At 38.5% G+C, this 72,089-nt stretch overlaps 2 protein-coding genes across 2 annotated transcripts in view; one reads left to right on the top strand and one right to left on the bottom strand.

Moving 5' to 3' along the window:
* The first annotated feature begins 12,018 nt into the window (after positions 1 to 12,018).
* LOC131632751 (uncharacterized) lies at positions 12,019 to 49,283 on the top strand. Its single transcript, XM_058903481.1, has 5 exons — positions 12,019 to 12,539; positions 12,717 to 13,180; positions 13,337 to 13,648; positions 48,797 to 48,860; positions 49,202 to 49,283. Exons 1-5 carry the CDS (start codon positions 12,019 to 12,021, stop codon positions 49,281 to 49,283), a joined length of 1,443 nt encoding a protein of 480 aa, XP_058759464.1.
* A 22,396-nt stretch (positions 49,284 to 71,679) lies between these two features.
* LOC131632752 (uncharacterized) overlaps positions 71,680 to 72,089 on the bottom strand; it is a 1,026-nt gene continuing 616 nt past the window's right edge. The window contains exon 3 of the mRNA XM_058903482.1: positions 71,680 to 72,021. Within this exon, the coding sequence (XP_058759465.1) occupies positions 71,680 to 72,021 (342 nt within the window). The remainder of the gene's footprint in view (positions 72,022 to 72,089) is intronic.

The raw sequence follows: 72,089 nt of genomic DNA on the forward strand, positions 1-72,089 counted from the left end.
ATCAACAACCTGATCACTCTAGTCCTTTACAAATTAATGTAAACAAATTCTAAGAGTATTACAATGCTTCTGAAAAGCTATAATCACAACTGTGATATTTCTCTTAAAGTTTAAGCTTAATCTCACTAATATATTACAACAACAATGTAGTGAGCTTGATGATGAAGTTTGAGAGCTTTTGAATTTGACAGCGTTTCAGTATTATGCACAAGTGTCGTATTGAGCTTCTCATCAGAACTTCATATATATAGGCACTTGAGAAGATGACCGTTGGGAGCATTTAATGCTTTGCGTAATCCGTACAACATTGCATTTAATGTTTCACTCTTTTGTCAACTACCTCGAGCCTTGTTTCCGCTGTGTCTACTGACGTTGCCTTTAATAGCTTCTAACGTTCCTTTTGTCAGTCAGCGTAGCCTGCCAGTCTAGTACTTGCTTCTGATCTGATGTTTGTGTAAACAACGTTTGAATATCATCAGAGTCAAACAGCTTGGTGCAGAGCATCTTCTTGTCTTCTGACCTTGAAGTGCTTCTGAGCGTGATACCATGAGAACTTCAGTGCTTCTGCTTCTGATCTCAAGTTATTCTGATGCTTCCATAGACTCATGTTCTGATTCTGCTTGACCATTTTCTGATGTCTTGTCAGACCATGTTCTGATGTTGCATGCTGAACCTTCTGAGTCAGTACTTCTTGCGCTGATTTTGTGCATACTCTTTGTATAATTCCTGAAACGGAAATTGTTTAGTATTAGAGTACCACATTATCTCATACAAAATTCATATCATTGTTATCATCAAAACTAAGAATATTGATTAGAACAAATCTTGTTCTAACAATCTCCCCCTTTTTGATGATGACAAAAACATACATAAATGATATGAATTTGCGATCAGAAAGGACAGACGGCTAAAGACAATTACATAGCTCTAGCATAAGTATATAGACAATGTGTGAATATGTATCCCCCCGAGATTAACAATCTCCCCCTGAAATTAATACTAGAAGGATTTTTATTAATAAAAGACTTCTCTGAGCATTTCAGTAGAGACGTTCACATATGCTTAGATCTTCATAACATTCACAGCTTCTGATTCTTGCTTCCATAGGACAGCTTCAGAACTTGAATTTCCTAGATCTTTAGAGTATTCACAGCTTCTGATTCTTGCTTCCATAGGACAGCTTCAGAGCTTGAATTTCTTCTTGAATCATTGCATGCTAGATTGTATCAGAACATTGTTGAATGTACTAGAGCATCATCAGAGCATCTCTACATCCTGAAATGTTACAGAACAAAACTAAACGATAAAAGTCAGCATGAATGAATCAGAACATAGAATATGTTTCAGAACATATAATATGTATCAGAGCAAACAACCATAATGTTTCAGAGCATATTTTGTAACTAAAAACATGCATCAGAACATATAAGGAATAGAAATGAAAGTATATTCTATCATCAGAATATCTGAACATTCTTCCTTCTTGCTTCTGATCTTGAAGCTTTCTAGCACTCAGCTTGCTTCAATTTCCAAAAGCTTGATTCTTTATAGAATTGCTTTTCCTCATCTCTTTGCTTCTCATGTTGAGCTTTTAAAGAGGGTTTTCAATTCCTGCAAGACAACACTTAAAAACATAGAACTTTGCAAGTTCTGTTAGAAATGTGGAGCCTTTCTCCCAGCAACTGATAAAATAAATCAGATCATTTATCACATATTTCTCCCCCTTTTTGTCATACCATCAAAAACATACAAGATTCAGATGAAAAAACAAGACAAATACACGAAAGAGAAGGATAATTATCATTAAGCTCAGAGAAAAATAGAAGTAACTTTTTCATTAATTCGCAAAAAGATAAGCAGAAGTACAGAAGAGAGATGCAGAGAAAGCAGATGCAACAAGGAAAGAAACCACAAAGACTCAAAGACTAAGACCCTATCTTAGACATAATCTTTGCCAACATTTCATGAATCCCAGCATTGCTTGCAGTTTGCGTTGCCATGAAGGAGCAAAACTCAGCATTGGTCTCTTCTTGCTTGTCCAGGCGAGAAGCCAACTCAGCTTGATTCAGCTGTAAAGCCTCCAGAGTCTTCACCAGAATGGAGGGTTCACTAGAAGAAGAAGCTTAAAGACTTCTGCCTATAGGATGATCTTCAGCAGCACCTTCTTCCATAGAAGCATCAGCTTCATACTCAGTATCAGGAAGGTCTTCAGCTTCTGCAGCATCCATCTCAACTTCCATCTCAACATCTGAGTCGGACTCAGAAGCGTCTTCAGCATATTCTGGTTCAGGAAGCTCAGAATCTCCATCTTCTAATGCCTGAAGAATAGCTGCTAGGTTTGTTGGAGGAGTTGGACCTACAACTTCTGCATGATAAACCACTTCTGGAAAGACCATATGAGGAGCGCTTTCAGAAGGGTTCATTCTGAACCAATTGAACAGCCACTGAAAATCTCTAGTCAGCACTGGATTCCTTGGTCTTTAGACCACAATGTCTCTGCATGGATTTTTGTCATCCAGCTCATCTGCAGGTATCCTTTCTTCAAGAACTCTTCTGTTCCTGATGAGATGATGATATCTGCCATCATCAAATTCCAAGAGAAGACCACGAGCACCAGGTGCTTCTGACATGAATCTTCTCTGGACATCCATGGCCCTAACCAGAAAATCTTGGCGAAAAGCTCTCCAGAGATTGCAAGTAGAAGGCTCATCCAGATTGTTGAGGTGTGCAGCACCCAGAATCTCCAACCAGCTATTTACCTCAGAGTGCAAAAGCTCAAGATATGTATGAGAGGCAGGTGATGGAGGTTAAAGGTGAATCTGGAATCAAGATAAAGACAGCAATATGGATTGGATGTTCTGGTGGGTATGGGATGTGAAAGAGATGAGGAGATATATGTGGGATGGTTAGATGAGGATGGGATATCAGAGAGTGTGGGAATGATGGTAGTTATGGGGGTAGGGTTAAGAATCTGTGGTGATGATGGTGGTTGCAGATTGATTTATGGAGAGGGAGGTGATTGAGGGACATCTTCAAGAGGTTCGAACAGTTGCCTGAAGTAATTGCCAGACATCATGGCTTCAAAAGGATTCACCTTGAGAGGATCATAGGTGACCTTTGTCTTCTTGGCTTCCTTTTCAGCTTCTTTTGCTGCCTTTCTCTTCAACTTGTTTTCTGTTGCTTCGTTTGACGAACTAGATGAAGGATTCATGGCGAAATGCAGGTTTGAAAATGAGAAGCTAGGGTTTATGAAAAGAGAGAGAGCAAAGAAATGAAACTGAATGTAAAGAGAGAGAAATATAAGATGAAATGAAGATGAAGCGGGTTATTTAAACGGTTTGAAAAAGAAATGAAAATAAAGAAAAAAGAAAACTGTTTTAAATGAAATGATTACAAGAAAAAAGACATTAATGTGCATTTAATGAGAAATGACATTAGGAGAGATAATGTGACAAAGTGAAATGATTTGCACAGTTACCTAGGGCGGCGTCTCCTCAACTGCACGCATGCTTGTCCAAAAATAGCGAACACGTGTTCATTTTTTGGAAAGACTGGTGACAGCTGTTTTGCTTTAAAAGAACTTCTGAATCAACTTAGATAGTGAAACGTTAGTAATAACAGAATCAGAATTTCTAATTGATTAATATCAGAACTTCTTATGACTGCCTAGTCCTAACACATTTCAGAAGATATTCATACAGAGATCTTCTCATCTTCTCATTCTGGGCACAAATCCATACTGATATTCTTCAGAATGAACTTATACCTATCTTCCGCAAGGGGTTTTGTAAAGATATCAGCCCATTGATGGTCTATATCCACAAAGTTTAAAGATAAGACACCCTTCTGAACATAGTCCCTTATGAAATGATGTTTAATCTCAATATGTTTAGCTTTGGAATGTAAGATAGGATTCTTAGATAAACATATAGCAGAAGTATTATCACAGAAAATAGGAATGTTACTCTCATATATCTGATAATCTTCTAGCTGACTCTTCATCCAGAGCATTTGTGTGCTACAACCAGCAGCAGAAACATATTCTGCTTCTGTTGTTGAAAGAGCTATAGTAGCTTGCTTCTTGCTGTACCAGGAGATCAGATGACTTCCTAGAAATTGACAACTTCTAGAAGTACTCTTCCTTTCAATTCTATCTCCAGCATCGTCAGCATCACAGAATCCTACTAAGTTGTATTCTTTAGATCTTCTGTAGACTAAGCCAACGTTAGTAGTACCTTCCAGATACCTCAGAGTTCTCTTAACAGTAGTTAAGTGAGATTCTCTAGGATCTGATTGGAATCTAGCACACAAACAAACACTGAATAGAATGTCAGGTCTAGAAGCAGTTAAGTATAGAAGAGATCCAATCATACCTCTATACATCTTCTGATCTACCTTCTTACTTACCTCAATCTTACCTAGGACACATGTTGGATGCATAGGAGTTTTGGCTTCTTTGCTTTCAGAAAGATTAAACTTCTTCATAAGTTCTTTCACATACTTCGTTTGATGAACATAGGTTCCATCAGAAGTTTGGTTGATTTGAATCCCAAGGAAATACTTGAGTTCACCCATCATACTCATTTCAAATTCCGCCTGCATAGACTTAGAAAACTCCTTTCCAAGTGAGGAATTAGATGTTCCAAAGATAATATCATCAACATAAATTTGACAAATTAAAATATCCTTCTTAGATGTTTTACAGAAGAGAGTTATGTCCACTTGTCCTCTAGTGAAACCATTGTCCAGAAGGAAAGAACTTAATCTTTCATACCAAGCTCTGGGGGCTTGCTTCAATCCATACAGTGATTTCTTAAGTTTGAAAACATGTTCTGGAGACTTAGAGTCTTCAAAACCAGGAGGTTGGTGGACATAGACTTCCTCATCTATATAACCATTTAAGAAGGCACTCTTAACATCCACCTGATACAGAGTGATGTTATGTTTAGTGGCAAAAGAGATTAATAAGCGAATAGATTCTAACCGGGCCACTGGTGCAGAGGTTTCTGTATAATCAATCCCTTCTTGCTGTCTATATCCCTGAGCCACCAGTCTGGCTTTGTTTCTTACCACTTCTCCCTTTTCACTAAGCTTGTTTCCGAACACCCACTTAGTACCAATGATGTTGAATCCTTTTGGTCTAGGAACCAAATCCCATACATCATTCCTTGTAAACTGATTTAGTTCTTCTTGCATGGCAATTATCTAGTCTGGATCTTCTAGAGCTTGATCAACAGAAGTTGGCTCTATCAAAGAAACAAGACCTAATTGACAGTCTGCATTGTTCTTAAGGAATGCTCTTGTTCTGATGGGATCGTCTTTCTTCCCAAGGATCACATCTTCTGAGTGAGCTGATGAAAGTCTAGATGATCTTCTGACAGTTGGCTCTTAAGAAATCCTGAGATTCTCTAAAGATGCAGCAACTTGATCTTCTGATCCATTGCTTTTGAGACTTTCAGCTTCTGGAGCTTTTCTTCTTGATTCTACAGCTTTTGATATGACAATATCTATATCTGCAAAATTCTCAAGCTGCTTTGGTTTTTCAAGACCAAGCTTATCATCAAACCTGATATTGATTGATTCTTCTACAACCAATGTTTTAGTATTGTATACTCTGTAGCCTTTAGAGCGTTCAGAATATCCAAGAAGAAAACATTTTTGTGCCTTAGAATCAAACTTACCAAGATGATCTTTAGTATTCAGAATAAAACACACACATCCAAAAGGATGAAAATATGAAATGTTGGGCTTTCTGTTCTTCCATAATTCATTCTGAATATAACACGCAATGTTTATTGCTTCTGCCCAGAAGTGCTTAGCCATATTGGTCTCATTGATCATGGTTCTGGCCATTTCTTGCAGAGTCCTATTCTTTTGCTCTACAACTCCATTTTGCTGTGGAGTTCTAGGGCAAGAGAAATCATGGGCAATACCATTTCCTTTGAAGAACTCCTCAAAGAATCTGTTCTCAAATTCGCCACCATGATCACTTCTGACCTTTATGATTTTACACTCCTTCTCGGATTGGATCTGAGTACAGAATTCAAAGAACACTGAATGAGACTCATCCTTGTGTTTTAAGAACTTTACCCATGTCCAGCGACTATAATCATCTACGATGACTAATCCATATTTCTTCCTTCTGATAGATGCTGTTTTGACTGGTCCAAACATATCAATATGTAGAAGTTCTAACGGCCTTGAGGAAGAGACAAAATTCTTATATTTGAATGCAGGTTTGGAGAACTTGCCCTTCTGACATGCTTCACAAAGAGCATCTGAGTTATATTTCAGATTTGGGAGACCTCTGACAAGATTTAGTTTGTTAATCTGAGAAATCTTTCTCAAACTAGCATGACCTAATCTTCTGTGCCAGACCCATTGCTCTTCAGAAACAGACATGAGGCAAGTCACCTTCTGCTTCTCAAGATCTGAAAGATCAATCTTATAGATGTTGTTCTTTCTCTTGCATGTAAATAGGATTGAGCCATCCTTCTGACTTACAGCCTTACAAGACTTTTGATTGAAGATTATATCATAACCATTGTCACTTAATTGACTTATGGACAATAAGTTATGCGTTAATCCTTCTACAAGAAGTACATTAGTTATGGAAGGAGAGTTACCAAAACTTATGGTTCCAGAGCCAATAATCTTGCCCTTCTGATCTCCTCCAAACTTGACTTCTCCACCAGGTTTAAGCACCAGGTCTTGGAATGTAGACCTTCTTCCCGTCATGTGTCGCGCGCACCCAGAGTCCAGGTACCATGACATTTTGTGCTTTGTCCTCTTTGCAGCTAAGGATATCTGCAACAGAAATTATCTTCTCCTTAGGTACCCACAATTTCTTGGGTCCTTTCTTCTTAGTTCTCCTCAAGTTCTGATTGAACTTGGGTTTAGCATAATAGTTGTCATACCCCAAATTTGTCCTACCCTTTAACTTCTAACTGGCTTAGGCTTTGCATTCATGTACGTACATCACTTAGGTCATAACTCACATCCATGCATTCATATCATTGGTACTATTCAAAGGCTAGCAAGAAAAAGCTCTATTACAAGGGAGCCTGATCAGAAAATAAAGAAAACTGAGGTATAATCATGTGGCTCTATGTTCATTGAAGTCCTCCTAAATTGGGGAATCTCTTTGCTTCAAATCAGGGCATTGATTAGAGGGTACAAGCTTGCATATCATCTGGTTCTTTAAATCAGGGCTTCTTTGACCAAAGTCAATCAGTTGACTTTCTGGTCTACATTTAATCAGAAGTGGCTTCTATGTGTGGAAAACCTCTCATACTGACGGTGTGGATGTGTTTGTTTGACTGGATGTGAGTGGAAGAGATTTAGTCTGGAATTTCATCAATAGTCGGAAAAATCGGAACAGTTGACTTTTGGGTCAAAATCGGGAAGATTATTCAAATATTGACTTTTGATGGAAAATTAATCAAGAAAAGTCAAAGAAGGGATAAAATCGGGAGTTCGACAAAAAGTTGCCAAAAATAGCAAAAGAGACAAAAATGGAAAGTTTCAACACTTAGAAAATATTTTGGCATTTTGAATCTTGATGAGCAGTCCACTTCAGCCCTGATTTACACGTGGCAAATGACATTTTTTGAAGAAATTTCCAACATCAAAGTTGTTCCTCTCATGGAGGAGAACAACTTTGTAGTTGGACACTTTTTCATTTGAAGCTTGTATGAAGAGTTAAAGTGTTGAGAAGTTGCTGGAAACTCATTTGAATCAAGTCACATTTCAGGTCACAAGTCAGGTCATGACCTGGCATTCTCACAAACACATGGCATACCAAATCCCCAGCCATTTTTTGAGCCCTACAAAAATGCCATGAATGCAAACTTGGTATCATTCTTTTCCTTGCCATCCCTTCTATCCATTGAAACAAGATTGGGTACAATTGGGCAAAAATTGAGTGAGATACATGTCCTCAAAGTGGTGCCCCAACCCTGACCAACTCTGCAGGCAGCCAAGGCACAAAATGCTGGGCACGCAAGGCATTTCAGCAAACATGTGGTGGGCCAAATCTCAACGTCTCTTTCTTCCTCCTCAAGTCTTCAACTTGAACAAGCATGATCTTAAATTGTTCCTTGCCATGTCCCCTATCTATTGAATCTAGTTTCATTAAGTTTGGACATGTATTGAGCAAGTTATAAGGCTTTGAAGTCACCCCTCAACCCAGTCACATTCCTGCCAAGGCACATGCACTAGAGCCAAGCCATGCTCGTGAGTCTCATTCCAGGTGCACGAATCATGTTCCAACTTATTTTTTGAGGGATGTAGGCACCATCATTTGAGCATACCAACATCAAACTTGCTCTATCACACACCCTCTTTGCAATGAGTCCAAGAATAGCTCTATCGATGAAACATGGTGAAAGATATACGCATGGGAAGAAGTTACCCTGAGCATTTCTCCTGGAACGAGGCATAGGCAGAGTTAAAAGCTGCAGCATGCTCTGATAGCATCAATACAACACCACCAACTTTTCCTCATTGAACCATGCATATATGACACACGTGAAAGCATGCAAGGGACTTGCCATAACTACATAACTACATAACTTGCTCACTAAGCATTACTCCCCTAGTCCCACATCGAGGGAAGCAATGCTGCTGCAAGATGCTCATTCACAAGTCCCATATCCAAGAAATCCTCACCACTCACCTCACACTTGCCCTATATAAACAACCCCATACTCACTTGCACAGGGATTCACTTTCTTCCTTCATTCTCTCTTCACTCCCACACTTCTCTTCACTCCCTCATCACTCTCCTCTCTTCCCTCTCCCGAGCAACCTTCTTACCACCATAACCACCTCTGTAACCACCTTCTCACCACCCTAACTGCCTCCGTAACCAATTTTTCCGGCCGCCGTAACCGCAACCACCACCTCTAACCAACTCCACCTTCAATTCTCACTATCATCTCCGTTCCCCTCCCGCATTCATCATCATCATCGTCAGAAGAAGATGCCTAGTGTTGGAGCACCGTGAAGTGAGGCCGCTGCATTCCACGAGCTCGCATCAGTGGAGCTGAGGATTGAGAAGTAGTGCACGAAGAAGAACGCTCTCATCGTTCTATTAAAGACTCCACCAGGTAAGCCTCATTCTGCATCCATAGGCATACTGTATGACGCTGCTAATCTAGTTTCCATGACGATGCTTGAAATGAATGCATGCTATCCACTGTATGAAGTTTGTTTTTCTCTTTCGAATTCTGTTAAGGTGATTACGTAGCCTCTTGGATGTTTGCTTCATGAATATGCACTCTAGAATATGTGAGGAATCCGTTGATGAGTTTGTTTTGAAGTTTAGCCTAGATCTCACATGTTAGGGTTTTTGATTCATCATCGTTCTTTGAATTTAAGCGAGGATTAATGAGAACGAAGGCCAGATCTGTGTTCAGCCCAAGAATCCGAGTTGAACGGCACCGGTCTTGCGAATTTCTGGGACATTTGACACTAGCTCCGCCGCGAGGCCGCCGGGGAAGACGACCGGAGCTTAGCTCCGGCGTCTGAGTTTTGACTTGGTTGTTTTCCGTTTTGCACACGTGTCTACGCTCCTTTGGTTGCTTTTCCCGTATAGTAGTAATTATATCCTCTTGCCAATAATTGGAATTAGGGTGTGGCAAATCCTGATTGGCTCTTGTTTGATTTTTGTCTTTAGTGATTTTAATGAAAGTGCACCAATTGATATGATGTCATGTATATATTTGATAACGCTACACAAGTGCATGCTGAGTGATAATCAATAAAAGTTGAATAAAGAAATAATAAAATGGAAGAGATGGTGTAGTGGTTGCGTTGGGCCGTTTGCTCTGGGCCTTGCCCGTTTCTGCATTTGCAACCCTGGCCTTACTGATACACACGCATTCCACTAAGTCTGGGCCTGAGTGCTAGTGCTATTTTCACCCCCTGTTTTACGGCCCAGCCGGTTTCTAACTGATTTCAGTTCACATTGGTGATTGCTAACACACCCCTCCCTGCTGTTGATAAAACAACAATAAAATTGATTTTATTTTACTCTCTTTTGCTTATTAATTCAATTCTTTCTTAAATAAAAAACAACAAAATATTTTCCTAACCAATTATATTGCTCTAGAATTTTAATTGACTTTTAATTAGTTTTTTTTTTAGAATCCTTTTCACCTAAAAAGTCATGAACAAATAATAGATTTCTTTAATAACTCAATTAACTCTCTTGCATGAAATAAAATAGAATTGCTTGTGAATAATGTAGAGTTTAATTCTTTTTCCTTTTGTGAATATTTTCCATGCATATGAATTGTCTAAAATGCCCTTGGTCTTTGAATTTGTTTCTTCCATTTAATTGCTTCTCCTCCTTATTTTCCCTTAGAATAGTCAATAACATTAGATGTAGAAATTAGGACTAGTTCCCTTTCTCATTCTTTTCCTTTTATAACCATAAAGCATCTAATAAATACTTGAATAAATTCCCCATAAAAAATACAAAGAAAATACTTAAAAACACTAATAATCAAAGTGAAAATCTTAAAAGGGGAATGGAAGCTTGAACATCCCTTGCTTTAGGGAATGTTCGAGTGCTTGGACCTCCCTTGCTTTAGGGTTCCGTTCGGGCGTAAGTTCCTAAATTCTAAAAAACACAAACCAAAGAGTAACTCGAGTTTCCCTTGCTTTAGGGATTTCCTCGAAACACTCAAACTCTCTCTCTTTCTCTCCTTTCTTAAGGGCATTGTTATCTCCGCTCCATTGCATCCTAGGCTGTCCCCTTATGCAAGAGCGCGAGCGTTAACTCCGCCCAACTAAAAAACACAAAAACAAACAAAACTATGGAGCCGAACTACGGCGCTCTGATTCCTGAAAAGGATACGTAGGCAGCGGGGTAGGGCCCGTGCGAGTATAATTCTTTATTTAACCTACATTGTGCATTCATTCGCATTTAGACATAGACATAGTACACACCCTTTAGATAGAAACAAACATAGGTGGATACCATCGAGTACGATGGGCGCGAGGGGTGCTAATACCTTCCCCTTGCGTAACCGACTTCCGTACCTTGATTCTCTGGTCGCAAGACCCTGTTCCTTCCTTCTGTTAGGTTTTCTGATATTCCTTTCCCTTATGGCATAAATATATTGGTGGCGACTCTGTTCATTTTTCGCGAGCGTGCGACAGCTGGCGACTCTGCTGGGGATTACCTAAGCAAGTCGATCCTAGCCTTTGTTTGTTTTATTTTATTGGGTGTTTATTTGTTTTTATGTCTATATCTTGTATATATGTTTGCATGTTTATTTTCTGCTTGCATATCATGTTTATTTCTGTTCGCACATTATGCATATGGATTATATTTTGTGTTCCTTGGGGTCTTCTGTTCTGTTTTGCAGGTGGGGGGTTTGTATGAGGTAAAAGGCCCACTACCCAGGCCAAGTGACACATAGGATTAGCGTGGATGCTCATGATGACTCCCATGGCCCTTGCTACGATCGAGTTCAACATGGGGTATCACAACTGGGCGAGGTTCTTTCATGGAACACTGTGTCTGGCACCCTTGCTGCCACAAACACTTTGTACCCCATGGGAACTGTAGACCCTAGTGACCATTAGGGACCACCTGTCCGTGTCTAGAATTCATACCCGTGAGTTTGGGGTGGGACAGGATACTAGCCTTCATCATACCCGGATTTCCATTTTGCAATCTGAAGCCGGAATTTTGAACCTGCTACATTCAGTCTTACCCAGTTATTCAGAGCTGCGAGGGACATTCAGTCTCTCACTACATCACACACATGACACATGACACATTATGCTATTGCATCCACCTCACTTCATTCGTGGAGAATCCTAAAGTCTATTTCCAAAAAAAAAAAAAAAAAAGATGTATACTCTTTTGCAAAAAAAAAGGGAAGAAAAAGAAAAAGTGTGGAAAGACTTTAGGATTCTCCCAATGAAATGCATTCCGCCATATCATTTAACATGCATGTTCATTTATTTTCAGGAACTTTTGGCTTTGTCTCCGACCAACACATGGCCACACCAATGAAGACTGTTAGGCGCAACCCCTCTTATTCCTTTTTGAACCCGAATCTGGATTCCCTTGGGTGCTTAGCAAAGAAGATTACGCCAGATGAGACAACCAACTTCAGAAAGGAATATGGGTACATTCTGAGCCTTCTCAAGATGCCGTTCACCAAATACGAGCAAGAGGGAGTTCATACTTTGCTTCAGTTCTATAATCCTTCCCTCCGCTGCTTCACGTTCACCGATTACCTCTTGGTTCCTACATTGGAAGAGTATTCCTTATTTCTTGGCATCCCTATAAAGAAGGAAGTGCCATACTATAGCACCATGAAGGCTCCCGATTCCATTGAAATTGCTAAGGCTCTTTATTTGAGCAAGTCGGTCGTGGAAGCAAATCTCACCAAGAAGGGAGGAGGTTTTGGATTTTGCATGGAGTTTCTTGTCAAAAGGGGTTGTGAAGCTGCTGAAGCCAAAGAATGGGACACATTTAGGGCTATCTTGGCTCTAAGCATATATGGCATCGTTTTGTTCTCAGACGTTCCTAATTTTGTTGACATGAATGCAATTCATATATTCATCTTGCAGAATCCGGTTCCCACACTTTTGGGGGATGTTTATCACTCCATTCATCACAAGGGTATTCAGAAGGGAGGTAAGGGAGGTCTGGTTAGATTCTGTGCTCCGTTGTTATACCGATGGTTTAGGTCACATCTGCCTGAGCGTGGAGCTTTCGTTGATAGTAGGCACACATCTAAATGGGCTGAAAGGATTATGGGGCTGAGGGCTAAAGATATTGTCTGGTACAATAGCGCTTTAGATGACAGGGAAGTTATTATGAGTTGCGGAAAGTTCAAAAACGTACCTCTCATGGGTCTTAGGGGTGGAATCAACTATAACCCCGTCTTGGCCAGAAGAACATTTGGATATGCTTTTATTAGTCCACCTGAGCAAACAGAGATAGCTGAGAACATTTTCTATCATGTGGCCACCGACAATGGGCAAATGGCAGAAGCTGTGCAGGCTTGGAAGAGTATTTGCTGGAGAGATAAGAAACATTTTGGTCAGCGAGATTGTGCTACTTATGAGGACTATACTAAGTGGGTCGAATCTGTGGTTGCTGTTCGAGGGATGCCTTTCCCTCCCAAGGATCCTTTGTACCCCCCTGCTGGTAAACAACCCAACATTGTCTCCATGCCTTGTTATAATCAAACTGTTGAGCAGAATCGGAAATTGACTGAACAAATGGAAACAATGCAAGTTAAGATGAATACTGATAGGCAGGAGAAGCTTTCTGCTCTTCATAAGTTGAAAATGAGAGAAATAGAGCTTGAAGAGTTGTATGCCAAGGGAAGCACTTCTCAGAAGAGGCCAAGGGTGGTTGTCGATCCCAAGTCCACTAAAATTCAAGAGAGGAAGATCAAAGAGCATTATGAGGATCAGTTGGCAGAATTGACAAAGAGGCTCCAAATCCAGACTGATATAGCCAAATCAGAGAAAGCCCATCGAAAGAAAGCAGACAAGCTCCTTCTGGAACGTCAGGCAAGGATTGAGGGGTGTTATGAAGAGATTCGCAAGTTGAAGGGTCGAGTGGAGGAAAAGGGACAAAGTGATACTCAAGCTCAAGAGGAGGCCAGAGGTTGGGAATTGAGAAGCCGTTACTTGGAGACCATGCATTTCAGAAAAGACCTATTGATTCAAGAAGTCGTTAAAAGGCCAACCCATGCTGAGACCAAAAAGTTGTTTGAAGAAATGAAGGCTTGGAGCTATAAGAACATTGGAGATAGCCCACTCCGTCATTTGGACATGGGAGATCCTGCTTAGTATTGGTTTTTGTTATAGAATCACCACCAGTCTTGTTGGATGGGGTTCTTATTTCCATTTTTTGTATTGTTGGCTCTCGAGAGCAGAATATTTTGTACTTCAAACGTGGTTGTGGAATTAATGGATTATGGTTGTTTATCTTGGTTGCGCTTCGTTATTTCTCATTATCTTGTGGTGTTGGTTCGAGACAAAGCTAAAAAGTCTTGAAGATAATAAAACATGCACACATGCACCCATGCACTCATATCATACTGCAATTTCAGGTTTTTATCAGATTCTAATTGGGGTCCCTTCCAACAACAGATTTCTTTTCCGACGACGAAGCTGACTTTCTTACATCCTTACCGCACCAGGAGCAACGAGAGAATCATGGATCAATTTGAACAGAGTCAAGCTGCCCTCCGTAGGGATATGGATGTTATGGGGGAAAGAATGACCCAACTCATGGAGACTCTTCATGTCGTTGTCCAAGGGCAAGAAGAGCTCAGAAAGAGCGTTGCTGGGTTGATCAAAGACACTCCTACCAATTCTGCTGATGGAGGGGTGAAAACCAAGGAGACTCCTGCTGAGGGGATACCGAAGGTAGTGGATGACCACCACGAGGTTATTGACCTTGAACATGATCTTACTGCTGAGCTGACTGAGACTGCTAGGATGTACCAAGCTCTCGAAGAGCGCCTTAAGGCCATTGAGGTTGCTAAAACTTCGAGTTTCGACACTGCTGCTATGTGCTTGGTACCTGGGATTGTTATTCCCCCGAAGTTCAAAGTGCCAGATTTTGATAAGTACAAGGGAGTCACCTGTCCAGAGACTCACATTCGTTCCTACTGCCGTAAGATGGCCGCTCACGCTGAGAACGAGCCTCTGCTGATGCATTTCTTTCAGGATAGTCTCACTGGAGCCCTGTTGGAGTGGTACATGAAACTTGAGAGGTCTAATGTCAGTACTTGGGGACAACTTGTCGACGCCTTCTTGAAACAATACCACTACAATACTGCTATGGCTCCTAGCCGTGCCCAGCTACAAAATATGTCAAGAAAGCCTGAAGAGTCTTTTAAGGAGTACGCCCAAAGGTGGCGTGAACTTGCTGCTCGAGTTCAACCTCCTCTTCTTGACCGTGAGTTGATTGATCTGTTTATGGGAACTCTGAAGGGGCCGTATCTTCAACACATGGTTAGTAATACTTCTCCGTCCTTCTCAGATGTGGTCATCATTGGTGAACGGGTTGAAAACTGTGTCAAAGCTGGTACTATTCAAGATGTTACTAGTCCTGGCACCTCAAGTGGTAATGGTAAGAAGCCGTATTCTGGGTTTGTGAAGAAGAGGGAAGGTGAGACTAGCACCGCTTATGTTGACCAAGGCCGAGCTCCCGCATACTCTGCTGTTCCACCCCCTTATTATCCGATGCCCTATGCTGTTCCTGGCCCATATGTCCCTCAGGCATATGCTGCTGCTCTTCCACAACCATGGATGGCACCCCATCAGCCTTTCATGCCACAACAACAAGCTACTGCTCCTCAGAATCGCCAACAGAATCCTAGGCCTCAAGGTCAAAGAGGTCCACCGAGGCAAAGATACCCTGACAGGCGTATAGATCCGGTTCCAATGCCTTATGCTCAACTTCTCCCCCAATTGCTTGCCGGTCGATTAGTGCAACTCCGCGAAATAGGTCCTCCACCTGACCCTCTCCCTCCCGGATATGATGCTAATGCTCGATGTGAATTTCATTCAGGTGCCCCAGGCCATACGATTGAAAGATGTAGAGCATTAAAGTACAAAGTTCAGGATCTCCTTGATGACAAACTTATCTCGTTCACTCCTACTGGTCCTAATGTGCAGAATAATCCTATGCCTCCTCATGCTGGTGCGACCAATGCTATTGAATTATGTGATGATCAAATCTTGGTAAATGATGTTAATGAGGTTAAGATGCCGCTAGCAGTTGTCAGAGAATACCTTATGCAACAAAAGGTTTTGTGTGAATTACATGACTACTGTTTGCAATGTTCTTCTAACCCTGAGGAATGCACTAGGTTGAAAGAGGAAATCCAGAAACTAATGGATGAGGGTGTTCTTAGAGTGGAAAGGGTCGTTCCTGTCAAAGATGTGGCTACTCTAGAGATACCTTACTATCCTGCTGAGGTGTCAAAGAACCAAAGCACCCCTTTGGTCATTTGTGCTCCGAGTACTCCCTTGGCCATTCAGGCTCCGAGAACTCCATTGGTCATTCAGGTTCCAAACGCTCCTTCGACTCCTCCAACCTCGTCTCTTGTTCCCTCTCCTGTGAGCAATCCCAAGGCTGTTCCTTGGAGTTATAATGCTGTGTATATTCGAGGAAAGAAATATGATTGTCCTCCGGTGGGTAATTCAAGCATCACTAATATTACTGGCACTAGTGGCATTACCCGTAGTGGTCGGATCTTTGCGGCCCATCCTCCACTTTCTAAAGAAACCAATAAGGATGCTAGTGCACAAACAAAGGGGAAGCAAGCCGCTGTCGATCCTCCTGAGACCCGTAATGCACAAGACGCCGAGCAACTTCTGAGAATCATTAAGAAAAGCGACTACAAGGTGATTGATCAACTTGACCAAACTCAAGCTAAAATCTCCATCTTGTCCCTTTTGGTACACTCAGAAGCTCACCGAGATGCTCTTATGAAAGTTCTGGCTTCCGCTCACGTAACTCAAGACATTACCGTGCCTCAGTTTGAAGGGGTTGTGACCAACATTGCCGCTGGTAATTGTTTGGGTTTTTCTGATGATGAACTTCCACCTGAGGGTAGAGCACACAACAAAGCGTTGCATATCTCCGTCAAGTGTCTGGATGCTGTGTTGTCTCGAGTTCTGATTGATACAGGTTCTTCTCTTAATGTGATGCCCAAGACTACTTTGTTTAAGCTGAGTATGGATGGGGTTATGATGAGACCGTGCACTATGAGTGTCAGAGCGTTTGATGGTTCTAGAAGGTCCGTAGAAGGGGAAATTGATCTGCCTGTTCTGATTGGCCCTCACATGTTCTATATTGCCTTCTATGTTATGGATATACGTCCTTCATATACTTGCCTCTTGGGTCGTCCTTGGATCCATGCTGCTGGGGCTGTGACATCTACCCTCCATCAGTGTTTGAAATTTGTTGTGAATGACAAGATTGTTGTGATCACTGGTGAGGAGGATTTGATAGTCAATAATCTGGCGTCATACCGTTATGTTGAAGTGGAGGGAGAGATACAAGAGACACCTTTTCAGGCCTTAGAGATTGTGTCGGTTGATAAACTCCCCGTGGTTTAAAATAAAAAGGAACTCGGAGCACCCCTCTCGTCTCTAAACGATGCTAAGGCCTTTTTAGAAGCTGGTACTCCCCATAGTGCCTGGGGCAAGCTGATTAATGTTCATGAGAAGCGAGACAAGTATGGCCTTGGGTATCAACCATCTTCTTCTACTCAGCTCAGCATAACTCCTGGAAAGAAGGTGATTCCCCCCATTTCTCAAGTGTTCGTCAGTGCAAGCACCAGTTCTGGAAGTCAGGTTCTCGCCGTGGATGATGATGATGATGAAGATCTCTCCAGATTCATTTGCCACGCTGCGCCTGGACAAGAGCTCAACAATTGGACTATCTTGGACATCCCCAGAGTCACTTTTATGGAGATGTAATTTTCTTGTTTCGATAAGTCATGTGCTTCGCCCTAAGCATTTTGACCACTTGTACAAAGAAGGGCCCCCATGTTATTTCAACTTGTTTAATATTGAATGAAAATCATATCTTCGCATGCAATTACTGTTCCATTTCTTTCATTTTTTGTTTTTACTTTAAAAACTTTTTCAAAAAATGGCAAAGCTTTTCCTTTTTCTTCTTTTTTATGTGTTGCATTCTAAGGCATAAATCATCCATCGTGCAGATCCGGCTCGAATTCCATTAAAAATGATAATGTTACAGTTCCACGTCTTAATATCCTTGAGAATCCAATTGACCAAGCTGATGAGGACAGTGGGGAAGATTGTGAAGTCCCTGAGGAATTGGCAAGACTTTTGAGACAAGAGGAGAAATCTATTCAGCCACATCAGGAAGCCATAGAAATCATCAACCTCGGTTCAGAGGAAGTAAAGAGAGAAGTCAAGATAGGGGCCGCTTTGCAAAGTGATGTAAAGAGAAGGTTGATTGAGCTGCTTCGAGAGTATGTTGACATCTTCGCCTGGTCATATGAAGACATGCCTGGTTTAGACACAGATATAGTTATGCACAGGTTACCGCTCAAACCAGAATGTCCGCCTGTAAAGCAGAAACCACGAAGAACTCGACCTGATATGGCTTTGAAAATCAAGGAGGAAGTTGAAAAACAGTTGAAGGCGGGTTTCTTATCTGTGTGTGAATATCCTCCTTGGATTGCAAACATAGTACCTGTTCCTAAGAAGGATGGAAAGGTACGCATGTGTGTTGACTACCGAGATTTGAATAGGGCAAGTCCGAAGGATGATTTCCCTCTGCCTCATATTGATGTGCTAGTCGACAACACTGCTCAGTATTCGGTGTTCTCCTTCATGGATGGTTTTTCTGGCTATAATCAAATAAAGATGGCTCCCGAAGATATGACCAAGACCACCTTTACTACTCCATGGGGTACGTATTGTTATAAAGTGATGCCTTTTGGTCTTAAGAATGCTGGTGCAACATATCAACGAGCGATGGTGACTCTCTTCCATGACATGATCCATAAAGAGATTGAGGTGTACGTCGATGATATGATTGCAAAATCCCAAACTGAGGAGGAACACTTGGTATATCTTGAGAAACTGTTTGCTCGTTTGCATAAATTCAAGTTGAGGCTTAACCCAAACAAGTGCACTTTTGGAGTGCGATCTGGAAAGTTACTTGGATTCATTGTGAGCCAACGAGGGATTGAGGTCGACCCTGACAAGGTAAGAGCAATACAGAATATGCCAGCACCGAAGAATGAAAAAGAAGTTCGAGGGTTCCTTGGGAGATTGAATTACATAGCCAGGTTCATTTCTCATCTCACTGACACTTGTGAACCCATATTCAAACTGCTGCGCAAAAATCAAGATATCCGTTGGGATGATCATTGTCAGGAAGCCTTCGAAAAGATCAAGCAGTATCTCCAAGAGCCACCAATTCTCATGCCTCCGGTTCCTGGAAGGCCGCTCCTTATGTACTTAACTGTGCTTGAAGGATCTATGGGGTGTGTGCTGGGCCAACATGACGAGTCTGGTCGAAAAGAGTGCGCCATTTATTACCTGAGCAAAAAGTTTACCGATTGTGAATCCCGCTACTCACTACTCGAGAAAACTTGCTGTGCTTTGGTATGGGCTGCTCGCCGACTGAGGCAGTATATGTTGACTCATACCACTCTATTGATCTCCAAAATGGACCCGATAAAGTACATCTTTGAAAAACCGGCTCTTACAGGAAGACTAGCCCGATGGCAAATGCTTTTATCAGAATACGACATCCAGTATGTCACACAGAAGGCCATCAAAGGAAGTGTCCTTGCAAATCATCTTGCTCATCAGCCATTAGAAGAGTATCAGTCAATGAAGTTTGACTTTCCTGATGAAGATATCATGAAACTAGATGATAATGAAGGACCCGAACCAGGAGAGCAATGGATTCTCACGTTCGATGGTGCATCAAATGCTATGGGCCATGGTATTGGGGCAGTTTTGACTTCTCCTCGTCAAACTCACATCCCTTTCACAGCTAGAATATGCTTTGATTGCACAAACAATGTCGCAGAATACGAAGCTTGCATAATGGGTCTCGAAGCGGCCATTGATATGAGAATCAAGATCCTTGAGGTTTATGGGGATTCTGCCTTGGTTATACATCAGGTGAGACGTGATTGGGAGACAAGACACCCCAATTTAGTTCCTTATAAGGACTATATCTTGGAGTTGCTGCCCGCTTTCGAGGAAATCACTTTCAATCACATCCCCCGAGAGGAAAATCAATTGGCAGATGCTTTGGCTACTTTGGCCGCTATGTTCAGAGTTAGCTCCCCTAAAGAAGTGCCAGACATAACGATCCTCCGTTACAAGGAACCTGCACATGTATTCCCTGCCCATTGTCTCACTACTAAAGATGTGTATGATGAAAAGCCATGGTATTACGACATCAAGAGGTACGTTGAGAAGCAAGAGTATCCCGAAGATGCTACGATTGGTGATAAGCGAACGCTTCGAAGGTTAGCATCCAAATTCTTCTTGTCAGGAGACGTCCTGTACAAAAGAAACTATGATTCAGTTTTGCTCACATGCGTGGATAGACACGAAGCAGAATTGATCATGCGGGAAATTCATGAAGGATCTTTTGGAACTCATTCCAGTGGACATTCTATGGCCAAAAAGATCTTGCGAGCAGGATATTATTGGATGACGATTGAAAGTGATTGTTATGTGTATGTGAAGAAATGTCACAAATGTCAAGTGTATGCTGACAGAATTCATGTTCCTCCGACCCCTCTGAATGTCCTGACATCGCCTTGGCCCTTTGCTATGTGGAGCATAGACATGATTGGACGAATTGAGCCACAAGCTTCAAATGGGCACAGATTTATTCTTGTTGCTATCGACTACTTCACCAAATGGGTTGAGGCTGCTTCTTACAAGAACGTAACCAAGCAAGTCGTTACTCGCTTCATCAAGAAAGAGATCATATGCCGATATGGGGTTCCAAACAAGATCATCACTGATAATGGGTCCAATCTTAATAACAAGATGATGGCAGAGTTGTGTGAAGAGTTCAAGGTCGAACATAACAATTCATCACCCTATCGGCCAAAGATGAATGGCGCAGTCGAAGCTGCTAACAAGAATATAAAGAAGATTGTCCAGAAGATGGTTAGAACGTATAAAGATTGGCATGAGATGTTGCCATTTGCTTTGCATGGCTATAGAACTTTGGTTCGTACTTCAACTGGGGCAACTCCCTTCTCTCTTGTCTACGGTATGGAGGCCGTACTACCGGTTGAAGTGGAAATTCCTTCATTGAGAGTCTTGATGGACGCCAAACTCGATGAAACAGAATGGGTTCAAACGAGGCTTGATCATCTCAATCTAATTGAGGAGAAACGCTTATCTGCTATCTGCCATGGCCAGTTGTACCAAAAGAGGATCAAGAAAGCGTATGACAAGAAGATTCGGCCTCGAGAATTCCACACAGGTGACCTAGTCGTAAGGAAGATCCTGCCAATTCACACTGATCCAAGGGGCAAATGGACTCCCAACTATGAGGGACCATACATTGTGAAGAAAGCATTTTCAGGTGGTGCTTTAATCTTGACAAAGATGGATGGGGAAGACGTTCCGCTTCCAGTCAATTCAGACTCAGTCAAAAAATACTACGCATAAAAGACCCGCTATGTCGACGCACCTAGGCAAAAATAAGGGCATCCCGGCAAACCAAAAGGGTTTGGGCAAAAATTAGGGATAAAACAAAAAAAAAAGAAGAACCCGCTAAGTTGAAAACCCGAAAGGGCGACTTAGGCAAAAAGGGGCATCCCGCTGGATTGAAAACCCGAAAGGGCGATCCAGGCAAAAGTTAGGGATCTAAAGCGAGAGGCTGCAGTCTGAATAGCCTTCACAAAGACCACTATACGCCCTTGGCAGAACAGACGGATCAGTCCAACCATTGCCCTTCTGAAGCAAAGCATTGAGAGGATCGAGGATATGGGAACTGTAGCAATATCAGTTTTAATGGAAATCCGAGCATTTCTCTTTGCCATTTCGCTCTTTGCATTTTTATTTTCTTTTTCGCAACTACCTCATTTAGGAGTTGCTTCCTTGTACAGAAGCCTATTCACAGGCACTCCATCAATAAAATGATCTTTTGATGCAAAAGCTTTCTTTCTTTCTTTTTATTTTCACGCATGCGAGGTGTGATTTAATTCGTTATTAAACATTGCACTGAAAGCATGGGGGCAATAATCACAAAATCAAAACGAAACATGAGGTTACATAAACATAAAAGTGCTCTAAGGGACACCATTTGCATCCAAACATTGTTTTCTGTGCAGGTTGCAGGTTCTAGCCATCATCTTGGCTCATGATATGTCACAAATGTCATCATCATCCCACATGAAAGTTCCAGAGTATAATTCATCAGTACTGGTAAGCATGGAAGGTCCATATCCCTCTTCAATCTGGCAGACAAAGAACGGTCCCCCAAAGAACTCATGATTCCCCAAGCAGCATAGGATGTAAGGAAAGTCGAGTAAAGTCACTTCTCCCCAGCAGAGTTATGTTCTAACCCTCCACACGGTTGCCAATAATCTGTGGCACTATGAGGTTTCCAACGCCCATCCACAATGGTGTTTCAAGACAGCAAGCAGCGGACCCCAATGATCTTGCTCCCCTTCACTAATGCCTTTATTTGGCACTCTGCATATAGAATTCATTACATATAACATTGCATCTTCAAAAGCGTAGCATATCCATCAAAATGGAGCATTACGCCATAGAAAATTCAAGCATGCATACAAAGCATAAGCCAGATAGTACAAATCATCACTCAATCAAGCCGATGGTGCATCCTCACAGAAGTTGTCATCCGTATAAACTTCACTTGATATCTGCTACTCCATCACAAATCTCTTCCAGCCATGGTGCCGATACCTGGTATCCCAATCCCCAGTAAGTCAATCTACCAAACTTCTCAGACGCTCGTATGTGTCATTCTTTCGATACTCGTCTGTATCTCCTTTTGATGCTCGTATGTGTCATTCTTTCGATACTCGTCTGTATCTCCTTTTGATGCTCGTATGTGTCATTCTTTCGATACACGTCTGTATCTCCTTTTGATGCTCGTATGTGTCATTCTTTCGATACTCGTCTGTATCTCCTTTTGATGCTCGTATGTGTCATTCTTTCGATACTCGTATGTATCTCCTTTTGATGCTCGTATGTGTCATTCTTTCGATACTCGTCTGTATCTCCTTTTGATGCTCGTATGTGTCATTCTTTCGATACTCGTCTGTATCTCCTTTTGATGCTCGTATGTGTCATTCTCCCGATACTCGTCTGTATCCCCTTTTGATGCTCGTATGTGTCATTCTTTCGATACTCGTCTGTATCTCCTTTGGATGCTCGTATGTGTCATTCTTTCGATACTCGTCTGTATCTCCTTTTGATGCTCGTCTGTATCTCCCTCAAAACAATTGTCTATGTCACCTTATCTTTCTGTCAAACCTACTTCTCTCCCAATCATTTCCATGTAAATATCAATCCCTTTGAGAACCTTGTATTGGCACCTTGGCTACGTTACAAGTTATCACCATCCAGTTGCTCGCTGTAAATATTCCCATCAGAAAAACAAAAAATTCTCTTTCCCCAGCAGATATCAAAAAAAAAAATAATAATAATAACAAGAATAACACTTCCACCATCTTTTCAGGACAAATTTCTGGTCTTGGTATTTAATCTTCTTCTACCCCGAATGTTCAAAGGCTAACGCCAATCTCACCTTCAGGTCTAAGATGATTAAATAGGGGCAGCTGTCATACCCCAAATTTGTCCTACCCTTTAACTTCTAACTGGCTTAGGCTTTGCATTCATGTACATACATCACTTAGGTCATAACTCACATCCATGCATTCATATCATTGGTACTATTCAAAGGCTATCAAGAAAAAGCTCTATTACAAGGGAGCCTGATCAGAAAATAAAGAAAACTGAGGTATAATCATGTGGCTCTATGTTCATTGAAGTCCTCCTAAATTGGGGAATCTCTTTGCTTCAAATCAGGGCATTGATTAGAGGGTACAAGCTTGCAAATCATCTGGTTCTTTAAATCAGGGCTTCTTTGACCAAAGTCAATCAGTTGACTTTCTGGTCTACATTTAATCAGAAGTGGCTTCTATGTGTGGAAAACCTCTCATACTGACGGTGTGGATGTGTTTGTTTGACTGGATGTGAGTGGAAGAGATTTAATCTGGAATTTCATCAATAGTCGGAAAAATCAGAACAGTTGACTTTTGGGTCAAAATCGGGAAGATTATTCAAATATTGACTTTTGATGGAAAATTAATCAAGAAAAGTCAAAGAAGGGATAAAATCGGGAGTTCGACAAAAAGTTGCCAAAAATAGCAAAAGAGACAAAAATGGAAAGTTTCAACACTTAGAAAATATTTTGGCATTTTGAATCTTGATGAGCAGTCCACTTCAGCCCTGATTTACACGTGGCAAATGACATTTTTTGAAGAAATTTCCAACATCAAAGTTGTTCCTCTCATGGAGGAGAACAACTTTGTAGTTGGACACTTTTTCATTTGAAGCTTGTATGAAGAGTTAAAGTGTTGAGAAGTTGCTGGAAACTCATTTGAATCAAGTCACATTTCAGGTCACAAGTCAGGTCATGACCTGGCATTCTCACAAACACATGGCATACCAAATCCCCAGCCATTTTTTGAGCCCTACAAAAATGCCATGAATGCAAACTTGGTATCATTCTTTTCCTTGCCATCCCTTCTATCCATTGAAACAAGATTGGGTACAATTGGGCAAAAATTGAGTGAGATACATGTCCTCAAAGTGGTGCCCCAACCCTGACCAACTCTGCAGGCAGCCAAGGCACAAAATGCTGGGCACGCAAGGCATTTCAGCAAACATGTGGTGGGCCAAATCTCAACGTCTCTTTCTTCCTCCTCAAGTCTTCAACTTGAACAAGCATGATCTTAAATTGTTCCTTGCCATGTCCCCTATCTATTGAATCTAGTTTCATTAAGTTTGGACATGTATTGAGCAAGTTATAAGGCTTTGAAGTCACCCCTCAACCCAGTCACATTCCTGCCAAGGCACATGCACTAGAGCCAAGCCATGCTCGTGAGTCTCATTCCAGGTGCACGAATCATGTTCCAACTTATTTTTTGAGGGATGTAGGCACCATCATTTGAGCATACCAACATCAAACTTGCTCTATCACACACCCTCTTTGCAATGAGTCCAAGAATAGCTCTATCGATGAAACATGGTGAGAGATATACGCATGGGAAGAAGGTACCCTGAGCATTTCTCCTGGAACGAGGCATAGGCAGAGTTAAAAGCTGCAGCATGCTCTGATAGCATCAATACAACACCACCAACTTTTCCTCATTGAACCATGCATATATGACACACGTGAAAGCATGCAAGGGACTTGCCATAACTACATAACTACATAACTTGCTCACTAAGCATTACTCCCCTAGTCCCACATCGAGGGAAGCAATGCTGCTGCAAGATGCTCATTCACAAGTCCCATATCCAAGAAATCCTCACCACTCACCTCACACTTGCCCTATATAAACAACCCCATACTCACTTGCACAGGGATTCACTTTCTTCCTTCATTCTCTCTTCACTCCCACACTTCTCTTCACTCCCTCATCACTCTCCTCTCTTCCCTCTCCCGAGCAACCTTCTTACCACCATAACCACCTCTGTAACCACCTTCTCACCACCCTAACTGCCTCCGTAACCAATTTTTCCGGCCGCCGTAACCGCAACCACCACCTCTAACCAACTCCACCTTCAATTCTCACTATCATCTCCGTTCCCCTCCCGCATTCATCATCATCATCGTCAGAAGAAGATGCCTAGTGTTGGAGCACCGTGAAGTGAGGCCGCTGCATTCCACGAGCTCGCATCAGTGGAGCTGAGGATTGAGAAGTAGTGCACGAAGAAGAACGCTCTCATCGTTCTATTAAAGACTCCACCAGGTAAGCCTCATTCTGCATCCATAGGCATACTGTATGACGCTGCTAATCTAGTTTCCATGACGATGCTTGAAATGAATGCATGCTATCCACTGTATGAAGTTTGTTTTTCTCTTTCGAATTCTGTTAAGGTGATTACGTAGCCTCTTGGATGTTTGCTTCATGAATATGCACTCTAGAATATGTGAGGAATCCGTTGATGAGTTTGTTTTGAAGTTTAGCCTAGATCTCACATGTTAGGGTTTTTGATTCATCATCGGTCTTTGAATTTAAGCGAGGATTAATGAGAACGAAGGCCAGATCTGTGTTCAGCACAAGAATCCGAGTTGAACGGCACCGGTCTTGCGAATTTCTGGGACATTTGACACTAGCTCCGCCGCGAGGCCGCCGGGGAAGACGACCGGAGCTTAGCTCTGGCGTCTGAGTTTTGACTTGGTTGTTTTCCGTTTTGCACACGTGTCTACGCTCCTTTGGTTGCTTTTCCCGTATAGTAGTAATTATATCCTCTTGCCAATAATTGGAATTAGGGTGTGGCAAATCCTGATTGGCTCTTGTTTGATTTTTGTCTTTAGTGATTTTAATGAAAGTGCACCAATTGATATGATGTCATGTATATATTTGATAACGCTACACAAGTGCATGCTGAGTGATAATCAATAAAAGTTGAATAAAGAAATAATAAAATGGAAGAGATGGTGTAGTGGTTGCGTTGGGCCGTTTGCTCTGGGCCTTGCCCGTTTCTGCATTTGCAACCCTGGCCTTACTGATACACACGCATTCCACTAAGTCTGGGCCTGAGTGCTAGTGCTATTTTCACCCCCTGTTTTACGGCCCAGCCGGTTTCTAACTGATTTCAGTTCACATTGGTGATTGCTAACACACCCCTCCCTGCTGTTGATAAAACAACAATAAAATTGATTTTATTTTACTCTCTTTTGCTTATTAATTCAATTCTTTCTTAAATAAAAAACAACAAAATATTTTCCTAACCAATTATATTGCTCTAGAATTTTAATTGACTTTTAATTAGTTTTTTTTTTAGAATCCTTTTCACCTAAAAAGTCATGAACAAATAATAGATTTCTTTAATAACTCAATTAACTCTCTTGAATGAAATAAAATAGAATTGCTTGTGAATAATGTAGAGTTTAATTCTTTTTCCTTTTGTGAATATTTTCCATGCATATGAATTGTCTAAAATGCCCTTGGTCTTTGAATTTGTTTCTTCCATTTAATTGCTTCTCCTCCTTATTTTCCCTTAGAATAGTCAATAACATTAGATGTAGAAATTAGGACTAGTTCCCTTTCTCATTCTTTTCCTTTTATAACCATAAAGCATCTAATAAATACTTGAATAAATTCCCCATAAAAAATACAAAGAAAATACTTAAAAACACTAATAATCAAAGTGAAAATCTTAAAAGGGGAATGGAAGCTTGAACATCCCTTGCTTTAGGGAATGTTCGAGTGCTTGGACCTCCCTTGCTTTAGGGTTCTGTTCGGGCGTAAGTTCCCAAATTCTAAAAAACACAAACCAAAGAGTAACTCGAGTTTCCCTTGCTTTAGGGATTTCCTCGAAACACTCAAACTCTCTCTCTCTTTCTCTCCTTTCTTAAGGGCATTGTTATCTCCGCTCCATTGCATCCTAGGCTGTCCCCTTATGCAAGAGCGCGAGCGTTAACTCCGCCCAACTAAAAAACACAAAAACAAACAAAACTATGGAGCCGAACTACGGCGCTCTGATTCCTGAAAAGGATACGTAGGCAGCGGGGTAGGGCCCGTGCGAGTATAATTCTTTATTTTCCCTACATTGTGCATTCATTCGCATTTAGACATAGACATAGTACACACCATTTAGATAGAAACAAACATAGGTGGATACCATCGAGTACGATGGGCGCGAGGGGTGCTAATACCTTCCCCTTGCGTAACCGACTTCCGTACCTTGATTCTCTGGTCGCAAGACCCTGTTCCTTCCTTCTGTTAGGTTTTCTGATATTCCTTTCCCTTATGGGATAAATATATTGGTGGCGACTCTGTTCATTTTTCGCGAGCGTGCGACAATAGTTAACAGGAGGAACAACATGATATTCTTTAGGTTTGACAGCATGATATTTTTTAGGTTGTGTCACATGCTTCTTGATGTGTACAGTGTTAAAACTCTGTGCATGTGAAGTGAGCCTAATATCATGTGCATGGCCATATTTGAACTGATCATACAAAGGCTTGTATGTGATTTTCAGATCATTAACAGGTTCAAATTTATGTGAGGTATCACCCTCATAGCCAAAACCAAACCTTCCGTTTCCAGAAACACCATATATCATAGAAGCAAGATGACTTCTGCCAATACTTCTAGATAGGAACTTTCTGAAGCTCGAGTCATATTCTTTCAGAATATGATTTAGACTAGGAATAAATTTTTCTGATTCAGAAGGAGATCCACAATTTTTGGATAAATTTAAAACTTTTTCCTTCAGTTCAGAATTCTCCGATTCCAACTTCTTAGTTTCAAATTCAAATTGCTTTTTCAGCTTTTTGTATTTGATACTAAGGTGAGCCTTGAGTTCCAGAAGTTCAGTCAAGCTGGAAACTAACTCATCTCTAGATAGTTCAGAAAATACCTCTTCAGAATCTGATTCTGATGTAGATTTTGATCCATCATCCACTGTGGCCATCAGTGCAAAGTTGGCTTGCTCTCCTTCAGAGTCTGATTCTGATTCAGATTCAGAATCATCCCATGTTGCCATAAGACCTTTCTTCTTATGAAACTTCTTCTTGGGATTCTCCTTCTGAAGTTTTGGACATTCATTCTTGAAGTGTCCAGGCTCATTGCACTCATAGCAGACAACTTTCTTCTTGTCAGATCTTCTGCCACTAGAAGATTCTCCTTGTTCAAATTTCTTTGAGCCTCTGAAGCTCTTGATCTTCCTTTGCTTGCTCTTCCAGAGTTGGTTTACCCTTTTGGAGATCATGGACAGTTTATCTTCTTCTTCTGATTCTGATTCCTCAGAATCTACTTCTTCTGCCTGAAAAGCGTTAGTGCATTTTTTAAAATTAGATTTTAATGCAATAGACTTACCTTTCTTTTGAGGCTCGTTTGCATCCAGCTCTATCTCATGGCCTCTCAAGGCACTGATTAGCTCTTCCAAAGAAACCTCATTCAAATTCTTGGCAATCTTGAATGCAGTCACCATTGGACCCCATCTTCTGGGTAAGCTTCTGATGATCTTCTTTACATGATCAGCCTTGGTGTAGCCTTTATCCAGAACTCTCAATCCAGCAGTTAGCGTTTGAAATCTTGAGAACATCTTCTCAATATCTTCATCATCCTCCATCTTGAAGGCTTCATATTTCTGTATTAGAGCAAGAGCTTTAGTCTCCTTGACTTGAGCATTTCCCTCATGGGTCATTTTCAATGACTCATATATATCATAGGCAGTTTCCCTGTTAGATATCTTCTCATACTCAGCATGAGAGATAGCATTCAGCAAAACAGTCCTACATTTATGATGATTCTTGAAAAGTTTCTTTTGATCATCATCCATTTCTTGTCTGGTAAGCCTTACGCCTGAAGCTTTTATTGGATGTTTGTAACCATCCATCAGAAGATCCCATAGTTCACCATCTAGACCAAGGAAATAACTTTCCAGTTTATCTTTCCAGTATTCAAAGTTTTCACCATCACATATTGGTGGTCTAGTGTAACCATTGTTACCATTGTATTGCTCAGCAGAGCCAGATATAGATGTAGTTGTTGGAATTTCACCAGCCATCTTTTACTAAAGCGTTTTTCTCTTCCTGAATCTTTTCTAAACACGGTTAAGTGCTTGCACCTTAGAACCAGGCTCTGATACCAATTGAAGGATAGAAAAACACTTAGAAAGGGGGGGGTTTGAATAAGTGTAGCTTTAAAAACTTGTAAGATAAAAACAATTTGCACAATGATTTTTATCCTGGTTCGTTGTTAACTAAACTACTCCAGTCCACCCCCTTGGAGTGATTTACCTCACCTGAGGATTTAATCCACTAATCACACTTGATTACAATGGTTTTCCACTTAGAGACTCTCTAAGTCTTCTAGAGTATCCTGATCACAACCTGATCACTCTAGGAACAATCTGCTTAGACAACTTCTAAGACTTGCTAGAGTATACTGATCAACAACCTGATCACTCTAGTCCTTTACAAATTAATGTAAACAAATTCTAAGAGTATTACAATGCTTCTGAAAAGCTATAATCACAACTGTGATATTTCTCTTAAAGTTTAAGCTTAATCTCACTAATATATTACAACAACAATGTAGTGAGCTTGATGATGAAGTTTGAGAGCTTTTGAATTTGACAGCGTTTCAGTATTATGCACAAGTGTCGTATTGAGCTTCTCATCAGAACTTCATATATATAGGCACTTGAGAAGATGACCGTTGGGAGCATTTAATGCTTTGCGTAATCCGTACAACATTGCATTTAATGTTTCACTCTTTTGTCAACTACCTCGAGCCTTGTTTCCACTGTGTCTACTGACGTTGCCTTTAATAGCTTCTAACGTTCCTTTTGTCAGTCAGCGTAGCCTGCCAGTCTAGTACTTGCTTCTGATCTGATGTTTGTGTAAACAACGTTTGAATATCATCAGAGTCAAACAGCTTGGTGCAGAGCATCTTCTTGTCTTCTGACCTTTAAGTGCTTCTGAGCGTGATACCATGAGAACTTCAGTGCTTCTGCTTCTGATCTCAAGTTCATCTGATGCTTCCATAGACCCGTGTTCTGATTCTGCTTGACCATCTTCTGATGTCTTGCTAGACCATGTTCTGATGTTGCATGCTGAACCTTCTGAGTTAGTACTTCTTGCGCTGATTTTGTGCATACTCTTTGTATAATTCCTGAAACGGAAATTGCATAGTATTAGAGTACCACATTATCTCATACAAAATTCATATCCTTGTTATCACCAAAACTAAGAATATTGATCAGAACAAATCTTGTTCTAACACCAAGTTGAATGCTAGGGATGAAAGGAAAAAAAGAGCCAAGTCAGTAAATCTACACGGTCGGACGTGTATATCAACACGGTCCGTGTTAATGTGTCTGGGCATGAGAGCTGGAAAAGTAAAGTCAGCAAATCTACACGGGCGCCCGTGTGCATCTACACGGCCCGTGTAGTTGGTTACGCAGCAGCCTGTCATTTTGTGATATTTTGTTAGTTGTCCTATCATTAAGGGCGATTTGGACTTTATGCTAAGACTAGGTCTGAAATTACTTAAGCAGAGTTGTGAGAGGAAATAGGGGATCTTTTTTTGACATAAATAGAGAAATTGAATCCGAGTCAGAGCAACATATGAGATTATTGGAGAACGGAGATCATTCATGAGCAAGAGCAATTGAAGATCACAAATTCCTCAAGTATCTGTAATGTTTAACTTTGATACTTTTGAATTTCTTTTGAACAATATGAGTAGCTAACAAAAGTAGGGTGAGTGCATTATCAGCCCAAATGTCAATTAGGGTTAACCCTTATTTAATAAATAAGATCAAATAAACAAATAATTTAAAATAGAAAAGAACACTTAGCTTTTAATTTGATCTGATATGGTTGGCGGTCGGAGGAAGCCTCGGGGTTAACTCTGAAAAATGGCAAAGCAAAGGCAGAAAAGTGAACGTAGGCAAGATTTATTTAAAGGCAAACCCTAATTAAAAGGAAACAAAATAAACTTTAAAATAATGATAATTAAATTGAATACTTAGCTTCAGATCTTGATCAGACGCATAGTCGGAAGGCATTTGAAAAAGTCAATCCTGAAAAAGGCAAAGAAAAAAGAAATATTTTTTAGTGTAGGGCAAATTCTCATAAACCCTGATTTGGGCGTAAAGTGAGTAAAATAACGCAATCGATTTAATTAATTATTGGTCTCGCGACCTAATTAATTAAATCGAGAAGAGAAAATAAAATCAGACACGAAGTTATTTTTTATGCATATTTTAGAATTAAAATAAAATATATGTAAATTTTTGAATAAATCAACATAATAAATATAAATAAATAAAAGAAAATAAATAAATAAATAATATTTAGAAAATAAAATAATTTAAATAAAATAAATAGATAAAAGAAAAAAGGGTAAATATTAAATATTAATAAATAAGTATATAATATAAAATAAATGAATAAGAAAAAAAGATAAATAATAAATATGTTAATATATTAAAGAAAATAATTAAAATAAGATAATTATTATTATATATAAAGAAAAAGGTTTTAGAAAATATATATATATATATATATATATATATATAGTTTTAATAAAATAAAAATAAAAAAAGGAAAAGAATAAAACATATATATAAATATATAAAATAAATAAAAAGACATTATGTAATTAAAAAGAAAAAAATTTGCAAAACTTAGCTTGTGATCCCATGTGGCTGCATGCTGAGGTGTATGGTGTACCCTCAGGTTCGTGAGCGTTGGATTGGATAGTGGGATGATCCGATGGTTGTTGAGACGAGGGCGTGTCGTATGTGTAACGCCCGTATAATTTTAATATTAATTTAATTTTATTATTGAATTAATAATTAGAATTATTAAAGAATTTGTGGAAATAATGAATAAATAATGGTCTATGGCATTTGGGCCATGTGAGAAATAGTAAAAGGGGGGGGGGGGGTGTGAGATAAGAAGACCCTTTACTAATATTATTATTATTTTTTCATAAAATAATTGGAATTGGGAAGAAAGAAAGAACGTGAAAGAACAGAAGTCTGAGGAACGAGGAACGTGAAGGAGAACGGAAGAGGGAGAGACCAAGAATCAAGAAATTTGTCTAAGGTAATGGGGGACTTATCTGATTATCATCTATTATCGGGTTAGGGGTTGATAATACTGAATAGATGTGGAATTCGGGTAGATTGAGTCACATGATAGGTTTAGGGATTGAGTCAATTGTACGATGTTTGATCTCTATGTTTGAATCTATGATGTCTGCGTTGTTATGGTCTCAATTGATGTGTAATTGGTGCATTATGAGACATAATTTGTGTTGTTTGTGCATTCTATTTCTCTATGTTCGTACTGGTATGTATTGGGGGTGTTTGGAATGCATAGAATGTTGTTTTCTGCAGGTTGGGGTTTCTGAAATCGCCGGTTCGCGCCGCGTGCATAGGGTTGGCGCCGCGAACACGTGGGCAGAATGCCAGGAAGTTGTGATACGCTCAGGTCGCGCCGCGTACCTTTGTTCGCGTCGCGAAGGCGTAACTTTTTCTCGTTCCGCGCCGCGTGTGGATGTTTGCGCCGCGAACAGCTTGGCAGAGAGCCAATGAATTTTTGGAACGCTCAGTTCGCGCCGCGAACAAGGATGGCGCCGCGTGCTGTTGATTGTTTTGAAATATTTGAAAAGTTCAAAGATGCATAACTTTTTAACCGTTGGTCCGTTTAATGTGCCGTTTTGAGCTAAACGAACCTTATAGAATAATCTATATGATGATGATTGATTGGTCTTAGAATGATGAGAATACATGTATGCTATTTCTTATTGATGATGATGATTGGTGTAAATACATGTATATTTTCTATGTGATGATGATAGAATTGTGATTGAATGATGTTAATATATATAAACATACTTGATAATGATGATGATATTGATGATGATGATGATGATGATGATGATGATGATGGTATAAGTATGTTATATATGTTGCATTCATTCATATTCATTGATGATACTGTATCCATAAGGGTGTGTTGGATCAGTGAAGGGCATGATTCCCATTGTGTGGAATCTGTGCTGGCAAGGCCGTATCTGGATGATGTTGGATTCGGTCATGGGATATTCCCATTGGATGATGTTGGTACCACATGCATAGTGTCAGTTCATTCATATGCATAATTTATAACATGATTGGATGTATTCCAGTGTTGTAAATGTTGAATGATGTGTTGATTGTTGTTTGACTTGTTTGAATGTCTGTTTATGAAACAATTGGGTGAATGATGCAACTCTGACGTGTTATTGCCTTATAACCTTATAAAATTTGTTAATTATGATGAGACTCACCCTTACATGTTGTCATTTTCAGATTGAGGATAGCGGCTGTTTGACTCGGTGAGGATTAGCTCATGAGTCAGTGTTTTAGTTAGCGTCAGGTGTCATGCTCTGATAGTTGTAACACTGGGAACGCTTGTTTTGGAGTTTTGATTGTAACTCTATATTTATTTGTTTTGGTTGAAGTCTGAAACATTAGTGATATAATGTTGACTTGATGAAGTATTTCCGCTGTGTAAAACATGGATTTGATTAATGAGTTATGATTTCAGGTGTTTCAGTAAATGCATGACTTGTACTGACGTGTGTTTTCATTATTTATGAATTGTGATACCTCTCTATATGTTACTCTGATTTAATAATTGTTTATTTGCCGCGGGTTATTAGAGGGGTGTTACAATAGTGGTATCAGAGCATAGTCGGTCGTTGTGACCAGAGTCTTAGTGTCAGTGTCAGTCTTTCTGTGTATACGACTAATACGAGTTATTTGTCGATACTTTTGTTCTGACTGGATTGTTGCATTTAAGCAGAACAAATGGCTGGAAGAGGAGGAAGAAACGATGATGCTCTTGCTGAGGCTCTGGGCATGATTGCTGGTGTGCTTGGAGGAGGGACTGTAGGAGCAGGGATTGGTGCTGATAGGCAACTGGGGAATTTTCAGAGGAACAATCCTCCATTGTTCAAAGGCACGCACGATCCTGAGGGTGCTCAGAAATGGCTCAAGGAGATCGAGAGGATTTTCCGAGTCATGGACTGTGTTGAGAATCTCAAGGTGAGGTTTGGCACCCACATGTTGTCTGAAGAGGCTGATGACTGGTGGTTGACAACCAAAGCTGAACTGGATGCCGGTGGTATAGCGGTTACCTGGGCTATATTCAAAAGGGAATTTCTGAGGAGGTATTTTCCTGAGGATGTCAGGGGTAGAAAAGAAGTGGAATTTCTGGAGTTGGTTCAAGGTAACATGACTGTACCAGAGTATGCTGCCAGGTTTGTGGAACTGGCAAAGTACTATGTGCACTACAACAACGACGAAGCCAGTGAATTCTCGAAATGTGTCAAGTTTGAGAATGGTTTTCGTGATGAGATCAAGCAGGGTATCTGTGGACCTCCGTTTTTATCGGGCCATACCTCTGTTCGGGAGAGATACGTGAACTGACTCTTTTTATCACTTAATGCTTTCGCATTTTGAAAATTCACAGAGTCGCCACCGACCTTTTATTTTATCCAATTAAGGAAAGGTTTATAAAAGAAACAGAAAAAAGACCTTTAAGAAATTCTGGGTAAGGGGGTAGGTTATACAAAGGGAAGGTGTTAACACCCTTTGTATCCATGGTTATCCATGGGCTCTTAAGTTTGCTTAGCTCACTTGTTTTTCGATTACTTTTCAATTGCTTTAGAATGCTCATATGTGGTTTCAAATACCTTTGTAAATTGAATTTTGTAATGATCCTTGTGCGGATGAATACAAAATGTTTGTTTATCTTTCGAAAGATGTTTTGAAAAGAACGTTAACTTTGTAATGATCCGTGTTTGGATGTATACAAAGTATTGTCTTTTTGGAAAGTTTTGTTTTGAAAAACAACAATGTATGAGAATTTTGTTTGTTTTAATTTGAGCAAGCAAACTAGGAGGTCTACCTTGAGTTGTAAGGTCTTTATCCTATTTCCTTTAAAAATCTATCCTTTCACCGGATATAAACACAAGGTTCGATTTTGTACTCAAAACAATGGAATTTTGACTTTGATTTTGAAAAGAATGAGAAGGGATTTACCTTAAGAGGTGCAAGTGTGATCGTGTTTGTATTCAGATATTTTATCTTTGAAGTTAGTGATCTAACGGTTCAATTTTATCTTTGACATACACGCAGTTTATATTTGCTGGAAATTAAAATGCGGAAATGTAAAGTGCGGAAAGTAAATCTACGCTATTACATCGATTGTGCAGGAAATGTAAACTAGCCTATTTACATGAATTTGACATCCTATACATTTATCTAGGAATTTAAATTGCAAGAAAAATAAAAGGCATGTTTTTGGATTTTTTATGATTTATTTTAATTATAATTAATGCATGATTAATTAAGTTAAAATGAAGAAAAAAGATGAAAATAGATTTAAACCTAGAAATTAAGTTTAAAATATGTACAAAATATTTGTCAATTAATTTTAAAACAAAACTAATTTTTTTGGAATTTTTGGAATTGATTTGAAATTGATTTAAGTCAATTAAAACATAATTATGCAAATAATTATACAAATAATTAAAACTAAAAGAGAAAATTATTCAAAATATGTACAAAATTAGTTTATAATATATAAACAATATTTAACATTAAGAACAATTTTTTTTATGATTTTTTGATTGGTTAGAATAATTAAAAAGCAAATATATAAATATATACTAATTAATTATGCAAAATATTGAAATTTTGAAGGAAAATAAAATATTTTTATTTCAGAAAATAATATATTATTTTAGAAGTCTAAAAATATTTTTTGTGTATTTTTTGGATTTTTAAAACTATTTTTAATTAATTTAACAAAGAAATTAAAATAAAAATAGAAAATAAAAGGATACTGATCAGGTGTGGTGGATTGAGAGTCCATGGTAAGGACTGCTTTGTCTGGCGCGTTGGATGATGTGACTGGAACGATCATGTGGTCACTGAAGCGAGGGTAGCATGATGCGTACATAGCCTGCAAAGCACTGAATCATATATTTAAAAAAAACAAACGCGCGCAGGGCAGCCAATGAGAGGCTGCCACGAGTTCGTCTTCTTCCTCCGTCCGTTGGCTTAGGCCTGCAACTGTCACTAAAGGTTCTAGTGACGGTTTTTTGCTGTAGCTACATGTCCTGCAAAATAACGAATAGGGGTAAACCTAGAAATAAATTTGGCGCGACCCCTCCATTCAATTCGTCTGATCCATACGAACTCAATGGTACCACTTAGAACCTCTAATTTTGCCTATTTCAGAAAGCCCTAATTTTGAAACTATGAACCCTAGAATGGTAACTTCGTATTTAAGCATCCAAAACTCAATTAAAGTTCCAGAAATGATCTACACACCACACCAAGTTCAAATATATGTCTACATCTTGCTAAGCATGCGTGAACAACCAGATACGAGTTGATTTAGGTTTGAACAAATTATGACCTGTATAGCTCGATTTAGTGAGCTTCAAGGCTTGTAATTGATTGGGATACGTTTATTGATGTTCAAGGATGATGTTTGAATGCTTAGTTTGAACTGAAACTAGTTAGAAACTAAAATTCGAATTTTGAATTTCTTTCAAAAAGTTCCAAGTGATTACAAGTGTGTTATGAGCTAGGCTTTGTCTCTGAACTTGTCTCCCTTATTACTGAAGTATGCTAGCCTATTTATAAGCATTGAAGTGCTTAAAATCTAAGCTAGAAAGCAATAAGTGCTTTTGCTAGAATCTTGACTTTTCCACATATGTAGCTTGGCATTTAAGCCACTATGGCTTGATTGTCTTCTCTCCCTCTGCTGTACTTTGCTTTGAGACAAAGTTGAATGAGTCATATTGATGAGTCATGCTTGGAATACAAGCTATCCATTATCCTTTCATTTTTCCTTTTAATTTAATCTTAAAATAAGAAAAAATCAAGCAAAAATGGATGGAAAATGTTATGGGCTTAGTCTTTGTCGTGGGAGGCCCATAATATTATGGAAATGATGTTTGAACCATGAAAACTTGGCCCCATTTGGAAAAAATGCATTTTTGAGCAATGTTGATTTTATGCATTTTCCAAAATTTAGCCAACTTCAACAAGGTGTAAATCCCTCAATATTTGTCATATGAAGGAGATCTTGCACTTTTTGGAAACCTCAAAGAGTCCTCTAACCAATGCCTTTAGTCTCATGTCAAAATGATTTTTTGATGCTCGTTGTGTGTCCTTTTGAAAAAAGTGTCTTTTTGTTGACTTTGAAAATGACCTGTAATGTCTTTGATCATATTTTTCAAATGGTGAATCCAATGACCATGGGATCAATGGAATTCGAAAGATAATTGAATTTCCTTCAAAATGAGCTTTGGTTTGAATTTTTTGGATGAAGGATGAGAGAGTTATGATCAGTCAAAGTTGAGTTGACTTTTCAGGTAAAAACCCTAATTTTGAATCTTAGGGTTTTGTTGATTTTTGATCTTTCCTTGATGAATTATGATCATCCAATGATCAAATGATGAATCCTTTGACAAAATATGGACTTTGACAAAAAAATTCATTTTTGACTGTCTGTTGACTTTTTTGGTCAAACGGGTCGTCTGTTGACTGTTTGAGCTGCTGACGGTGCGTCTGAGTGAATTGAAGTTTTAAAATTTGTATGATGGTACTTTGAGATATATGGATGTGTATGAAATCCATTTGAGCTCTCAAAAACTTGTTTCTCCTGTAAAAACAAGAAAACCCTAGTCAGGGACTGTTTATGTAGGAGACAGTTAAGCGTACCTGATTTTTGTGCAGTGTTGAGTCTCTGCTAATCGCGTGATATTCAGAAGACTTCTAGAACAAAAATCTTGGAATTTTGAATTGTGAAAGATTGATTTGATTGATGGTACAAAACACTGAGAATTGTACTGCCAGCAGTTTGGCTATCAACTGACTGTCCAGGTATTGATGTAGCAGTTAGAGTGAAAAATCAACAGTCAAAGTTAATTTTCTTTTTTTGTTGTTTTTGCTTTTTGTTTTATGTGAAAAATGAAAGTTTATTTACATGACTTGTTAAAAAACACAGACATAATAAATAACTAATATTTACTGTATGCGGGCAAAATTACCGATAATAACCCTGAAAATCATTTAATGCACAGAAAAATGAATATTTGACTGGCAGAAAACACATAAAATATTATCTGAGTAATTAAGCAATATTATGACAAGTAGTACAATATTTAATACTGACAGTACAAATATTACATACTATATTGAACAGTACGACGAATAAACGGTACATTTAAGAAATACTGCAAATCTTAAAAATGACGATTGATAACCCATGCTACAAATAGTAACATGTAGATGATTGGGAGCATAAGCATCCCAGGTCCACAGTGTTCCGGGCTATGTAGACAGAAGAAAGACATGATCACCGTAGCAATGGTGATGACCATAAGAAAACACGTTTCCCACCACTTTGCCATTTTGTCGGGGAAGAAGAAAGGATGGATTATGAAGTGGAAATTTGAGAGATGAATTAGAATTTGATGTGAGATTTTATGGAAGAAAATGAGAGGTATTTATAGAATGGAAAGAAGGATAGAGACGTTGGGGAATGATGTGATTCCGTACAAAAGGAAAATTTGAGTGGAAATAAGATTTGAATGATAGTGTTGGGAAAAAGAGAGATGTAGAGAATAAAGTTAGGATTTGATTTTTGAAAAAGAGATTTGAAAAGATTTTTTAAAATAATGGAATATAGTACAAAAATTAGTGGGAAACAAAAGATAATAATAATCTACTTGTTACCAGTACAGTCTGAGTTTCCTGATTCTGCGCCTGCAAAAAAATTTAACTCTGTACCAATTGTGTCAGTACTATTTATCTGTAAATAAATAAATAGCATGTGTGAAGTAATAAACAGCATTTGGTGTTTGCGTAAGAATAAATTCAACTGCAAGCCAAATTACTGTAAGAAAAATTCTGAAAACTAAGTGTTTCATATATCAGGATATTTGTTGAAATAAAAATCCATGATTATATGAGACTTTTAATTTTCAGATTGGAGTTTTCTTGAAAAAAGATGCGGGCAAATTTTGGGGTATAACAGTATCAGATATCAGAGGATCCGTCGATTTGTAGACTTGGTAGACTGTAGTAGGATCTTCGAAGAAGATAATCTCAAGCTGAAATCATCTCACTCTCGCGAGTTAGTTGATAGAAAAGGGAAGAGGCCTATGGATAAGGGTAAACCATATGGTAGAGGTAAACCTGTTGATTGGAAGAAACCCAGTGGGGGAGATTCCAGTGCTCGCATCAGATGCTATAATTGTGGTGAGATGGGACATCGTAGGAACGAGTGTAAGCTTGATCAGAAGAAGTGTTACAAGTGTGACCAGGTGGGCCACATTGCTGCTGACTGCAAGAAGAGGGTTGTGACTTGTTACAACTGTGGTGAAGAGGGTCACATCAGTCCTAATTGTCCTAAGCCAAAGAAGAACCAATCGGGAGGAAAAGTTTTTGCTTTGACCGGGTCAGAGACTACTCTAGAGGACAGATTGATTAAAGGTACGTGTTTCATTCATGGCACACCTTTAGTTGCGATTATTGATACTGGAGCAACTCATTCTTTTATTTCTTTGGACTGTGCTACGAGGTTAAATCTTGAGATATCTGACATAAATGGAAGTATGATTATTGACACTCCTGCGTCGGGTTCAGTAACTAATTCGTCTGCATGCTTGAATTGTCCGGTTGACATTTTTGGTAGAGAATTCGGAATGGACTTAGTGTGCCTTCCGTTGAAACAACTTGTGTAATCCTGGGAATGAACTGGTTGGAGTTCAACCGTGTTCATATCAACTGTTTTGAGAAGACGGTAATTTTTCCTGAAGAGGTTAGTACTGACAATCTGGAAATGACAGCTAGACAGGTGAATGAGGCTATCGGAGATGGTGCAACAGTATTTATGTTGTTCGCATTGATGAATGTGAAAGAAAAAGTGGCGAGTAGCGAATTACCTGTGGTGTGTGAATTTCCAGAAGTTTTTCCCGAAGATGTGAATGAATTACCACCGGAAAGAGAAGTGGAGTTTTCTATTGATTTAATTCCGGGAACTAGTCCAGTGTCGATGGCACCGTATCGTATGTTGCCGTCTGAGTTGGCGGAACTGAAGAAGAAGTTAGAAGAATTGCTGGAGAAGAAATTCATTCGTCCTAGTGTTTCTCCGTGGGGTGCGCTTGTGTTACTAGTAAAGAAGAAAGAGGGTTCGATGAGGCTGTGTGTAGATTACATACAATTGAACAAGGTTACTATCAAGAATCGGTATCCATTGCCGAGGATTGATGATTTGATGGATCAGTTGGTTGGAGCGCGGTTATTTAGTAAAATTGATCTGAGGTCCGGGTATCACCAGATACGTGTGAAAGATGATGACATTCAGAAGACTGCTTTTAGAACAAGGTATGGACATTATGAGTATTTTGTAATGCCGTTTGGAGTTACTAATGCACCTGGTGTTTTTATGGAGCATATGAACAGGATATTTCATCCTTATCTCGACAAGTTTGTGGTGGTGTTTATAGACGATATCCTGATATATTCTAAGAACGAGGAAGAACATGCGGAACACCTCAGAACTGTGTTAGAGCTGTTGAAAGAGAAGCAACTTTTTGCCAAACTGTCGAAGTGTGAATTCTGGTTAGAAGAAGTTAGTTTTCTTGGACATGTGATTTCTAAGAATGGTATTGTTGTTGATCCTACAAAGATAGAAGTTGTGTCTCAGTGGGAAGCTCCGAAGTCAATGTCAGAGATTCGTAGTTTTCTTGGTCTTGCAGGTTATTACAGAAAGTTTATTGAAGGATTTGCAAAGTTAGCATTGCCGTTAACGAAACTAACCAGGAAGGGACAAGCTTTTATTTGGGATGCAAAATGTGAAGAAGGATTCCAAGAGCTGAAGAGAAGGTTGACTAGTGCTCTTATCTTGATTTTGCCGAATCCGACAGAATCATTTGTGATTTATTGTGATGCGTCACTAATGGGTCTAGGTGGTGTATTAATGCAAAATCAACAAGTAGTCGCTTATGCGTCAAGACAACTTAAAGTACATGAAAGGAATTATCCGACTCATGATTTGGAGTTGGCAGCTGTAGTCTTTGTTTTGAAGTTGTGGCGACACTATTTGTATGGTTCGAGATTTGAGGTATTCAGTGATCATAAGAGCCTTAAGTATCTCTTTGACCAGAAAGAGTTGAATATGAGGCAGAGAAGATGGTTAGAATTTCTGAAAGATTATGATTTTGGTTTGAATTACCATTCGGGTAAGGCAAACGTTGTTGCTGATGCATTGAGTAGGAAAACCTTGCATATGTCTATGCTAATGGTGAAGGAATTGGATTTGATTGAACAATTCAGAGACTTGAGTTTGGTATGTGAAGGTACCTCTACTAGTGTTAAATTGGGTATGTTGAAGCTGACCAGTGGCATTCTTGAAGAGATCAGAGAGGGTCAGAAAGATGATGTTGAGTTGATAGATAAGTTGACTCTGATTAACCAAGGCAAGGGTGGTGAATTCAGAATTGACGAAAATGGTATACTGAGGTTTGGCGACCGAGTTTGTGTCCCTGATATTACTAAACTCCGAAAACGTATTTTAGAGGAAGGACACCATAGTGGATTGAGTATTCATCCTGGTGCTACCAAGATGTATCAAGATTTGAAAAAGTTGTTTTGGTGGCCGAGAATGAAGAAAGAAATTGTCGAGTTTGTGTACTCTTGTTTGATTTGCCAGAAGACAAAGATTGGGCATCAGAAATCGTCTGGGTTTATGCAACCGATGTTTATTCCTGAGTGGAAGTGGGATAGCATATCAATGGATTTTGTGTCGGGTTTACCGAGGACTGTCAAGAATTGTGAAGCTATCTGGGTCGTGGTAGACAGGTTGACGAAGTCTGCACATTTTATACCGGTGAGAATGGATTATCCGATGGAGAAGCTGGTTGAATTATATATTGAGAAGATAGTTAGTCTTCATGGTATTCCTTCAAGTATCGTGTCAGACAGAGATCTGAGGTTTACGTCTAAGTTCTGGGAAGGTTTGCAGAAGGCTTTAGGTACTAAGCTGAGATTGAGTTCTGCTTATCATCCGCAGACGGATGGACAGACTGAGAGGACAATTCAGTCGTTAGAAGATTTGTTATGTGCTTGTGTGTTGGAAAAAGGAGGTACTTGGGATAGCTATCTGCCTTTGATCGAGTTTACCTACAACAATTGTTATCATTCGAGTATTGGTATGGCTCCATTTGAGGCTTTGTATGGTAGGAGATGTAGGACGCCGTTGTGTTGGTATGAATTTGGTGAGAGTGCTGTGATTGGACCAAAAATTGTACAACAGACTAAAGAGAAGATTAAGATGATTCTGGAGAAGATGAGAGCTTCTCAAAGTCGTCAAAAGAGTTACTATGACAAGGGGAAGAAAACACTTGAGTTTCAAGAGGGAGATCATGTGTTTATGAGAGTTACTCCTATGACAGGAATTGGTCGGGCATTGAAGTCAAGGAAGTTGACTCCGCGTTTTATTGGACCGTTCCAAATTTCTGAAAAAGTGGGAGAAGTGGCATATCGTGTCGCTTTACCGCCGATGCTTGCAAACTTGCACGATGTGTTTCATTTGTCTCAGTTGAGGAAATACATTTCAGATCCGTCCCATGTGATCCAAGTGGATGATGTACAGGTTAAAGACAACTTAACGGTTGAAACATTGCCTGTGAAGATTGAAGATAGAAGACTGAAGCAATTGCGGGGTAAAGAAATAGCTTTAGTCAAAGTAGCTTGGGGAGGACCAGCTGATGGAAACGTCACCTGGGAGTTAGAAAGCCAGATGAAAGATTCCTATCCGGAACTCTTTGCTTGAGGTATGTTTTCGAGGACGAAAACTCTTTTAGTGGGGGAGAGTTGTAACGCCCGTATAATTTTAATATTAATTTAATTTTATTATTGAATTAATAATTAGAATTATTAAAGAATTTGTGGAAATAATGAATAATTAATGGTCTATGGCATTTGGGCCATGTGAGAAATAGTAAAAGGGGGGGTGTGAGATAAGAAGGCCCTTTACTAATATTATTATTATTTTTTCATAAAATAATTGGAATTGGGAAGAAAGAAAGAACGTGAAAGAACAGAAGTCTGAGGAACGAGGAACGTGAAGGAGAACGGTAGAGGGAGAGACCAAGAATCAAGAAATTTGTCTAAGGTAAGGGGGGACTTATCTGATTATCATCTATTATCGGATTAGGGGTTGATAATACTGAATAGATGTGGAATTCGGGTAGATTGAATCATATGATAGGTTTAGGGATTGAGTCAATTGTACGATGTCTGATCTCTATGTTTGAATCTATGATGTCTGCGTTGTTATGGTCTCAATTGATGTGTAATTGGTGCATTATGAGACGTAATTTGTGTTGTTTGTGCATTCTATTTCTCTATGTTCGTACTGGTATGTATTGGGGGTGTTTGGAATGCATAGAATGTTGTTTTCTGCAGGTTGGGGTTTCTGAAATCGCCGGTTGGCGCCGCGTGCATAGGGTTGGCGCCGCGAACACGTGGGCAGAATGCCAGGAAGTTGTGATACGCTCAGGTCGCGCCACGTACCTGTGTTCGCGCCGCGAAGGCGTAACTTTTTCTCGTTCCGCGCCACATGTGGATGTTTGCGCCGCAAACAGCTTGGCAGAGAGCCAATGAATTTTTGGAACGCTCAGTTCGCGCCGTGAACAAGGATGGCGCCGCGTGCTGTTGATTGTTTTGAAATATTTGAAAAGTTCAAAGATGCATAACTTTTTAACCGTTGGTCCGTTTAATGTGCCGTTTTGAGCTAAACGAACCTTATAGAATAATCTATATGATGATGATTGATTGGTCTTATAATGATGAGAATACATGTATGCTATTTCTTATTGATGATGATGATTGGTGTAAATACATGTATATTTTCTATGTGATGATGATAGAATTGTGATTGAATGATGTTAATATATATAAACATACTTGATAATGATGATGATATTGATGATGATGATGATGATGATGATGATGGTATAAGTATGTTATATATGTTGCATGCATTCATATTCATTGATGATACTGTATCCATAAGGGTGTGTTGGATCAGTGAAGGGCATGATTCCCATTGTGTGGAATATGTGCTGGCAGGGCCGTATCTGGATGATGTTGGATTCGGTCATGGGATATTCCCATTGGATGATGTTGGTACCACATGCATAGTGTCAGTTCATTCATATGCATAATTTATAACATGATTGGATGTATTCCAGTGTTGTAAATGTTGAATGATGTGTTGATTGTTGTTTGACTTGTTTGAATGTCTGTTTATGAAACAATTGGGTGAATGATGCAACTGTGACGTGTTATTGCCTTATAACCTTATAACATTTGTTAATTATGATGAGACTCACCCTTACATGTTGTCATTTTCAGATTGAGGATAGCGGCTGTTTGACTCGGTGAGGATTAGCTCATGAGTCAGTGTTTTAGTTAGCGTCAGGTGTCATGCTCTGATAGTTGTAACACTGGGAACGCTTGTTTTGGAGTTTTGATTGTAACTCTATATTTATTTGTTTTGGTTGAAGTCTGAAACATTAGTGATATAATGTTGACTTGATGAAGTATTTTCGCTGTGTAAAACATGGATTTGATTAATGAGTTATGATTTCAGGTGTTTCAGTAAATGCATGACTTGTACTGACGTGTGTTTTCATTATTTATGAATTGTGATACCTCTCTACATGTTACTCTAATTTAATAATTGTTTATTTGCCGCGGGTTATTAGAGGGGTGTTACAGTATGTGCATGAGCGAGAAGCACCTGATCACCCACAGAGACACGCGCGCGAACGTTTGAATCCAGCCAACCACCGCGCGCCACGTAGTCGTCTCCTTCGTTGGAAATTTTCAGAATGCGCTTTTACAGCGCTTGTACAGAGAAGCTGTAAAAAGGTCGCACCTTCTACACCTGCAAAAACATGAACCCCCACAAAACAAAGCGAAAATTTGGCGCACCCCCATGGATACGATCGTCCAAGTGCCACGAGTTCAATAAGACCTATCATCAATCCTAATTTTTCCTAGAACATGAAGCCCTAAATTAAAGCTTCAAAACCCTAATATGGCATAACGATCAAAATGGCATATAAATGCAATTAACTCTCCAGAATCATTCAGAACATCAATATAAACGTGAATATGAATCAAGAATGCGTTAGATATGCATGTATGATCGATTCCAAATCAAAGTCGAAAGGGCTCAAAATACGACTTACAGTGGGATGTTCTCGATGCTTCAAGCTTCAAAGATGATTGGAATAGCTCCACAATGATCCCAGAATGGTGATTTGATCTTTAATTGGGCTCGAGAACGTCTGCAATCTTGAAACCGAATTTGATTTTTCTTCCCTTTTTTTGAAACTTTGCTAGGGTTCTCTTATGCCAAAATTCGTAACTGTCGCTACCGCGAAAAATGGAATCAGAGTCGCCACTAATATATTTATCCCATCGCGGGAAAGGAATACCAGGAAACCTAACTCAAACAAGAACAAGGTCTTTCGACCAGAGAATAGGGCACGGGAGTCGGTTACGCAAGGGGAAGGTGTTAGCACCCCTCGCGCCCATCGTACTCGATGGTATCCACCTATGTTTGTTTCTATCTAAAGGGTGTCTAATGTCTAAAACCTAAATGCGCATGCATGCAAAATAAACACGGGGAAAAGAAGGAATTATTTACAAGTGTGCTCGCTTAGGCCCCGCGACCCAATGCCTACGTATCCCTTACCAGGAATCAGAGCGACCGTAGTTCGGCTCCATAGTTTCCATTTGTTTTGTGTTTTTTAGTTGAACAGCGGTTAAGGTCACAATCCACGATGCTCGACCTTTGGAGACTTATACGCCTATTTTTGGAAGGGACTTAACTTGTTCTTAGGTGCCCAACAAGGCAAAAGAAAAGCAAGAGTTTGGTTTGTGTCTTTTATTGTAATTCCACGATGACGAAGACCCTCTACAGGGCTTCGCATCGCTTCCTTACTCTGTTTTAAGTCAAAGCCTTTATTAATCATTTTGAATATTTTTGGTTGGTGTTTTTTAAGGGAATTTATTTGTGACTTAGATCATACCAAAAAAGAGTTTTGTTTTTGACTATTTAGAGAATGCACATCGAGGTCTACACCACAATCGATTCTCTAAATAACGGATAAGAAATACATCGAAATCTACATTCCAATCATTTCTTTTCCGTTTAGTAGAAAAGAACGTACATCGGGGCCTACACCCCAATCATTTCTTTTCTACTATGTGAGAAAGAACGTACATCGGGGCCTACACCCCAATCATTTCTTTCTCACTACACATCAGAAAAGTCACAGCATGATCTTTGTCAGGTTTTTTTTATTAAGTATTTTAGAGTTGAAAAAGAAAAAGAAATGAAAGAGGGGCACTAACCTATTCTCTAACCTAATGTTATACAAGACTAATTCTAAGTCCTAAGGTGAACATGGTAATGAGATATATTCTAAGAGGAGCATACAAATGGTATTAATAACATGGGCTAAAAATATGGCTAAAATCAAGCAACGATTATACAAAAATGACATGGAAATGATACAAAAAACAATTCAAGCATTAGTACAAAGTTAACCTAAAAAATACTATTATTTTTATGAGATTTTGTTAATAAGGGAAATCTAATTCAAGCCTAACTATGTTAAAAAAATTATTACCTAAAACTAACAATTTTATTGTTTTCTATGTCATTTTTTATCTCCTAAAAATCGAACAAAAATTATGATTCTAAATGTTATTATTATCTAAAAACTAATGAGAAAATTATGATTTTATGCTTTTTATTATCTAAAAATCTAGTAAAAAAACTAAGTAAGAAGACCTAAAATCTATCAATTGTGAGTCAAGGGTGTTAAACTGAAATTATGGTGCAGTCTAGTAACTATGGCGCAGGCCCATTTATTGTTGGCCCAAGGCTATTTTTGTGAATCAGAAAAAGGATAGGGGGTGCACATGGGCCTCAGGATGGTGCAGTCAGCATTTCATATGACCCAATGCATTTTGGCCTTAATCCAATTCATTCAGATTATATTATTCAATTAAAAGAAAATTAAGAAAATGAATTAAAACTACAGTTAGAAGAAATAAAATAAAAATAAAATAGATAAAATGGAAAGGGGATTAGGGTTCAGAAAATGTGACCCTTGGAGTTTTCTGCACGAGCCTCCTTCATCCTCACACGTGAACAAACGGCGGCCGGAAAATTTTGGTCCGATCAACTCTCGGAGCGCCACCGTAAACTCAATCTCTCGCTTATCTCTTCTTCAATCATGAATGGCGACGCCTCTCCTCGGATTTGCTCTCGTCTTCCCCCGCTCAACTCTCTCTGTTCTCGATTCATTGCCGGATTCTCTGATTTGATCTCTCGATCCAACTATAGCTCACTTCGTTCGATTCTCACTCTATCACTCACGTCGTTTCTTCTTTTTTTTTGTTGTTGCGATGTTGATGAAGGTGTTTCTTCCGATTTGCAGGTGTTTGTTGGAAATTCGTCAAGGTTGAAGGTGATGATGCAGCGGGGAAACGATAACGGAGAAAGATGAAGATCAAGATTCATTGTTGAAGACTTTTGATGAAGAAGAAGATTACCAGAGAGAAGGAGGAAGGTCTTGAGGCGAGTTCCAACTTTTTTGGTTTTCTATTATGTCAATTCTTGTTTCAGTTTCTTCTCTTTTCCAATGGTGAATTGAATGTAGTATTTTTGTAGGTTGAAGATGAGAGATTGTGAAGATGAAGAGTGATAAAAGATTGAAGATTAAGGTGATGGATCCATGGAGATGAAGAGGATGAAGGTTTTCTGTGAGGCGGTGAAGATGGGAGAGTGGAATTGAAGAAGGGATGGTTCTGAATTCAGAGCGTGAGAGGATGATAAGAGATGAAGATGGTGATGGAAACTGAAGGTTGATGAACAAAAATGGTGAAGGTTCAGGTGAGGAAGAGAGTGAAGATGATGAATGGGAGTGAAGGATTCAAGGGGAATGGTTGAAGAAGCTCTTTGAAGTGTAGTGATTCTGATTTATAGAGGTGAGTTCCTTCTCTGATTTCTGTTACCTCTCTTGTGATTCATTTGGAAAATGTTTAGCATTTGTAACTGATTCAGTTTTGGTAGTTACATTCTCCTCTTCTCATTCTGTTAATTCTGTTAGTGACAGTTAGGGAAGTTAGATTCTGTTTTTGATGAGCTGGAAATTAGTTAGCAATTATGTTTTGGTAGTTATGAAAGTTAGTTGGTAGTTAGTTACAGGGTGTTATAAGTTGGTTAGGAATGGTTAGTAACTGTTTTTTTCTGTTATGAGGATCTGGGAGTTAGTTTTTTTTAATTGAACTGAACATTGTATGTATGATATGATGGTGGATTGCTAGTGCAGAATTATTTAATGCAGCCTTTTTTTTGTTTGTCTAATGGTGCAGGTTTGACTCTGGTTTTGCAGTTTGTGAAGGATGGCATAGCAAGAATTGGAACTGAATTGAATATGTGAATGGAGGATGCAAATTGGTATGGTGGATAAAGCTGGTTCTCATTTGGTTCAGGTACAATTTGGGTTTGAATAGCCAGTGATTTCCTGATGTGAGTTTTCTTTGGGTTCTAATTACTGAACTAGGTTAGGAATTATTAGAGGATCTGTTAGTAAAAAAAAGGGGAGGCTGAATTGTTAATTGGAAATTGATGAAACTCTGGTTTTTCTTCTCTTTTGAACTGTCAGCCATGAGCTTTTGCTTTTCATATTGTCCTGTTTCCGGACTGAGTTTCTCACTTGTTTATTGGCGGATAGTGCTTGATGTAGGTATGATTTGAGTTGTATTTGAATGCTGCAGGGAATTTGTAATTTTTGCCCGTGCTAAACCATATACAGCAGTAGGCACGTCATTGTTGGCTCTGAATGAAGCATCCTTATGACAATGTACATGAACTGTTTTGCATTGTTTGTGGAACCATTTGATGATGAACTAGGTGTTGATGTTGCTGGTTTTTTTTGTTTTTTATGCAGAGTTGTTCTCAACAAGGTTTGGAGCTGATGCAGAGTGAGCGATTCGACTATTGTCACGCGTGTCCCCCGATGAACCAGCTGGTAATCGTCCATGAGCAGTTCTATGTGGAATAGGATTAGCATAATTTGATGGTGGAGGTCCAATGCTAACTACTGTCTTTGTCTGGCTAGAGTTATGAGACCCTTCAGGAGCATGATTTGTTGACTTCTTAGAGTGTGAATGACTACTTGATGTTTGTAATGAACAAAGTTTCAATAAAGTGGTGAAGGAAAGCCACTGCTGGAAGTTTTAAGGTTGGCATGGAGAACCTTGACACCAAGAAATTAGGATGGGACTTTTTCTTTGTAATTCAATTCTTTTTTGTAATTATCAATTATATGGACTTTTGGATTTTTTGAATGATGAATTGTTTGAATGGTGTAATGTAATGTACTTGGACTTGTAATGAATTTGTGATGAATTCGGTTGAATGACCTTGAATCTTGAAACTTGTATGCTAAACCATATAAATGAATCTTCCAGCTTGAATCAATTCCTTCACCAATCAAATGTTTAAGACCTTGGATCCAATCAATTAATCTCGAACTTTAAATTGAATTTATGGAATCAATTGAATCAAACTTCAAATCCAAATTAATCCTCATTCTTAATGAACCCTCAGCTCCAGTCTCAAATGAACTCACATTATAAGAAACAAGTCATAAGCCAAGGGAGAACAAGCAATTGCATTGATCGCCACTTTGTTTCTTTATGCCATAATTCGCATTTGAACTTCAATTAATAATAACAACACATTGAGGAATCTTTGAAGAAGAGAAGAGTTGGAGCACATAAGAACACCTCAACTTGAAAACTACTGAATCTCAGTTGAACTAATGATTGTAGACACTGCGCATAAGAACCATAGTCCTCTTGTCCTTGATGAATCTTCATAGAGAAAAACCTTGTAGCTTTAGGAGAAAAAAGTCCATCATGAACGACCATACAAAACCTATCTCCCAAGATCCTTGATCCAATGCAAAGTTATTGATGAATGATGCATGATGTGTTAGATGACCTAGTGAAAGTATGTACTTGAATGAGAAACTTAAGCCAGTTAGAAGTAAATTATGTGGGCAAATTTTGGGGTGCAACAGTAACCTAATGCCTTGACTGTAACAGCCCGAATTTTATTATTTGACTAATTAAATTAAATAAGGATTTACTTACTTAATTTGGACGAAGTTTGATAATTAATTGGATCGCAGGTGTTATTGAGAAACGTGTTCGGATTATTAAGTGAAGTTGGAATTTATTCGGTTAATCGAAGAATTAATAAAGTGGAATATGTAGAGAAATAATATTAGAAATAATATTATTATTGGATTTTATTTATTTGAGATAAAGTCGGATTTAATTGGATTAATTGGAAAATAATATTACGGATAATAATATTAATTTTTGGAGCATATTATTTATTGGACTATTCTATTTTATCGAATTTGGCCTAATTAGTTAGAATGTGGAATTTGATGAGTTAAGCCCAATAAGAATAAAGATAGTAAGGGTTGGAGAAGAGAAAAATCATTTTTCATTTGTTCTTTGGCAAGAGTAGAGAAAGAGGGGAAGGGGAGCAAAAGAGGGAGCTAGGGTTTTCAAGAATTGAAGAGATAAGGGGGAAAATCCTTATTATTATGGGTTAGTATTATTGGGTCAATGGGTAGATTAATATGAGTAGGGTTGTTGTTGATTGAAATTCATAAAAATTTCATTTGTTTGTGTTGCTGTCGAATCATATACTATGCATGCATAGAATGATGGAAACTAGAAATTGAATTAGGAATAAATAATTGTGCGTAGTGGAAATGGAGAAACGAAATAAGGAAATGGTAGGAATCTGACGGCAGGGGTGGGTCCTTGACGGCGGCCGGCAACACGTTGCTTTAGGGAAGGGTGTTGTTCGGCAACCATATGAATTTTTATTTGTATACTATATCTTAATACTAATTGTTTAGTTTAAGAGTATTTCAGAATAAGATTAATAATTCACTTTGTAAATTCATTTTGACACTCTAAATTTAATATGAGGGATCAAAGAATAGAAAAAGTTATTGGTAACCATTTGAGAATGAAGGAGATTCCTATCATTCTATTTTATTTATATTTTCTACTGCTTTGTTTTGTTTGCTGATTTTCCAAATTTAGATTTGTCTCAAATGTACAGTGGATTATTCCCATTTTTAAATATTTTGTTTGATATTTCATTGTGCTGTTACTTCGTTTTGTTTCTGTTCATACATGTGTTGTTTCCATGTTTTATCTTGTTACTTAATGCACATGTATATAAGGGCATATATAATGGAAATGGGACTGCCATTGTGAAATGAAATAAATTGAAGACATTAGGATAATTGAATTGATAAACAGTTCCGTTTGATCGAAATAGTCGAATTAAGCGGTATAATTAGTTGTTCGGAATTTGATGAAAATTTACGTGGTATCTAAGTTTAATTAGTAGATTAACATGGTGGTGTTATTTTGTTGAAAATGTTATATTTACGAACCGACCGAAATAGTATGAATTTAAATATCTTTTATATTAAATATTAGTTTTCGAATAGAAAATGAATTAGAAACTTGGAACTAATGTAGTGTAATTATTAACTAGTTGATTTACTTAATAGTTGAATCAATTTCAATAAGTATAATTGATTGGATTATAATAAGTATTGAAATTGATTATTCGGTTGTCGGTAACTTACGGTATTTTGGAAAGTTGACCGTAATTGTATTTTGACCAAATACTAATGAATTGATACTTGGTTTAGAAGTGTATTCTTATATTTTGTTACGATATGAATTAACATGAGATAGTATGGTTTGCTAGTGTTAATTGTATTTTGGTGAATCATAATTGAATATTGTTTCTAATATGTGGATTGATATCAATGTGTTGTGAATGTTGTGTACAATTTGATATATAATTCATAGAGTTGAATTATTATGGGTATGTGATAAGTTAAGATTGATGAGATAATCTTAATTGCATATGTTTGTTAACATTGTACATACATTCATGTCATGGTGTGCCTTGAAACAAAGGTGGTTTGCTTTGAAACAAAAGCGAGGCTTAGATTCTAGAGTGAATCGGAAGCGGTAAACTATATGTTTACATTTTGGTGGGCTTTGGTCTTGTCCGGATCTGAAGCGTGGCTAGATTCTATATGAATCGGAAGCGGTGGAACTTTGGGTCCACATTGGGTACCACATGCATAGAGTCACATGTCTTGCATTGAGTCACATTGGAGTTATGTGATATTTGAATATATGCAATTATGTGATTATGTGATTGTTATGTGTGCATGAGATGTGATAATTAAATTTGGTGATGTTTGATACATGATTTTGGTGATATATGTGAATGTGTGATAATGATGGTTCGTGTGTATATTTGGAAACATAGTATTGAATCAATTTGAGTATTATATTAATGAACTTGGTTGTATACTTGAATATGTGAAATATATTTGATAGTATGATTTATATGGTTATATAAGGTGTGACGAATTCCTTTAATTGTTGATTTAATCATTGTGCTTTATTATACTTTCTTCATAATGATTTGAATTCTCACCCTTCTGTTTTAATGTTGCCCTCGTTTGGCGACATGCAGGTTCTGGCGTTAGTAGCTCGCGTGTGATCTTAGTCGGAGTTTCTTCCGAGTTATTTGGAGATTAGGTAGTGAGTCAATGCTCTGGTCATGTAACATTGGGTAGACTAGTTATTTGAACTCATGTTTCTATTCGGTTATGTATTACGTTTGATTTGAGAACTTGTTATGTTACTACTTGTTGTTTGATAAGCTCTTAAGCCAAATATTCTGAATTATGTTTTAATTTATGTTGATATGATTATTGAGACTTGATCATGGTATGGGACATGGATCATTTTATGAAACACATGAGCATTTAGTAGTTCCGCTGTGAATGCATATTCTAGATAAAGTATGATTAATTGAGGAGTGTTATTTGAAATGACCAGGTGTATCATATATTGTAAGTAAATGCTGTCGGTTTTTAAAGTCTTTTAGTTTTTGAAAACATCGATGTGATGCCCTTTTGTTATATGCATGCTTATTCTCTGATTATATGCTTATTTATTTTGTGGTATAAAAGGGGTGTTACATTAAGTGGTATCAGAGCATGGTCGACCAGTTGGTCAAGGTTGTTAATGTCTTTTATCCTGTTGTATTTGATTCGTGTATCAGACACGATCGATACTGTTTTGTCTGGTTGTTTGGTTGTTTAGGACGATGGCTGCAGGAAGGAATGTTGACATTAATGTTGAGGCAATAATGAGGTGGACTGGTGCGATTGGACAAGCGCCGCAAGAGAATGTCGGTTATGGAGGAAATGATGAGTTCCGTGCTTTTGGAGACTTTCAAAGGTGCAACCCTCCGATCTTTGAAGGAGGGTATGGACCGGACAAAGCGTGTGCATGGATAAGAGAAATTAAGAAGATCTTTCAAGTCGTGAGTTGTACTGATGTACAGAAGGTACAATTTGGTACTCACATGCTGACAAAAGAAGCTGGCGTTTGGTGGAGTAATACTGTGCGGAGATTTGAAAGAGAAGGTATTGAAGTTACTTGGACTTTTTTCCGTGATGCATTTTTGGGAAACTATTTTCCAGAAGATGTGGGTGGAAAGAAGGAAGTGAGGTTTCTACAGTTGAAACGAGGAGGAGAACAGTTCCGTGGGAAATCGTATGATGACATGAGGGAACATTCTGGTCTTGGCAAGAAGCCAAGTGGGGGAGGAGCTTCTACTCCGATTAAGTGCTACAGGTGTGGCGAGACGGGTCACAAAACTGTTGATTGTGGAGTTGGTTCGAGTAGGATTTGCTACAGTTGTGGTGAGTAAGGACACAATTGTGCCATGTGCGATAAGCCAAAGAAGGAGCAAGCGAGAGTAAAAGTGTCTGCGTTGTCTGGTGTTGAGACTAATACTAATGATAAGTTAATCTGAGGTACGTGCTTTATTATTGATAATGGTGCAACGCATTATTTTATTCCTTGGATTGTGCTATAAGATTGGATCATGTTTTATCTGTTATGCATGGAAGTGTAGTTATTGATACAACTGTTGTGGCTTTGTTTCTATTTCTTTTACGTGTTTGAATTATTCGTTGATCATCTTTGGTAGAGATTTTGAGAATTGATGTAATTTGTTTTCCGTTAGACCAAGTTGATGAATTTTGGTGTGAACTGTTTGGAGTTGAACTAAGTAATTATAACTGTAAGAGAGATTGTGGATCTCGGTGTTGTAAGTGATTTCGAGCGCAAGTCCTGAAGGAACACTATTATGGTTTAGTAACGATGGTTTATGTTTCATTATGATTGTCGATTGTCTATTGACAAATTGAGGACCTGATCACCCTTTAATCTATTGTTGATAGGAGGCGATATCGTATTGAACGAGATAGACTTGTCTTACTAACTTAGTAGCGTGTAAATCAACTAAGGAGAAGTTGAAGAGTAGATTTGAGGAATTGTTTGAGAAGAGGTTCATCGTATGGGTGTATGGTCATAGAGTTACGCATGTTTGTCGAGTAAGAAGAAAGAAGGTTCTATGAGGTAATGTTTCTTGAAGATATTTGATTCTAAGAGCGACGATGATCATGTTTAACATTTGAGGATTGTGTTATCAGTGCTGAAAGAGAAGAAGGTTATGTAAAGCTTTCTGAATATGAGTTTTGGTTGGAAGAAGTGAATTTTCTTGGATATGGGATTTCGAGTTGAGCTGTGCTGATGCAGATATCGATAAGTGGTAGCTTATGCTTCAAGGTAACTTAAAGTATGAAGAGGAATGTATCGGAATTGTGTATTTGAGTTAGATTTGTCAGGAACCGTTTCGTTTGGTGCAACAGTTATCTATTTTCGAGTGGAAGTGAGATAGTATCTCTATGGACTTTGTTTCGAGATTGACGAGGCATCGAGTAATTGTGAAGTGAGTTAGATTAGTGTGGATAGTTGACGAAATGTGCTCGTTTTATTCCGATGAAGATGGATTATTTGATGAAGAGACTTGCTAAGTTGTACATCGAAAGGATTGTGTGTTTGCATATGGTATTTTCTTCGGATATTGGAATGACATCTTGTGAAGCTTTGTGTGGTCGTAAGTGTAGAACGTTTTGTATCAGTATGAATCGAGAGAGAGTGAACGTGGTTTTGGTGTTGCGATGGTTATGTCGACTGAATTTTCGAGGACAAAAATATTTTAAGTGGGGGAGAGTTGTAACAGCCCGAATTTTATTATTTGACTAATTAAATTAAATAAGGATTTATTTACTTAATTTGGACGAAGTTTGATAATTAATTGGATCGCTGGTGTTATTGAGAAACGTGTTCGGATTATTAAGTGAAGTTGGAATTTATTCGGTTAATCGAAGAATTAATAAAGTGGAATATGTAGAGAAATAATATTAGAAATAATATTATTATTGGATTTTATTTATTTGAGATAAAGTCGGATTTAATTGGATTAATTGGAAAATAATATTACGGATAATAATATTATTTTTTGGAGCATATTATTTATTGGACTATTCTATTTTATCGAATTGGGCCTAATTAGTTAGACTGTGGAATTTGATGAGTTAAGCCCAATAAGAATAAAGATAGTAAGGGTTGGAGAAGAGAAAAATCATTTTTCATTTGTTCTTTGGCAAGAGTAGAGAAAGAGGGGAAGGGGAGCAAAAGAGGGAGCTAGGGTTTTCAAGAATTGAAGAGATAAGGGGGAAAATCCTTATTATTATGGGTTAGTATTATTGGGTCAATGGATAGATTAATATGAGTAGGGTTGTTGTTGATTGAAATTCATAAAAATTTCATTTGTTTGTGTTGCTGTCGAATCATATACTATGCATGCATAGAATGATGGAAACTAGAAATTGAATTAGGAATAAATAATTGTGCGTAGTGGAAATGGAGAAACGAAATAAGGAAATGGTAGGAATCTGACGGCAGGGGTGGGTCCTTGACGGCGGCCGGCAACACGTTGCTTTAGGGAAGGGTGTTGTTCGGCAACCATATGAATATTTATTTGTATACTATATCTTAATACTAATTGTTTAGTTTAAGAGTATTTCAGAATAAGATTAATAATTCACTTTGTAAATTCATTTTGACACTCTAAATTTAATATGAGGGATCAAAGAATAGAAAAAGTTATTGGTAACCATTTGAGAATGAAGGAGAATCCTATCATTCTATTTTATTTATATTTTCTACTGCTTTGTTTTGTTTGCTGATTTTCCAAATTTAGATTTGTCTCAAATGTACAGTGGATTATTCCCATTTTTAAATATTTTGTTTGATATTTCATTGTGCTGTTACTTCGTTTTGTTTCTGTTCATACATGTGTTGTTTCCATGTTTTATCTTGTTACTTAATGCACATGTATATAAGGGCATATATAATGGAAATGGGACTGCCATTGTGAAATGAAATAAATTGAAGACATTAGGATAATTGAATTGATAAACAGTTCCGTTTGATCGAAATAGTCGAATTAAGCGGTATAATTAGTTGTTCGGAATTTGATGAAAATTTACGTGGTATCTAAGTTTAATTAGTAGATTAACATGGTGGTGTTATTTTGTTGAAAACGTGATATTTACGAACCGACCGAAATAGTATGAATTTAAATATCTTTTATATTAAATATTAGTTTTCGAATAGAAAATGAATTAGAAACTTGGAACTAATGTAGTGTAATTATTAACTAGTTGATTTACTTAATAGTTGAATCAATTTCAATAAGTATAATTGATTGGATTATAATAAGTATTGAAATTGATTATTCGGTTGTCGGTAACTTACGGTATTTTGGAAAGTTGACCGTAATTGTATTTTGACCAAATACTAATGAATTGATACTTGGTTTAGAAGTGTATTCTTATATTTTGTTACGATATGAATTAACATGAGATAGTATGGTTTGCTAGTGTTAATTGTATTTTGGTGAATCATAATTGAATATTGTTTCTAATATGTGGATTGATATCAATGTGTTGTGAATGTTGTGTACAATTTGATATATAATTCATAGAGTTGAATTATTATGGGTATGTGATAAGTTAAGATTGATGAGATAATCTTAATTGCATATGTTTGTTAACATTGTACATACATTCATGTTATGGTGTGCCTTGAAACAAAGGTGGTTTGCTTTGAAACAAAAGCGAGGCTTAGATTCTAGAGTGAATCGGAAGCGGTAAACTATATGTTTACATTTTGGTGGGCTTTGGTCTTGTCCGGATCTGAAGCGTGGCTAGATTCTATACGAATCGGAAGCGGTGGAACTTTGGGTCCACATTGGGTACCACATGCATAGAGTCACATGTCTTGCATTGAGTCACATTGGAGTTATGTGATATTTGAATATATGCAATTATGTGATTATGTGATTGTTATGTGTGCATGAGATGTGATAATTAAATTTGGTGATGTTTGATACATGATTTTGGTGATATATGTGAATGTGTGATAATGATGGTTCGTGTGTATATTTGGAAACATAGTATTGAATCAATTTGAGTATTATATTAATGAACTTGGTTGTATACTTGAATATGTGAAATATATTTGATAGTATGATTTATATGGTTATATAAGGTGTGACGAATTCCTTTAATTGTTGATTTAATCATTGTGCTTTATTATACTTTCTTCATAATGATTTGAATTCTCACCCTTCTGTTTTAATGTTGCCCTCGTTTGGCGACATGCAGGTTCTGGCGTTAGTAGCTCGCGTGTGATCTTAGTCGGAGTTTCTTCCGAGTTATTTGGAGATTAGGTAGTGAGTCAATGCTCTGGTCATGTAACATTGGGTAGACTAGTTATTTGAACTCATGTTTCTATTCGGTTATGTATTACGTTTGATTTGAGAACTTGTTATGTTACTACTTGTTGTTTGATAAGCTCTTAAGCCAAATATTCTGAATTATGTTTTAATTTATGTTGATATGATTATTGAGACTTGATCATGGTATGGGACATGGATCATTTTATGAAACACATGAGTATTTAGTAGTTCCGCTGTGAATGCATATTCTAGATAAAGTATGATTAATTGAGGAGTGTTATTTGAAATGACCAGGTGTATCATATATTGTAAGTAAATGCTGTCGGTTTTTAAAGTCTTTTAGTTTTTGAAAACATCGATGTGACGCCCTTTTGTTATATGCATGCTTATTCTCTGATTATATGCTTATTTATTTTGTGGTATAAAAGGGGTGTTACATTGACCAACTTCTCTGCTTATAGTATAGTGTTTTAGGTTAACAAAATTGAAGAAAATCTTGATGAATCTGTGTTTTGCAATCTTGGAAATTTTGATTCGAAAAAGCTTCTAATTTTGGCCAAACCCAATATTTTCCACACAATTAGCCTATGCACGAATTTTGTGATGAATATTGGATATTTGAATGATTGATAATGATTGATATTGGGAGCAAATCAAATCTCCTCAATTTTATTCAATATTTTTGACTTAAATCCATGATTTTAATGAATAAAATCAAATATTCATTATTTTTTGTGGCTTTAAGATTAGAGCTTCTAGATGACTTGTTTTGCAAGATTTGATCTTAAACTCATGGGCCTCTTTCCAAAAATATCCAAATTCTTTCACATTTTTTCCTCCAAAATAGTCCAACTTTGACAAGGCCTATCTCTCTCAATTTTTGAGGTATGGAAGTGTTCTAGGACTTTTTAGAGACCTTAGAGAGTTCTCTAACCAGTGTCTTTGGTCTCATATCAAAATTATTTTCCATGCTCTTTATATATCCTTTTAAAAAAAGTGACTTTTTGTTGACTTTTGAAAAGGACCTATAATGTTTTGGTCCATATCTCCCAAATGAAGCATTTTTAGACTTGGCATGTGAGACACAAATTTGTAGAGAATCAAATTTCCTTCACAATGAGCTTTGGATGCAAAATTTCTGATGTTCCATGTGAAAGTTATGGCTGGTCAAAGTTCAGTTGACTTTCTCCTATGGAAACCCTAATTTAGAAACTTTTTGTTTTGTTGATTTTTGATCTTTCCTTGATGAACCATGATCAATACTTGATCAAATGGTGAATGATACTTCAATATGAGGGCCTTGACAAAAAATCAGGAGTTTTGACTTTACTTTGATCATAGTTGACTTTTAGGTTAACCCAGTCGACTATTGACTTTCTGAACAATTGAATGACCAATTCTTTGAGCTGAGACTTGATATTTGTTTATAGAGGTAATGTGAGATATTTTGAGCCATATAGGATGCCTTGGAGCCATTGATTCATTGATTTTCCTTGTGAACAACAAAACCCTAGTTTTTCTGATCTTTGCTTAGGAGAGATGTCTTTGAGCTTTATACTTGGTTTTGATTTTGAATAGGATAAATGGTGTGGGCAAATTTTTGGGTATGATAGCTGCCCCTGTTCAATTTTCTTAAACCTGAAGATGTAGAGTGGTTCGTATGCCAATCGAAATCTGAAGGTGGAAGATGATTGAACACTAGAATACCGAGAAATTTGCCTTAGTCGGGGATGGGCTAGAAGATGCCATCGAGTTTGATAGAATTGGGGACCAGGATGTATCGTGCGTTATATCATTTCCGGAGAATGGATTGAGTCATGTGTTTGACTGAATCTAGTTTGCATCAACAGATGATGTCTGGAAAAACATATGTTAGGTCGGAGGATATGTCGTATGTCAGATCAAATCCGATTTGCATCCTTAGATGTCTAGAAAACCGTCCGTTAGGTTGAAGAATAAGTCGTGCGTTATACTATTCTCAATTTCATCCTCAGATGTCTGGAGAACCGTGCGTTAGGTTGGAGGATATGTCGTACGTTAGATCAAATCTAATTTGCATCCTTAGATGTATGGAAAACCGTGCGTTAGGTTGAAGAATAAGTCGTGCATTAGACTAATCTCAATTGCATCCTCAGATGTCTGGAAAACCGTGCGTTGGGTTGGAGAATAAGTCGTGCGTTAGACTAATCTTAATTGCATCCTCAAATGTCTGGAGAACCGTGCGTTAGGTTGAAGAATAAGTCGTGCGTTAGACTAATCTCAATTGCATCCTCAGATGTCTGGAGAACCGTGCGTTAGGTTGATGGGTAAGTCATGCATTAGATTTATCCAAATTGCATTCGTAGATGTCTGGAATGCCATGCGCTAGGCGTTTGCTTTGAATAAGATTCGAATCTTCGTAATGTACCTGTCAAACATTGTCAGTTTTTATGCAATGTTATGATGTATGAGCTACGTGTTTCTCAAAATAAATGAGGAATGTGCATGTGATTATGTATGCGATGTATGAGTATGCTCATGATTTATGATGTATGACTATGATTGTGCTGCTTTGATTATCTGTATTTGAGAGGATAGATCTTTCTATTGTTGATCTTATCTTGGAAACGCCTGGCCGGGGATTTATGATTTTGCTTGGGGATGATCGGTAATTTGATGTACCCTGATTGGGGATGAGAGATATTGATAAACCATGTCGGAGGAGAGCAAAGTGTTGGGGAACCGACCGTGTTGAAGATGTAAACTCTGTCGGGGAGCTATGTCTTTTGTTGAGAGTATTGAAGATATCTTCTTAATGAGTACTCTGTGGGGATTCTTTCAGATTATTGACTTTGAAGGAGGACTTCTGGATTACTTTAGACATTGTCTCTTTGCCTTTCCTATCTAAAGAACTAATAGATATTTTTACGAAAGAAAAGATAAATGATAATCATGTTCATATGCATATGTTCACTCAAAATTATCATTGCACGTTTGCGTATTCGAAAAAAAGAGAAAAGGAAAACTCGGAAGGGAAAAATAACTTGTATTAAGAAAGCCATGAATAGGCAAAAATAAAGAACATATTGTGTGTTTTTGAAAAAGGTACAAAATAAAACAAAAGAAAAAAATAGCTATGTGGAAACGATCCTATTGGGTTTCAATTCTGCTATTGCTATTATGTCTTCGAGCATCTCATCCCTTGCTTGTTGGATAAAGATGATTGGATCGATCTGAGCCTTTTGAACTTGATGTTGTAGATATATCTGTTTGATGAATGAATTGAATGAGACATAGTCGTACGCCTTATCCTTAACTTTTGCCTAGGCCGCCATTCAGGTTTTCAGCCTAACAGGATACCCTTTTTTGCCCAAATCGCCCTTTCGGGTTTTCGACTTGTCGGGTGTACGTTTTTTGTATATATCCCTAATTTCTGCCCAAACCCTTTTGGTTTGTAGGGATGCCCTTACTTTTGCCTAGGTGTAACACGGTGAACTGACTTTAATTTTATTTCGCAAACAATGTTGCGGTGAGCAAGAGTCGCCACCGACTTTTATTTTGTCCAATGTTAGGAAAGGTAAAAAGTACAAAAAAATACCTTATTTGAAAGAAAACGGGCTCGGGGGTAAGTTATGAAAAGGGAAGGTGCAAGCACCCTTTTCATCCGTAGTTATCTACGGGCTCTTAATTCGCTTAGCTCATGTTTGTTTGTTTTGAGTTGAAAAGGGGCATAAGGACTTTAGTGTAAATGCGTAGCCTTAGTTTTTCGAAATAGTAGTGAAAAGATATTTTTTATTGAGCTAGGCAGGTTAAGAGCACTACCCTAACTAATTGGTCATTTTATATACTTTTTACGATTCCCAGGATTATCCATGCTATATAGAAGTAGGAAATCCTTGTTATATTGGACGTGCGGGTCATCGAAGGGTCATCGAGGTCGTTTGAAGGCAACAGGTAGAGGAACCTTAGCATTTTAGCGGGACTATCATCATTTTTTGAGGGACAAGATCATTTACCGAAGGCAACCTTAAGGGACATCGAGGGACTATGATCTTTTATGATGATTTTACTCGAGGGTCATCGTTTTGCTAAGATACCTCTACATTCGAGGGACACGACCTTTATAATTATTCGTAAGGCAACCAAGAGGGGCGTACCCTAGAGGTGAGTGTGTGCAGCAATCACGTGTGTTATGTTCAGTTATTTTATTTATCTTTTAATTAAAGGTGATCTAACGATTAGTTTTATCTTGTCATACAATCCTAAGGTATACATCTAAACAGTTAAATATGTACAGGAAATAAAGAGCGGAAAATAAAGTTTCTACGCTATTACAAGGCTTCGGGGAGGGGATTACAATTTGCAGAATAGGGGATGAAAATTACGAATTAATACAAAACCCAAGTAGAAATTAAAATGGAATGAAATGATTAATGTATATGAAAACTTATGAGTATCCCCAAAATAGTCCGAGTCCTCAAAGGAGGTAGTACCTCGCACAAACACGAAAAATGTTAGTACAATATATCAAATGATGGATGATTAAAATGACAAAAATATGAGCAACAATTAATTTAAAAATTAAAGAGATAGCAAACGTATTAAATTCTAACAAATAATAATTAAAATATTTTTGTATTTTTTGAATATCAATAAAAATAAATTAACTAATACCTTTTTGGTGTTTTTGAGATTTAAAAAGAAAATCTAATTAACAATAATATCTTTGTATTTTAATAAAGAGAGAAACATTTTTTTGTGTTTTTTTTTATTTTTTATTAAAAAAGAATAAAATAAACCAATTCTAAAAGAGATTCCTTTTTTTGTTATTTAAATTTATATAGTTATAAGATTATTTACAAATTAATTAATTCAGTCGGGGAATAATCTTAAAAGCTATGTACAAGTTAATAAATCTAGCCTAATCAATTAAACTAAATTAAATTAATTATAAGATTAAAAATTATTTTTATTAAAAAAAAGGAAAAATAGATTAACTAAAAAAAAAAGAAACATGGACGTGGCAATATCCATGCCACCATTTTCTTAAAATTTGTTTGTTTATTTACTTAACATTTACTTTTACAAGAAAAGAAAAGTTTGACTTAATCAACAAAAAAAACGTTTGTTATTTATTTACAACCAAAACCAAAAGCACACATATATCCAGTAAACAAAACAGTCAAACGCATCTCTCCTTCTCTTTCACATATCAGGTTCATTCTTCACAAACAACATGAAATCAAAATAATACAAACAAATTCTCACATATAGTCACCATGGTTTAAGGAAATTACATCATAATGATGGTGGGATAAAAAATTACCGGTAATGAAAATTGCACAGGGAGGTCGCCGACGATGAGTGCGGCACGATCGAGAAGGCATCGTTCATGCAGTGGATCACGGTGTTGGCTGTATGGAGGAGATCGGTGTTAGCCTGCTATGCGAATCTCGTCGGAGAACCTACGACGTTCGGATCTAGCGGCGCAGAACACGGTGGCTGTGTGATGTCGTGTTCATCCGCTCACGGAAAGGATGCTCGGCGGCTTCCGTGTGACGTCGATTTCTGATTACCCTTTACCTGCAAAACAACCTCAATATTTATCAATGTCATTAGTATAGTTTTTTTCTTAGCCATGGTGGAAATTGAAATTTATAGGTTGTTTGTATGTAGTAGATGGGTTTGTTAACGGTGAAGATGAATTTGAAATGATGTTATGGTTCTTTCAGTAAGGTTGGATAAATTGACATAGTGTCGGTGATGTGTGGTGAAAAAAATGTATTGTCTGTGGATTTATGAAATAAGGTTTTTGTGAATAGGGTTAGGGTTGAAAATTCGATTGGTTGTTGTACGTGGGAAATTGTGTTTTTTAAAAGAAGTTAAAAGTGGGATTCGAACCCAAGACCCTGTACTTGCAAACCTTACTTCCTTACCAATTGTGCTATTTATTTGTTGAAATAAAAAGCCAATTGAAGGTTTATGAAGTGTCAGCCAGCATTTTGCTATTTATTAAAATATAACAATTTAAGAGTAAACTATTATATTTTTAAAATAGACTTTAAATCGAATATTTATAAAATTCAGAATGTCAATGTATATGAACCCGAAATTTTATAAAAATTCAATTTTTTGAAATAGTCTTGAATTTTTGAAAAGTGTGGGCAAATTTTAGGGTATGACACTAGGTACGTCGACCTAGCGGGTCGCATTTATGCGCTGTATTTTTTGACTATGTCTGCGTTCACATGCTGTGGAAAGTCTTCTCCATCCATAGTGGTGAGTATCATTGCTCCTCTAGAGAAAATTTTCTTGATTACAAATGGTCCCTCATAGGTGGGAGTCCACTTGCCTCTAGGATCACCTTGTGGTAGAATAATCCTCTTTATGACCAAGTCACCAGTCTGATAAACTTGTTGTTTGACTCTTTTGTTGAATGCCTTGATCATACGCTTCTGATACAATTGTCCATGACAAACAGCCGCAAGCCTCTTTTCGTCAATCAGGTTTATCTGATCCAGTCAAGTCTGAATCCATTCGTCTTTGCCTAACTCTGCCTCCTTCATGATCCTCAAGGATGGAATCTGAACTTCGATCGGTAGCACAACTTCCATGCCATAGACTAGGGAGAACGAGGTTGCCCCAGTCGATGTACGTGCGGAAGTACGGTAACCATGAAGAGCAAATGGTAACATCTCATGCCAATCCTTGTAAGTCACAGTCATCTTCTGTATAATCTTCTTTATATTCTTGTTGGCGGCTTCCACAGCGCCATTCATCTTTGGTCTATATGGAGAAGAGTTGTCAGTGATAATCCTCTCGGGGATGCCATACCGACAGATGAGATTGTGTTTAATGAATAGAGCCACCACATTCTTGGTTACGGAGGCAAACGAAGCAGCTTCTACCCATTTGGTGAAGTAATCAATAGCCACAAGGATGAAGCGGTGCCCATTGGAAGCGGTCGGTTTGATCTCTCCGATCATATCAATGCCCCACATTGTGAAAGGCCAAGGAGCAGTCAGAACATTTAGAGGAACAGGAGGTACGTGTACTTTGTCAGCGTATATCTGGCATTTGTGACATGTTCTGGAGTTTTGGTGGCAGTCAGTTTCCATAGTGGACCAGTAGTAACCCGCTCTCAAAATCTTTTTAGCCATGGTATGTCCACTAGAATGGGTTCCAAAGGTACCATCATGCATGTCTTCCATAATCTCTTCAGCTTCCTTCTTGTTCACACAACGAAGCAAGGTCGAATCATGATTACGCTTATATAGGGTTCTATTGCTCAGAAAGAACTTGGATGCGAACCTTCTTAAGAATTTTTTGTCATTGATGGATGCCCCTTCAGGGTACTCTTGAGTCTCGAGGTATCTTTTTACTTCGTGAAACCATGGCTTTTCTTCAACCTCGTCAGTAACTATCTCATAACAGTATGCTGATTCGTCATATCTTTCAATAATAACTATAGGGGCCTTGTTGTCCCATCTGACCTTGAACATGGATGACATAGTAGCTAACGCGTCTTCCAGTTGATTCTCTTCTCGGGGAATATGTTCAAAAGTAATCTCTTTGAAATGTGGAATTAAAGATAGCACCAAATCTTTATAAGGCATGAGATTAGGATGCTTTGTATCCCATTCTCCTCTGACTTGACTGATTACTAAGGCTGAATCCCCATATACTTCCAAGAACTTGATTCTTAAGTCAATAGCAGCTCTGAGGCCCAAGATACACGCTTCATATTCAGCCATATTGTTGGTGCAATCGAAACATAACCTTGCGGTGAATGGAGTGTGTCCACCTTCTGGAGAAATGATTACAGCGCCAATACCATTACCCGGTGCATTTGAAGCTCCATCGAAAACCATAGTCCATCGGGATCCTGGCTCAGGTCCTTCATTCGGACCAGGTTGTTCATAATCAGTAACAAACAATACATCTTCATCTCCCAATTCAAAACTCATGGATTGGTAGTCGTCCACAGCTTGTTGAGGCAAATGATCTGCCAATATACTTCCTTTGATCGCTTTCTGTGTCGTGTATTGGATGTCATACTCGGTTAATATCATTTGCCATCTTGCAATTCGTCTAGAGAGAGTAGGCTTTTCAAATACATACTTGATAGGATCCATTCTAGAAATCAACAAAGTGGTATGGTTCAACATATACTGTCTTAGTCGGCGAGCAGCCCATGCCAAAGCACAGCAAGTTTTCTCGAGCAGTGAGTATCTTGTTTCACAGTCGGTAAACTTTTTGCTAAGGTAGTATATTGCATGCTCTTTTCGACCAGATTCGTCATGTTGCCCCAGTACGCACCCCATGGAGTTCTCTAGCACGGTTAAGTACATAATTAGAGGTCTTCCTTCGACAGGTGGTATCATGATCGGAGGTTCTTGCAGGTACTTCTTGATTTTGTCAAAGGCTTCTTGACATTGGTCGTTCCACTTTACTACTTGATCTTTCCTCAGTAATTTTAAGATCGGTTCACAAGTAGCAGTCAGATGGGAAATAAATCTAGCGATGTAGTTCAGACGTCCCAGGAATCCTCTAACTTCTTTCTCGTTTCGTGGAGCAGGCATCTCTTGTATAGCTTTCACCTTTGCAGGATCGACTTCAATACCTTTACTACTGACAACGAAACCAAGTAGCTTGCCAGACCTTACGCCGAAGGTACATTTGTTCGGATTCAGTCTTAGCTTGTATTTCTTCAACCTATCAAACAATTTCTGCAAATGGACCAGATGTTCTTCTTCAGTGTTGGACTTCACAATCATATCATCAACATAGACCTCTATTTCTTTGTGAATCATATCATGGAACAGAGCTACCATTTCACGTTGGTACGTTGCCCCTGCATTCTTCAACCCAAACGGCATGACCTTGTAACAGAAGGTGCCCCAAGGCATAGTGAAAGTTGTTTTTTCCATGTCTTCGGGTGCCATCTTGATCTGATTGTAACCTGAGAAACCGTCCATAAAAGAGAACACCTTGCATTGTGCAGTACTGTCTACCAGGATGTCAATATGTGGTAGGGGAAAATCATCCTTAGGGCTTGCTCGATTCAAATCTCTATAGTCTACACACATTCTGACCTTTCCATCCTTCTTAGGCACGGGTACTATGTTGGCGATCCATGGAGGATAGTTTACCACTTTCAAGAAACCGGCATTGAATTGTTTTTCAACCTCTTCTTTGATCTTTTGAGCCATGTCCGGTCTGCTTCTTCGTAACTTTTGTTTAACCGGAGGACTGTCTTCCTTGATAGGTAGACGATGAACCACAATGTCAGTATCGAGCCCAGGCATATCTTCGTAGGACCAAGCAAAGATCTCAACATTGTCTCGTAGCATCTGGATCAATCTTTGTTTGACAACCTCCTTTAATTCAGCCCCTATCTTGATCTCTTTCTTTTCTTCGTCAGTACCTATATTTATAACCTCGATTGGCTCTTCGTGCGGCTGTATAGTCTTTTCTTCTTGCTCTAGTAATCTAGCAAGTTCTCTAGGCACTTCACAATCTTCCTCACCTTCGTCCTCAACTTGGTAGATCGGATTTTCAAAGTCATATTTAGCAATAGCAGAGTCGTTATCAATAGGATCCCGAGTGGATATGAATCTGCAGTGCATTATGTGGGTGTGTGTGAGAACACATAGCTATAAAAGTAAAGAAAAATAAAAGCGAACACACAATTTGAATACGAAACGTCCAATGTTTTATTGAATGAAAATATGCTTCTGAAATGACAAGCCCTAACAATGGACCATTGTTCCTCGGGCGGGACACACGGCTTTAGAGTTTATTGTTTATTGAAGTACAGAATTTAAAATTGGAAATATAAAGGAAAGTAAGAAATAAAACTATGAACGACAATTACTCCTGACTATAGGAGATAGAGACAATGTCTTCAGTCTTCCAGTTGTCCAGCCTTTTGTCTGATGTAGGGAAGATCCACTTGTCCAAGTTGTAATTACTTTCATCTTCTCCAATGGCATTGACTCCCTTGCTGATGAAATGATGCTCAAACCTTCTGTCCGGGGGTGTTGTCCTCCTTTCTGATCCTTAGCGGTGCAGCCTAAACCCCATTTGTTGGACTTGAACGAAATATCAGGTAATTGCCCCCAGATAGTGCAGCCACCTTCTTCTACCACAGCCCTAGCGTCCTTCAGAGAAGCCATTGTAGGAGGAACCTTAGTAACTTTAGGAGGAGTGTAGACATGCTTAGTCTCAGAAACCACTTGAGGGACCAATTCGAACGCTTGACGGGGAGATTCAAAACCTTCTATAGTGAGTTACACATACTTGGTTTCATCTACGAAGCTCACCACATATTCTTCTTCGCTATGAACGGTAACAATCTTGCCTTTTGTGGGATATTTCAATTTTTGATAGAGGGTCGATGTCACAGCACTTGCCCCATGTATCCAAGGACGCCCAAGTAGACAAGAATAAGCGGGATGGATGTCCATCACATAGAACACAGTATTGAAGGTCTGAGAGCCTACTCTGATTGAGAGCTCTATTTCACCATGTACGGTACTCATTGAGCCATCGAAAGCCTTTACTATCACATCACTAGACTTTAGTGTCGCTCCTTCAGGTTTGAGTTTGTCCAACACCAACTTGGGTAGCACATTCAGAGACGAGCCATTGTCAACTAGTACATGAGCCAGAGTGGTGCCCCCACATTCAATGGAGATATGCAGTGCCTTGTTATGATTCTTTCCACTAGGACTCAGATCAGCATCAGAATATCCAAGGTAGTTATCTGTTGTCAGATTTGCAATACAATTCTCGAGTTGAGTGACATAGATCTCTTGTGGCACATGAGTAGCCTCTAGGAACTTCATCATAGCTTTGGCGTGAGTCTTGGAACAACTCAGGAGAGACAACATAGAGATTTTAGAAGGAGTGTGCCCCATTTGTTTGTCAATGTCATAATCACTCTTGCGAATGATCTTCAGGAACTCATTCGTCTCTTCGGATGGTGAGTTTTCAATGACAGCCTCAGGTTCATGCAACGGTCTTTTACCACGAGCATCATCATTTGGAGTAATAGTAATAGCAGGTGAAGCAGTGTTTGGAGAGATCTCTGGAGAAAACACCCTTCCACTTCTTGTTACTTTACTAGTTCCAGCAATATTAACCACATCCGAATTGGCATCTTTAGTAACTTTATCAGATTCGAGTTCTTGCTTAACCCCTTGAACATAGACCTTGGCACCATAGTTCCAAGGGATAGCTTTATCAGAAGAATATGGCATTGGGCCAGGTTTAGTGATAATAATCGGAGCCACACGGGGTTCAGCAGAAATTTTGAAGGGAGCCTTCGTAGGGATCTTTAATGGAGCTTTTGAAACCACGGACACGTCTTCGAACTTCAAACCATGGGAGAAACCTTCGCACAAATCTTCAATAGAAGGAATCTTCTCAAATATGATAGTGCCACAATCCATCCAGCCTTGGATACCTCTTTTCAGATTCTCGCAACCATTGGATAGGAATGCACAGTAATAACAGTCTGGGTCGCAACCTGGAAATAAACCAGCTTGCAGCAGCTTTCTCTTGATGTCAGGGAGAGGTGTTGACAGATCTCTCACATCATATACATGAACTGTGTCCATGATAGCATTAATGGTCTTGTCATGTTTTGGCATGGAAGCAGTAATGACATTCGGAGTCTCTGGTGCGTCGAACTCGATTTCACTAGCTTCTATCATGTCTTGGACTTTGTTTCTTAGGGCCCAACATTTGTCTGCATTGTGTCCAGTAGCATTGGAATGGTAAGCACATGTAGCCTTTGGATCATAAGTTGGACTTGCATTATTGACAAACTTCGGAGGATCCTTTAGGGTGACCAATTTAGCCTTTAGTAGATGTTTTAGTGCTTGAGACAAAGGCATGTTGATCGGGGTGAATTGTCTTCTTGGCCTATCAGTCTTACGTTGATACTCTTGTCTAGGAGCTTGTTGAGGTGTTGGTGTAGAGATGAGGACAGCTCCAACAGATTGGTTATGATCATTCTTACCACGGCCCCTCTGACTATGAACAGCATTAGACTTGTTTCTTCCATGATATGGCTTCTTTGCAGTACCAGAAGATGCACCCACTTGAATCTTTCCACTTCGAATACCGTTCTCAACATGTTCTCCAGTTAAGATAAGATCAGTAAACCCAGATGAGGAACTACCCAGCAAGTGACTATAGAACGACCCAGTTAGCGTGCCCATGAACATGCCCACCAATTCCCTATCAGTCAAGGAAGGTTGGACTCTTCCAGCTAAATCTCTCCACTTTTGTGCATACTCCTTGAAACTTTTCTTAGGTTCCATGGACATGCTTTGTAATTGCATGCGAGTTGGTGCGAGATCGGAATTATATTGGTATTTCTTGTAGAAAGCAACAACCAGATCTTCCCAAGTATGGATGTTAGCACCCTCCAATTGATAGTACCATTCGAGTTGAGTTCCAGATAAGCTTTCTTGAAAGAAATGGATCCAGAGCCTCTTGTCAGCAGTGTGAGGCTGAATCTTCCTTACATAAGATCTCAAGTGCATCTTGGGACAGGAGACTCCATCATACTTGGCAAAGGCGGGAGTCTTGAATTTTGGAGGAATAACGACCCCAGGAATGAGTCCTAGCTCTTCGTAATCCAGCCCAGGTACCTTCTAAATTTCTACGCTTCTCAGACGCTCTTCTAGTAATCTATACTTCTCATCAGCATAATCCTCGTCTTGAGGATACTCTTCTTCTTCCTCTTCTTGACCATCAGAACCTACATGGCTTCCCTGGTTGTTCTTAACACTGATGTCATCGTCTTCTTCTTCTTCCTCATCCTTGGGAATCTCAGCTTCCTCAGCCCTCTTGGGACGACCTTTGAACCTTCTTCCCAGGTTGATCACTCCTTTGGGTTTCTTGGTCTTCTTCTCCTTCTTAGTCAAGAGAGCTTTTAACTCGTCTTGCCCCTTGGACAAGTTCAGGATCAAAGCTTGAAATTCAGCATTTTGAACTTGAAGATTCTTCACGGATTGTTCGAGATCCATTTTCGCACTGAAATAAACAGCGGAAAGATGAGGCATTTGATTTTATGAAACCTATGATGTAATGTTTATGAATGCTATGTTTATGCATATGCAATGATCTCAAAGAGTTAAAGGATTTTTAACACATTTTAAAAAAAAGAAAATAGAAACAAAACAAATTAATTATTTTAAATAAAAACCAATGTATTATATTTTTTTTTTTGAAGTTACATCAAGGAGAGACTAGAGAAATAATAAATAAAATACAATAAAAGTAATCAGTCTTCAAGTCGGCGTTTCCTCTTCAATCCTCTGATTTCTTCTTTATGGGCTTTGACCATCTCATTCTTCTCTTGAACAAGTCTATCAATCTCTCGTTCCCATGATTGTATTTGATCTGGCGAGATGAAATCTTCAATCTTTCACTTGCGGGAGAAATATTCAAGCATACTATCTCGTTATTTTGCATTAGCCATTAATACTGCTTTTTCTGCCTCCACCTCTTGTAGACGCTTTTCAAGATCAGCCTTTTCTTGTCTTAAATGAGCAACTGTGGTAGCAAGGTCTTCGTTCGGAGCAGGTACATAAGGCTCCAATTCTACGTGAACCTCTGGAGGAGAAATCCTTGGAACAACAGGTGTGTTAGACGGATATGGTATGCCAAACTCGACGACTCGATCATAAATCCATTTAAAGTAAAGATCTGAAGGAGTATAGATCCTTGTTCCCAAATCTCTTGCAGCTACCTTTTTTACTTCGTACCAAGCTTTAATGAAGCGATTCTTCTTTTTCGGTTGTATCTGAACCACAGTCGGAACTTTCTAAACTAAGATATATGGAGCGAGGCTTATCTTTTAAAGCAAAACCA

The sequence above is a fragment of the Vicia villosa genome, unplaced genomic scaffold (genome assembly GCF_029867415.1).
Source record: "Vicia villosa cultivar HV-30 ecotype Madison, WI unplaced genomic scaffold, Vvil1.0 ctg.001013F_1_1, whole genome shotgun sequence".
Classification (NCBI taxonomy): domain Eukaryota; kingdom Viridiplantae; phylum Streptophyta; class Magnoliopsida; order Fabales; family Fabaceae; genus Vicia; species Vicia villosa.

Bases quoted from the DNA above. Each gene is read 5' to 3' on its own strand.
- LOC131632751 (XM_058903481.1), top strand. From the start codon at position 12,019: ATGGCCACACCAATGAAGACTGTTAGGCGCAACCCCTCTTATTCCTTT. The intron at 12,540-12,716 runs GTTCTCAGACGT...CCGATGGTTTAG, and splicing joins AGCATATATGGCATCGTTTT to GTCACATCTGCCTGAGCGTG. The intron at 13,649-48,796 runs GTTGGGAATTGA...CTAATGGTGCAG, and splicing joins AGCTCAAGAGGAGGCCAGAG to GTTTGACTCTGGTTTTGCAG.